Source organism: Lolium perenne, chromosome 2, assembly GCF_019359855.2.
Source record: "Lolium perenne isolate Kyuss_39 chromosome 2, Kyuss_2.0, whole genome shotgun sequence".
NCBI lineage: Eukaryota > Viridiplantae > Streptophyta > Magnoliopsida > Poales > Poaceae > Lolium > Lolium perenne.
The window spans coordinates 313,838,689-313,910,777 of NC_067245.2; the positions used below are offsets into that span (position 1 = coordinate 313,838,689).

At 47.3% G+C, this 72,089-nt stretch overlaps 4 protein-coding genes across 5 annotated transcripts; 1 reads left to right on the forward strand and 3 right to left on the reverse strand.

The window, feature by feature from the left end:
* Positions 1-4,365: 4,365 nt before the first annotated feature.
* LOC127336787 (auxin-induced protein 6B) lies at positions 4,366-5,269 on the forward strand. The gene has a single exon (XM_051363628.1). The coding sequence runs from the start codon at positions 4,457-4,459 to the stop codon at positions 4,889-4,891; it is 435 nt and encodes a 144-aa protein (XP_051219588.1). The 5' UTR covers positions 4,366-4,456; the 3' UTR covers positions 4,892-5,269.
* Positions 5,270-24,928: 19,659 nt separating this feature from the next.
* On the reverse strand, positions 24,929-25,808 carry LOC127330781 (auxin-induced protein 15A-like). Its single transcript, XM_051356875.2, has one exon. The coding sequence runs from the start codon at positions 25,733-25,735 to the stop codon at positions 25,346-25,348; it is 390 nt and encodes a 129-aa protein (XP_051212835.1). The 5' UTR covers positions 25,736-25,808; the 3' UTR covers positions 24,929-25,345.
* A 17,318-nt stretch (positions 25,809-43,126) lies between these two features.
* On the reverse strand, positions 43,127-44,318 carry LOC139835358 (uncharacterized). 2 transcript variants are annotated; one of them, XM_071825209.1, is made up of 3 exons: positions 43,801-44,318; positions 43,419-43,719; positions 43,127-43,307 (listed from the first exon to the last, which is right to left on the reverse strand). In XM_071825209.1, the coding sequence occupies exons 2-3, from the start codon at positions 43,711-43,713 to the stop codon at positions 43,264-43,266; spliced, it is 339 nt and encodes a 112-aa protein (XP_071681310.1). In that variant the 5' UTR covers positions 43,714-43,719; positions 43,801-44,318; the 3' UTR covers positions 43,127-43,263. The 2 variants fall into 2 exon arrangements, with proteins under 2 accessions (XP_071681310.1, XP_071681309.1); XM_071825208.1 differs by having other exon boundaries at positions 43,127-43,322.
* Positions 44,319-54,950: 10,632 nt separating this feature from the next.
* LOC127330777 (auxin-induced protein 10A5) lies at positions 54,951-56,146 on the reverse strand. The gene has a single exon (XM_051356874.2). The coding sequence runs from the start codon at positions 56,063-56,065 to the stop codon at positions 55,637-55,639; it is 429 nt and encodes a 142-aa protein (XP_051212834.1). The 5' UTR covers positions 56,066-56,146; the 3' UTR covers positions 54,951-55,636.
* Positions 56,147-72,089: the final 15,943 nt, after the last annotated feature.

The following is a 72,089-nucleotide window of genomic DNA, read 5'->3' on the forward strand; positions in this document are numbered from 1 at the left end:
CTCGGGGCACCGGACACCGTATCGGGTCATTACGGACAAAAAACGGCTTTGGGGAACGCGGCTGGGAATGTTTTTTTTAGACGCGCCCTAAATTCTTTTGGGGAACGATTTGGGTGACGCGACTGAAGATGCTCTAGGTAGACAATAAAATGCCTAATTTTATATCCTCACTCGATCCAAACGAGAAAAAAGAGACAAATTGTACGCCCTTCAGTTCTTCCTGCTTAGATGCCCTTATTCATCCAACTGCTCGCCTGTCGTTTCGTTTGTGCTCTTGGCGCAACAACCTCCAAGCTCCAATGGCGACGGCTTAACCACGCCCGCATCGTGCTCGATCGTCGATCCTCGGCGCGCGCGGCGGCACGTGCAAAAGCGGCGCCGCGGCCTGCCGGCCGGCCGGGAACCACTGAACTTGGGCGCGCGAGGTGCCGCATCGTACATATTCGTATCTCCAGTTTTGTACTATCTCCGGAATCGTGTAGTCCGCGGCTGGTCGGCGCGGCCGATTGTTTGACCGGCTACCGGGCTACGACGACGCCTGCACGTACATCTGGTCACTGACGGACGGATCCGTATATGACGGTGTTCCCTATTGATACTGTCTGTGATCATGTGTGTGCGCTACCTTGCTCGTGCTGGAGCGGCCACTTATTTAGCACTCGCCGCGGGCGTTTTGTATCGCTGCGTGATTTCAGCAGCGCGCGCGTGCATAGATCGACAGTCGGTTGCTGCGTATGTGTTCTTCTTCTCTTGGCGTCCCACCAACAGTTCGATGCACATGTGACTTGTCCATTGAAAACACAATGCCACTACTGTTATACTAGTAACTAGCTGCGTTTCGCAGAGGACAAGCAAGCTAGAGTCACAAGAATGAGGTGATGAAAGCCATAACATGCTGCACTTGCTTAGCCATGAAGCTTGTCTAGTTATCCGAGAGCAATTAACCGCCATCGTGGCTTGAATTGGGGGCCAGATTCTTCAGCCATGAATTCATCATCTCGACTGCCGTCAGACGCCTGCACCACCACGACCTGATAAGTCGTTACTAAACTTTTGAGGCCGGAAAGCGAACTATCGGAAGCTATCATGATTCATGCATGACATTGCAGCTATCGAGCGCGAGCTATCACAAGTTCATGGACGTCGACTACATGTAGATGGGAAATTGGGAACAACGGTGAAATGTGCTGTGAGGAGCTCGCCTTCCCGGTGCTCCTCGTTCCGCGGATCGGGTGAGTATCTCAATCCCTCTCCGGATCGTAGGTGGTGGTCGATCTGGATCGTGAAATCGAAGAAGTTGATGATGGCGAGCGGCGCGACGTCGTTGGTGAGGCGTGGAGTAGGTTCTTCGGTGCCGGTGAGTTCTGACTACCCCGCTGCTGAGGGGTTGCTTCGTATCCAAGGCGCGTGCGAAGCTATGGCAGCGGCCCGCCAGTCTCAGCTCTGGGTCGTCGCCGGCGAGGTCGGGGTCCTGTATGGGCTTTTCTGTAATTTCTGTTTCTTTCAGGACCTATCTGTAAGATCGCTGCTGTAATATCATCTCTTTTTCTCGCAAAAAAAAAGTGGCGTCTATGACGCAATAGCACAATTGGACGCAACTTGATGGTCGCATCTCGCATGCACGAATGTACAGGTAACAGGTGAGGCCGCGGCATGGCCTGAAATCCGCGAGGCGATCCTGTGATAGCTACGACTCCAGCAATGATATATTCGAAAATCCGACGAGTGACGGCATGATTCGTCTCAGACCAGGCCAAAAGATCGAGCCGGGTATGCACATGCTGCCCGGATTGACTGCCCGCCGGGCCGGGCTGCGGACAGCATCAGGTCACATGCACGAGCACTAGCGCCTCCGCCACCTGACCAAGCTAGCGCCGCAGCGATCCGCCGGATCGGTGTCGAGACGATTCCTTCTTCCACTATCCCAAACACGCCGATGTGATGTGACCATCCATGTGCGTGTATGCATGGCGTTTGCATCATGCCGCACACTGTGCGTGCATGAGATTTTCTATCCATATCATCCATCATTGGATCGTTCTGCGTGAAGCATTCCCGTATGCAGCGTCTGGCAACGCTGAGCTTGACATTGAAGTGTTCAGGCCATCACCGGACTGGCCCGGCAAGCGTTGGCCAAGTGCCGAAATGTGGTCGACAGCGCCGTGTCATCATCCCATCTACGTACCTGATCCACACTTCAGAGAGTTCGCAAGGACTCGAGCTGTGCTGCAAGGTGGCATTTGGGTGGCCTTGTCCAGCTGGGCCGGTGTTGATAGTCTGGCTCATGTTATCCACGCGGCAAATTAAGGAGTACGCAGGCATGGGCATGGCCGACGCAATCTTGTTGGCCAAACAATTTTCCTACGTTCCACGTGCTGTAGACAGTTAGACACTGTGCACACACCATTTTGCGGTGGCATTTACAACGTACATATAGCAATTTGGTTTATATATACTATTTGTGTGAACTGTGTGTGTGACAGCCTACAACTTGACAATATCCGCGAGAAACACAAAATCGTCACGTTATACTATATAAGATATGTGTTTTGGTGCTGGCGCCATTCTGAATATGGTGAATTTTAGAAAATGTGTGAATCCACGCTTCGCCGATTTTGCTATTCCTAAAAAGCTTTTCAAACCAATGGCATGCTAGTTTTTTCTTTAGGGATATTGCCATATCTTTTATGGCTTTTTATGAATATTTCTTACGATGAATTAATTTATGGTTAATCCTTACAGGAAATAAGTAAAATGTCTTGTCTGTAGTCATTGAGACATCGTCCATATCTAAACGGCTTGCTTTTTTCCATTCTTGAAACGCTAAATAAAACCTGTAATTGCAAAGAAAACTGCTTGGGAAAGATAAATTATATATTTCCACGAGTAAGGAAGCGATGCATGCATGCTTATAAAGAATCAAGAAAAAAAAAGATTTTTTTTGGATATATACCACGAGTAAGGAAGCAACGGCTTGCTTTTATTTCCTTTACATTCTTGAAACACTAAATAAAACATGTAATTGCAAGGAAAACTCCCTGAGAAAGATAAAATGCATATTAGGGAGCAACATTTAATATTGCTTTCAATCCCGTTCAGCTGAAGGGTTAAAAATATATACGTATTCCACTGATATATATTTTCCTCACCATTTACAAGCTAGATTTGGACCAAAATCAAATAAATTTTAATATTTTAATATAGTTTAAATTTAACCAAAATGAGAAAAATAAACGCCAAAATACTTTCTATTTTTTGAAACTATTGAAATTTAGGTGGGATATGATTTTTCATATCAAAATTTAAAACCTGATCAACAATGTATATAGCAAACACCTCAACTGAAAGATGTACACATTTTTCAACAAAAATGTTGGAATAATAAGGGGAAAATTTACAACACTTTACTTTATATAAAAATATAGCGCATTACTTTATATCTGTGTAATCTATGTGGCAAGCTACAAGTTCACAATAACCCGAGAAACATAAAGTGTCAGATAATATATGGTATGTGTTTTGCATAGTCTTCATTTCCAATTTTGGTGACATTTATAAAGTGTGAAGTCGCACTTTGCCGAATTGCAGGAACACCCTGAATATAGAGGTTCCTACAAAATCTATTTAAATTATCGATGCCATATTAATTGTGTATATAATGATTTGATGTCATTATAAATTAATATGCATTCTTTATGATGTATTAATGCATTGCCAATCCTCGAAGTAAAATGTCTCGTCAGGGTCATTGAGACATTGCTCATGTCTAAAATGGCATATCTCTACGCACAAGGATAAATACACACGGAAATATTTGTACCCTCATCAAAATTATTATCATGAAATAAGAAATAGTTTTCGATATATATCAGGATTTCTTAGCCACAACTTGCTTATTTTGCGTTCTTGGAACACTGAAGAAAACCTATAATTGTAGGTAGCACTGCCTGAGAAATAAATAATTTATTATGTGGACAAAGGCTGCAACATTTAATATTTTTTAATTTCAATACAACTGAATGTTCAAATTTTATTTTTCTAGAAATTTCCAGTATCGCCGTGACCATTTCTTTAAAAAATATTATGATAGTTTTATTTTGATCCAATTGAGCTGAAAAACTCAAAAGAAATTTCTTATACTTTTGAAACTATAAAAGGTAAGAAACAATAATGATTAGCAATCTAACCCTACTATAGTAAACACCTCAACTGAAAGAAGTACTAATTTTAGAAAGAATACATAAGAATGATTAGGAAAACAAATTTACATGGGAGAACCAAGTCACATCCCATTCGGACAGCACAGATTATTTATGTCAGCCCAACCGCAGAAACCCAAAGTCCCGTCCTATAAAACCTCACGCTACCCCTCTACACGAGAAGCCAGCTCCATTCCACCAACTTTCCATCCCCCACACCATTCAACAGCAGCAGCTTAGCTCAACTCTCAACTGCAATGGCGAAATGCAGCAAGATCCGCAACATCGTGTGGCTCCGGCAGACGCTGCGCCGGTGGCGGTCCCGCGCGGCGGCGCGGTCGTCGGCGGCGGTGGTGCCGGCTGGCCACGTGGCGGTGTGCGTGGGCGGCGCGTCCCGGCGATTCGTGGTGCGCGCGGCGCACCTGAACCACCCGGTGTTCCGGGAGCTGCTGCGGCAGGCGGAGGAGGAGTACGGGTTCCCGACCGGCGCGGCGGGGCCCATCGCGCTGCCCTGCTGCGACGAGGGCCTCTTCGAGCACGTCCTCCGCCACCTCTCCTCGTCCTCCCCGTCCGCGCGATTCGTGACGCTGGAGGAGCTCAAGAGCGGCGGCGGCGTCTCGTGCTGCTGCGCCGCCGCCGGCGACGCGCTCCCGCTGCTCCGCGGCATCTCCTCGGACAAGTTCGTGTGGTGACGACTGAAGCCGGGACTCCGAGCTAAGCTAGCCGGGCGCGCGCGCCACGCCATTGTGGTGACCGTCGTGTTTTTTCTCTTCTTTTTTTGTTTGTTGTTCCTCTCTCCATTGACGAGAGGAGCTGAGCGGCCGGCCGGAGGCGGTGAAGCGAGATGGCTGAGAGAGTCCTCGGGTCTTGAGACGCCCAGCAGGGCCTAGCTATCCATTCATTCCAAATCCTGGCAAGAAACTTATTTAGTGCCGAGGATTTATTCTTGCTTTCTTTTTGATTTTTTTGGTCACCTGCTGAATAATTCACCGTTGTAAATAGCCATCCTGTGCTACGGCGATTCGTCCAACATTGCATGTGAATTGAATTGAATGATTTCTGCTGCTCCAGGACGCGTGTCTCTTGGTCAGATATCAAACCTGAGAGTCTGGTTCAGATTTAAAAACGTCTTTCTGTTCGGACAACATTTCTGAACTGCATCCATGTGGTAGGGCTAGCTTCAAGAAACTTGAAGCTGCATGGTTCAACACGGAAAAATAATGGAGTTGGAGCTAGTTAGCACTACTCCAGTACAAGCGTTGCGGATATAAAATGTGTGTTCACGCTGTCGCTAGGCTGGTTGCAATGATCATGGTACCAGCTATAACAGCTATCAGTGGAATTATGGGCTGACAATTGATTCTCCAGCATATAACAAGTATTCCCAAATCGCAACCGCCCTGCCGGCGCACCAAATTTTCAGTATTCTTTTCGGGCCGAGATGACAAATCGATCAACGGTGGTCTTTTTGACAAGTCGAATTTCCCTTGTATTGTGACAGATAACGTCCATCTTTTTACAGAGCGCCGTCCAAAAAAGGAGCAACAGCTTTGCGGCACTGAAGGTGGTTAAAAAATGTTATCCTCTCACTTTTCTTCTCTGATCAGGTTAGCCTGGAAAGATCAGGCAATCATGGGCGGCCATTCCCTCCTTTACGATCGCATTGGCCCATCTTAATCCTACTATTATCCAGACGGATTAAAATTTCTCATCATAAAGCACTCAGCTAACCTGACTGCGTGTAAAGAGAGAGAGAGGAAGAGAGTGATGCAAAGTAACTGGTGACCCGTGAGGTCTGCTTTTAACTGTGGGCGTGGTGCGGCCCTGGGCCTACCATGGTCGCGGTCTGCCGGTGGTGAGGACAGGGACAGGCCCAGCGCATGTGGAGTGTGGGCCCGGCTGCATGTGTGTTGATTCCCCTGGGCCGGGCTGGGCCCGCGGTGAGTAGCCGGCCTCCGTCCCCGTCCGTAGTCCTTGTGTGCTTCTAGTAGCTTTCCCTTTCGTTCGTTCCTTCCCGACGGGGGCGTACGGAGTTTACGGACAGACCTGCGCGTGTCACGGGCCAGGTTAAGCTGATGGATGGTGACTATCTTCGACCAATTCAACCAAGAGGAAGCAATTTGGAGATTATGCGTCGATCCACATGATCCGCAACGAGTCGGCCATGTTGCGTCAGTTTGGGATCGTCATTGCCGGCTTTGATGCCTCCTGAGAAGATGATTTCATCTTTCTCGTCCGACAACAATATATGTGATGGTTGAAAGGAGCACATGCCATGTTAGACAAGCAAGATGTGAAATTGGGACTCGAGAAGGAAAAGTTTGAAGACGCCAAGATGGCAGCCCAAGCCGGCATAATGATGGTCATGAATGAATCATCGCACATTACATTGGCCAATATAACACAAAGAAGCAAAGATCTTGATAGCAGTCATGGATCCATTGGCAATGCGGTGTTGGCTGCCCAAACGTCAGCGGCATTGGCCCATGGTGCTGGCAACAACGTCGCGATGGAGGAGCACCGGTGATCGACCAGCCGAATGTGATGGGAGTTGCCTGCACAATGCACACCGTTCATTTGGGCATGAAGCCGAAGTTATTTTTTATTAGCCGGAGTATGATGGTGATTTAGTGGCCGGATTTATTAGCCGAACAAGACTTTGTATTGCTATTTGAAAAACTTGACTTGAATGTTTATCTATATGTTTGTGAGTTTTACTTTATTTTGGGCCAGAGTTTCTATCAGCGCTAACATATTGAGATCGTTGATGTAGAAAACACCTCCATGTATCAAGGAAGCAGCCATCCCAAAACAGCTTTGTCGACGTACCGCTGCAGATTTAGGACGCGCCAGTGGAGAATACTGACCTGCGAGTGGACGGGTGTCGGCCGGCAGCATCCTTGGTGTCTCACGGGCCAGGTTAAGCTGATATGGTATGACTGTTTTTCTACTGATGGTGCTAGTAACAGGTGCCCCAGTTGATTGCTCTTTGACGGTTGCGAATAGCCGCGGCTTGTACACTTGAGAAAGCAACATATGGATACCTGTGTGACTTGTGAGCTATGTGTATCAGGTGGACGAGAGCGGATCACGGGGAGCTGTCTACCCCGTTTTGGCACTTGGCAAACTTGTGCCGGGCCAGTCTGGTCATTGCCTCAGTATTTCGATGCCAAACTTACTGTTGCCGCTGCCAAAGTGCCATATTAGGAACAATCATGCATATGATGCAAAACCCATACCATGCATGCGCCCGTGTGCAGTTGGTACAGTTTACGACTCGCACGCACATGCACATGGACGGTCACGTTCACATCGGCGTTGTGTGTGTGTTTGGGAAAGTAGACCGACTGAGCAGAGTTGCCCCCATAAATTTAATAAAATGTTACACCCTCTCATAGAACATGTCAAAAGTTAATCCAAATTTTAATTTATATGTGCACTAAATAGTTTCTAGATCCGTCTGAATTTAGATAAACTTTCAACATGTTTTATTGGACGACGGGAGTACTATGTGCAGTATATGTTTTAACTGCCACCGCAAAATGGCCCGTGCACACCGTCTATAGCACGTGGTGGTTAGGTAAATTGTTTGGCCAACAAAATTTCCACATCCATGCTCCTTAATTTCCTGAACGTGGATAACATGAGCCTAACTATATATACATTTTTTTTATAATGCTTACCAAATGCCAACACGAGAGACAATGGAGCCACAAATGTACCACTCGATCGAGTCCGTTATTTGTGAACCCTCTGAAGTGTGGATCGGCTACCTGGACGCGGTGGTAGGTCGCAACACCTCACCAGGTTCTCGGGAGAAGATTTTGACCCGCTTATATATCTGGCCTACCTTCATGTTGTATCCATCATGGATCATAATTCATAAAGGATCTTCGGGCCAGATCTCGGAGGAAAGTTCGAATCGGCAGTTTTCGTGGATGCTACCTCCATCGGGGCCACTCCCCCATTTCGATTTGCGTTAGGAGTTTTTTTAGATCTGACCATAGTATGTCGGATTTGGGTTAGGATCATCTGATTTGTGTTTTGTTCATGTTGTCGATCAAGTTCGTGTGCCAATTCGTGTGCTAGTTCGTGTGTAAGTAGATATAGTGTCGTGCCATTGCAGGGTGGTGTTGTAGGCGGCACATCGTGGTGACTCTAGCCGGGTATAAAAGCCGAAATCAAAGACGAACCCGAAAAAACTGGGACGACCGAACCCGAAAAAACATAAAATTTGGTCTTCGGTCACCTGCTTGGTCTTGGATATCAGATGACCGAAATTTTATCGGGCTGTTCGGTCATCGCTAGCTGATAACCGATCTGACCAAAAGGACCGAGCTTCTTCCCCACGAGGCCAGGAAATCGATTTAGTCCGAGCTCAGCTGATTCCAAATGGGTTAGCACGAAGAAAGCTGCGCTCACGGAGCCCACGTTTCAGCCCGGGCTTCCAAAGACGCCCCTACACAGTCTATACGTACTAGAGAGCGGCCGGCCGCTGCCAATCAGCTTAATAGGGAATGCATCGGGGAAAACAATCCAATATGATACTACGATAAGGATAGAAAATCTCATGCATGCACAGTGCTGCATGATGCAAAAGGCATGCCTGCGGCCGGGTACAGTTACGGGCGTTGCATGCACATGGATGATCACATCACATCGGTGTATTTGGGAAAGTGGAAGAAGGAATCGTCTGGATCGATCGCTGCGGCGCTTGGTCAGGTGGCGGAGGCGCCAGTTCTCGTGCATGCGACCGGGCGCTGTCCGCAGCCTGGCCCGGCGGGCAGTCGATCCGGGCAGCATGTGTGTCCGGGTTTCGGCATCGTCTGACATGATTCGGTCGATCTGCTCGTTGGATTTTGCGTTCGTCATGTACTGTGTATGATTTTTATTTGCAAGACACAGTATAGCGGCAGATGATCATAAATACATATATACATCATTTCCTTGAATCTACACGTACACTATCAATATGAGCAACTCCGATAAATTAAGTTTAAGAAACTGATCTAGCGGATATTGAGATCGAATTCACTACAGACTTGTGAATTATTGCCTTACTAGCAATGTAAATTACGTTAGAGTCACTAATCGAACTAGCATTTACATGTAAACTTGTGAATTATTGGCATAACGACAATGTAATACATGTATATGCATTGTCAACATGTAGATGTAGATCAGAATATACACTGTCAACATGTAGATGTGGATCACGGTGCATGCGGTCGTCGTTAAGCCGTCGCCGCTCAAGTTTGTTGGTTGCGCGGAGAGAGCTAGCAGGAGGAATATGCCCGAGCGACACACGATGAGCATGCAGGAGATATGATGGGCGCCAGGGGCGGGCGGATGCTCCTACCCGTGGGCGGCGCGCGCGGAGGACATTCCCCCGTCACTTGGTCCGTTATGGTGGCCGGTACGGTGGTTGCCGGGGCTGCTAGTCTTACGTGCATTCCTGTGTGCTATGCATGGGCACCGGTCTCCTGGTCGGCCGGTCCAGCACCTACGCTCCCACTTGCCAGGACTGGACCGGCAACGTTCCGGTGCATGCATGTACCCCGGCGAGTTCTTGGCTTGGTGATGCCACCCTTCCTTCGTACTTATCAGTAAGCAGATAACATTCATTTGAGTCATTTTGGTTTTGGACACGAGTTTTGCCTTGGTTGGAAGGTCCACATCTCCCGCTGCTGCAAGCTGACAAGCTAGCCGGACACAGCTCAATCCCCAGTGGGATGCAGACGGGTGAACAACTGGTACGTACGTACTGTGTACGTACTTGGAAGGACATGCACTACGTACTTCCTTTTTGGCAGCACGATTAATTTTAATACAATGTTGTGTTTGGATGCATATAATTTGGTTGTGGAATTAAATTGAACTAAAATTCCAAATCTGAGATGGAAAGAAAATGGTCTCCATTTCAATTCTGTTGTTTGGGTGTAGATTGGTATTTGTTGTTAGAATCAAAAATTGGCACCCAATTCTAATTCATGTTTGGATACGCAAAGGTGGCATCGAAGTATATGTGAATGATGCTGCACCCGCGCGCCCAAGTTGAGTGGAACGCCCGGCTCGAACGTGCCGCTGCGCGGCGCCGGTGCTCGACGACACGGGCGTCGTGTTCAGCCGTCAGCATTTGGCCTTAGAAGCTGTTGGTTGCGCCGAGAGAGCGGGTGGAATATGCTTGCCTGCCTCGCTCCTAGCGGCGCATGATCGATGAGCAGGAGAGGAGATACGATGGAAGCCTATCGCCCCTCCGGCCACTTGGTCCGGTCGATCTGGTGGTTAACTTCGCCAGTATGCATGGTGGTTGCCGGTGCGCGCATCATGTGGGCTCGAGCGACGCAACGTACTAGCTAGAGTGGCAATGCATGTTCGCTGCTAGTACGTAGTACATGTGTGCTATGGGCACCGGTCTCCTGGTCGGCTTGTTTCGTGTGTAGACGGCCGGAAACCAGGTCCAGCACCTACGCTAGCTCCCAGTCTCCCACTTGCCAGGACTGGACCGGCAACGTTTCGGCCGTGGCACTTGGCAGTAGCCGCCGGCTGCCGGCCGGCGCATGCATGCATGTATCCGGCGACCCTGCCTTACACAGGGATGCATGCTAAAGCCGCCCTTCTTCCCTACCCATCTGTAAACAGATATAGAGTACCCCAGACAACATTCATTGGAGTCAATTTGGTTTTGGACATGAGTTTTGCCTTGGTTGCAAGGTTCACATCTCGCGGTGCTGCTGCAACCTGACGAGCCTACGGGCACAACTCAATCGCCAGTGGGAGGCAGACGGGTGAACCACTAGGACTTACCTACGTGCGTATGTACGTACTGTACTTGGAAGGACATGCACAACGTACTTCGCTTAGGCCTTGTTTACTTATAATGTGTACTGTATAATGTGGATATAGCGACAGAATAATTCCCAATTCCCGGAAATCTTCATTAGTCTGTTTACTTATCTAGGTTTGGATGGAAAAATTCTGAAATACTCTCAGAAAGATCTATATTAGTCCAGCTTTTCACTTTTCTCATCTAAAAAAAGTCTTCCTTTTCTCGCTGTTTTGCAGCTTCACCGAACCATGCTCGGCCGCTGCCCGGCCGGCCAGGCGGTTGTTCCCAGCCCGAATAATGAACGATGGAGCCTCACTTTCGTGTCTTGCATCCTAACCAACTTTCTAGCACTCTGAACTCCACTTAGTTGTTGACATATTTGTGTTAATAAGTAGTGTTGTCAACCGAGTGATGATGCCGAAAGCTGCTGACAGCTCTGAAAATCAGAATTAATGCGCCATCTTTGTCTTGGTTTTCACATGCGAACAATTTGCTCCTTATATCCAATATTTTTTTGGATAAATTACAATATCAAGATGATACACAGATGAATTCTGGAATCAAGCACAAATTTTCAAAACTGACTTCTTGTGCCACCTAGCAGACAATACCTGAATAAGCATCGGTATGCATATATACTTGTCTCTAGAGTTTCTTGTCTACAGTTTGCAGGATCTTTTGTTCTCTTGATTTTGTTCTCTCTCTCACATGGTACATTTTGTCCTTTTGATCATGCTAGCGAGAGATTCAGCTTAAGCGTGCCTCTGCAGTATCTTACATGCACCAAATGCAAAAACTAGTATAAATTTGTCTGGTTTACATGTTCGTCACTTGAGTTTCGATGTCTGCAGCTGCAGGATCTTTTGTTCTCTCGACAAATGGTACATTTTGTTCTCATGATCATGCTACCGAGAGAATCAGCTTAGGATTGCCTCTGCAGGAGCTCAGATCAAACAAAATAAAATATATTTGGCTGGCAACAAATCCAAAAACTAGTATAAATTTGCCTGGTTTACAAGATCGGTTCACATGTTTCCAACCTTTAGTTTATGCCAACATTATCCAAGGACTTGACATAAAAAGCCAGGAGTACGTGCAACAAAAAGTGGACGAAAGGCCTTTGCATCTTTTGGCCAGCGAAGCCGGGGGGAAAGGAACATGACAGAAGCAAATTTGTTAATGGTACTGTCAAGTTCAGCGCACCGTCAGTTGTGGTTGAGTACTCTAGTGTGTACCCATGAATTAGAAACTAGTTTTCTTGCTTTAGGACAGAGTGTCACTTGTCCTGTTGATGCATTTCAAGCTGTAAAGCATATCAAGCTTAGCCTCCAATAATATAAATACCCAAACGATTGGCTGGACACGTAATTGTTAGGGCAATATGCTTGTTCTATTACCGGGGGCTAAAGGCCACAGGACATGTACAGGTGCAAATATGCAGGAAGCCCCCTAACATATGGGGAAACTACAATATACAGATATATACATCTAACACCCCCCTCAAACTCATGGTGGATCCACAACACTGAGTTTGGAGAGCAAAAAGTCATGCTGCGCTTGAGTCTGTGCCTTTGTAAAGAAATCCGCCAACTGCAAATCTGAAGGCACATAATGAACCGCAACAACCTCATCCTGCACCTGAGCACGTGTATAAAAAGCATCAACACCAATATACTTGGTCAGCTCATGCTTGATCGGATCACGTGCAATACTGATAGCACCTGTACTATCAGACAAAAGTGGAGTGGGTGTCGTAACAGAGACGCCAAAATCTGCAAGCAACCACCGTAACCAGGTCACCTCAGCAATCAACAAAGCCATAACCCGCAACTCAGCCTCAACACTCGAACGGGAAACCGCTACCTGTTTCTTCGTCTTCCAAGCAACAAGCGAACCACCAAGAAACACACAGTAAGCAGAAACTGAACGATGATCCGTAGGATCACTCGTCCACATAGCATCCGAGTAGCACTGGAGCTGGAGAGAGCTGGAACAAGGAAAGAAAAGGCGACGAGTGATCGTGTCACGAAGATAACGAAGAACACGGAGGAGATGACTACAGTGAATAGTGGTAGGAGCTGAGACAAACTGATTCAGAATATGAACAGGATAAGAAATATCAGGATGAGTGATAGCAAGATAAACAAGACTCCCAACAAGATGGCGATAACAGGTGGGATCAGGAAGAGGATCACCATCAGTAGGACGAAGCTTAACATTAAGCTCCATAGGAGTATCAACCGTGCGCTCATCTCCAAGCGCAGCACGAGCAAGAAGATCCTGAATGTACTTCTCCTGAGATATAGAAAAGCCATCAGAAGTGGAAGAAACCTCAATGCCAAGAAAATAGCGAAGAGGGCAAAGATCAGTCATAAGAAACTGATCTCGAAGACGAGCCTTGACAAAGGCAATATACTCAGGATCATCACCAGTGATGATCATATCATCAACATAGAGAAGATGAAGAGTGCGTCCACGAGGAGAAGTGTGAACGAGAAGTGTTGGATCATGAAAACTAGGAGAGAAACTAGAAGCAGTCACCACAGAGGTGAAGCGCTCAAACCAGGCACGAGGGGCCTGTTTCAGACCATAGAGAGAACGTCGAAGACGACAAACCATCCCATCGGGAACAGAATACCCAGGAGGAGGCTGCATGTAAACCTCCTCACTCAACTCGCCATTAAGAAAAGTGTTCTGAACATCAAGCTGGGACATAGACCAGCGCCGAACAGAAGCAACAACAAGGAGAGTACGCACAGTAGTCATATGAGCCACAGGGGCAAAAGTCTCGTCATAGTCACGGCCGTGCTCCTGCTAAAAGCCACGAGCCACAAGACGCACTTTATAGCGCTCAAGAGATCCATCAGAGCGGGTCTTAATTTTATAGACCCACTTACACGTGATAGGACGAACACCAGAAGGGGAGAAACAAGATCCAAGTGCCAGTGCGCTCAAGCGCAGCGATCTCCTCAGCCATGGCAAGCTGCCATTCAGGATGACGCTCGGCATCCCGATAAGAAGTTGACTCGGAAACGACAGAGAGACCATACTGACTAGGAGAGTAACGGGCTGGAGCACGACGCTGACGAATAGGCCGTGAAGGAGGGAGATCATCGGCAGAAGACAATTCATCATAAGAAGAGGAAGAAGGGACAGCATCGGAAGGATCCGAAGCCGGAGAACGGAGAGTACTAGGGGAACTAGACGGAGGAGAGGATGGCACCGAAGGGGGCGCATCAGAACTAGGAGGAGGAGGAGAAGGGACAGCAGGGGGTGCATCCTGAAAAAGAAGAAAAGAGATATCATCCACCGGGTAAGTACCCGAGGTGGGGCGAGGATAGACGGGACGCGTCTCATCAAACGTGACGTCGCGAGAGATGCGCATCCGACAACCAACAGGGTCCCAACAGCGATAGCCCTTATGCTCATCACTGTATCCGAGAAAAACACACTCAACAGACTAAGCGGTCAGCTTGGTGTGTTCGCGAGGAGGGAGAAGGACATAGAAAACGCAACCAAATAAACAAAGAATCGAGTAATCGGGAGAGCGACCAGAAAGACGCTCGAGAGGAATGCCACCTTGAAGGGCAGCAGAAGGCTGAATGTTAATGAGGTAAGTCGACGTAGCGACAGCCTCCGCCCAGAAATGCGGCGGAAGAGAGGAAGCAATCATCATAGCACGGGTAGTCTCAAGAAAATGACGATGCTTACGCTCGGCGACACCATTTTGAGCATGGGCGCCGGGACACGAGAACTGAGCAAGGGTGCCCTGCTCAGCAAGAACACCACGCAGGTGCTGGGAGATATACTCTCCTGCAGAATCAACACGAAACACACGAATAAGCGTGGAATACTGAGTACGAACCATGGCTGCAAAGCGCTGATAAATAGAGAGCACCTCACTGCGAGAGTGCATAAGAAACAACCAGGTGTACCGCAAAAAATCACCAATAAACAAAATATAGTATCGATGACCCCCTTTCGAAGGAAAGGGAGCCGGACCCCAAACAACTAAATGAACTAAATCAAAAGGTCGTTGAGATACATACACACTAGTAGGATAGTGAAGTTGAATCTGTTTGCCTAACCTACAACCCTGACACGAATGCAAAGACACGTCTCGTGAGACAGACCCCAGAAGACCACTACGAACTAATGACGATAAGCGGGAGCCACATAGGTGGCCCAGCCGATGATGCCACTGCTGAAAAGATCCAGTGACAGAAGCAGCAACCGCAGGAGAACTGGCAGATGAAGTGTCAGCAGGAGGAACGCGAAGCCAGTCTAACTCCCAGAGCCCCGGGGACTCAAGGCTTCGAGGGCCAGCTCCAACCAGGGCATGTGTACGGTGGTCCTGAACAGCACAAAATCAGCGTCAAGAATGACGCGGCAACCAGAATAAGTAAGCTGACTAGCAGAAAACAGATTCATCTTAACACTAGGAACATGAGAAACATCAGGAACAGAGAAAGAGGAAGTAGAAAGGGTGCCTCGACTGGAAACAGGAAGAGAGGTACCTTCAGCCGTGATAACACGGATAGGAGAAACAAGAGAGCAAAGAACAGAGAGAATAGAAGACGCAGAAGTCATATGAAAGGAAGCTCCAGAATCCAGATACCACGGGGATGACGTACCTGACTGTGTAGAAGGTGGTGGTCGCGCAGTGCCAGAAGAGCCAGGCACAGAACCAGCAGTACCCATCGAGGAAGAGCCTATAGCAGCGAGCAGACCACGAAGACCACAGATAATGTCCTGATCAGATAGCGCAACAGCAGAAGATCCTGAAGAACCAGCCTGCGGATGAGTATAGTACCGCGGACGTAAGCTGGGATCCCTCTGCCAGCAGCTAGAGACAGTGTAGCCAGACCTGCCACAGTAGGTGCAGGGAGGTGATGTCATACCGCGAGGCTGTTGAGGCTGACTCTGGCCCTGGACTGGAGGAGTAGAGAGTATCGACGGTGCTGGAGTCCGCAACGAAGCCGGTGACGTAGGAGTTCCACGAGCAGACGGCACAGGAGGGCCACGAGTAGCAAGGACAGAGGGAACCTCAAAAAGACTAGCACCACGAAGACGAGTCTCCTCAGCACGAAGCTCAACCAGTACCTCAGAGAGCGGAACACGACCACGGGCAAGCAGCTGTGCACGGCGCGGCTCAAACTCCTTACGGAGTCGCGACAAGAACTCAAAAACGCGCTGAAACTCCAGATCCGCGCGCACAGTCAGACAGCAGGAACAGGTGACACACACAGCTGTACGAAGAGAATCGAGCTGACGCCAAATAGCAGCACTCTGAGTGTAGAACTCATCAATAATAGAATCCCCCTGCTGAAGGGCATGCTCCTGGCGGACCACAGACAGGTAAAGAGCATCCCAGACGGCTGATAGCGCTGACGAAGAAAAGCCCACTGAGCAGCAGCAGTGGGAAGACCCATGAACTCAGCAGCATACTGAGGCAGAACACTGGAGGTGAGAACAGCAGCAACACGAGCATCCCCATCTATCCAGTGAGTGTAGTCAGTCAGATCTAGCCGGTAAGTCGCAACGGCAGTAGAGTTGTCCTGGACCTTCCAGTCATAATCAGCTAGAGCAGTATCATCAGCACTCTTGGCTGCATCCTTATCCGCCTAAGTGGCATAAGGGGCAAGGGCAACGGGCGGCGGTGCAACAGGCACCGTAGGAGCAACGGGGCGCGTCGGACAGGAGACCTCGCCAGAAAGCACACCCCAAAAACGAAGACCGCACATGTGGACGCGCATGAAGGCAGCGAAATCAGGATAATTCGCGCCATCAAAAATCACCGGGCAGCGAGGAATCGCAACATAGCCCGAAGAGGAAGACATTTTTTTTCCTTTTTTTTCGAGAATCAGAAACGGATCGGGATCGGCCTACTCCCGATCGAAAAGAAGAACGAGGCAGCGGCGACCCGAGTGCCTGGGAGCGGCCGGGAGGTTGGAGGGCTGGACGGGGCCAGGGCGGGACGGGCGCGCGGCCGGCGGAGGACGGGTGGCGGCGGTCGGCCGTGGGCGGCGTGCAGCGGTCGGCGGCGGACAACAGGCGGCAGCCGGGCTACTGGCGGTGGCGCAGAACGGCGCGACGAGCGGCCGGGTACGGGCGGGGAGACGGCCGGTGGAGGAGGAGGACCGGAGGAGAAGGGCCGGCGGCAGCCGGGGAGCGGCCGACGACGGACGACGGCTGGAGATGCGGCGGCCGGAGGAGAGACGGCCGGAACAAGCGGATGACGGCCGTATAGACTAGAGGATCAATTTTTGCTCTGATACCATGTTAGGGCAATATACTTGTTGTATTACCAGGGGCCAAATGCCACAATAATACATGTACATGTACAAATATGCAGAAAGCCCCAAACATATGAGGAAACTACAATATACAGATATATACATCTAACAGTAATCACCTTGTAAGAACTAAAAGCAATCGTGTATGTTTTATGTGCTGATTGGTGAATATGTTCCGTTCCGACTGTGATCAACTATTTATAGGATGGCAAGCATTTAGTCTGTAGCATATCTTGGACTCAAGAGTTATACGGTTGAAAAGGACCTTTATACACATAATGTACAACTCATCTTGATGACATACATGGAGGTCAAACTAATTACAGTCCGTTACTGCAGTGATACAAATGCCACAAATACCACCACATATCCAGAATAGTTTTGCTTCTCGGATACTTTTCCCCGAGAGGACATTGAGATAATTACAAGAAACTGTCATAACTAGGGCCAGGGTTTCAAAAAGTCTTGGAAATACAAATTTCTAACAAGCATCATCACTCGAGGGCAACACTGTGAAAGAAAACACTAGCCCATCGTCATGACTGAATTAACCGTGATTATGACTTGTGTGGCTCTCTCTCTCTCTCTCCTGCCATCGATTCACCATCACTGTCGCCGCGCTGCCACTGTCGTTGCAACCTCTTGGAATGATGGAGAGACTAGAGAACTGGAAGCCCATTGTCGGATTTTGAGTATGCGTCAGATTTGAGTCCCATTTCGCGGGTAGTTGTAGTGCTAGGGTTAGGGCTTCACTCATATTTGGGGATTTTTTTCTATTGAAGCTTCGTCTCGCCGATTTAACTCAAGTTTGTTGGTTGTGGTGCTCTTGTTTAGGTCCCCTAAAGTATCTTTGACATGTATTTCAGTGGAATTAATGCTAAACCAAAGGGCCCCCACCATGACTTGGAGCTTCACAAGTATGTTTCTTTTCCGGGTGCATAAACCGACATGGGATTTTTTTGGATGTTGGTGTCTTGTAGTTTTTCTTGATTAGTTAATTTACGAATACATATGTTTATAAATTAGCTAAATTTGTTAATTGAATTTAGTTAAAGTTACGCGAATTTATGGTTGATTGTTTACTCAATTAACAACATTATTTATTATATTACTTACTCAATTTAGGAAAGGATATTTGTATTAATTTAGCTTCACAATTTAGTTTCATTTCTATCAAATTAATATCATAATTAAATTAGCTACATTATCTATGAACATAGTCCTCTAAATTATTGTGAAGATAGAGCAAATTAAAAGAATTATCTGTGAACATAACCCACTAAATTGTTCTGAATTTAATTTAGTCATTAACTAATATGAATAGTTTCCTTAAATTTTTGAAATGTAACTACATTTGGTTAAGTATTCTCCAAACATTTAATTTGTTTACTTGTATTTCTAGCAATGTATAAGACAACGGTACTTGCGAGATAGTGTACTGTGTTGATTGGGAGTTGGAGCAACACTGAAGTATGCCTTGGTGAAGGTGTGACAGATATATGAGGAGGGGTATGACACAAGAATCTTTGGGAATGTTGGATATGCAACTTCAAATTATCAACTTGTGCACGAGAAGATGGAGCTAGAAACAATCAACACCAGACCATGTAAACAATTGGGTAAACTGGAGTTTCTAAGGAAGAAGGCCAAGAAACAGATTTTTAGTCTAAATAATAAGACGAAGAAATTGGTATTTTAAATTTTAGATCTCCTCATAGTTGGAAAAGTTAAGAAGAACAAGTTGAAGAAGCTATCTGAGATATGTGAGTGTGAAGAATGAGTTGTTGTATTTTAATTCTAGTAAAATTGTGTGTTGAACTAAAGTGGCAGTACATTGATCACTCAGATTAGTTGATGTTGTTAATATATGTTGTTAAATTTGCTATAGCATTGTTATTTTACCAAGTATTGTTAAATTTGTAGCACATATGTTGAAATAAGTGTTGTCTAGTGTATGTCTGTTGTTGCGCGCACTGCTATGATTTAAATGCCAGTTATAATTTTGTGAATGGAAATTGAATGGGAACCACCACATGCACCGCTCTCGCATCCATCACTGTCGAAGGTAAAATCACCGACGTCGTCTCCATCTACAGGGGGTTCTACCGCCGCCTTGGAATCACGGGAGACAAAACAGCGTGGGAGGGAGTAAGAGAGTCGCCACCCACACCTAGTTGCTCTGTTAGGTTGTCTGGTCGAAAACTTCTCCTCATTGCCACGCTAGCCTAACAGGGGCCCCACCTATCATTTTCACGGTTAACTCACTTAAGACGAACGTTACTACAAACTATGGTTGTTGTCACAGTGGTGATTTTTTGGCGCAAATTCGTATTTGTATGGTTTTTTAAACCTAACCCCAATCATGGTGGTTTTATAATTAAATTAAAGACATTGGATGTGTAAGGAACATTGAAAATATAGTGGGCATACATCATTGCGGAAACTTAATTTCATTATTGTTGTTTTGTCGTACAATTAAGTCAATGTTTGACATACCTGGTGCAAATTTCCATTGTTCTCATGTTGTTAATTAACTACCTCATTGTGGTAGAACAAAATGCATGATTAGCTAGCTAGACACACAATTTGAAATGGTGTACGTCTTTAACTACCGCCTTGTTTGACGAGAAATGATTAGCTCCCAAAATAATTAAGTCTGGAAAAAATGAACATCTCCTTTCACGGATCAGTGAATCTCTCTGTATTAGAAAAGTATGGGAATGGAACAATATTCCAAGAAGATCTTATAAGGTTGGTGCCAACGCGGGCGCTAGGAGGGGCGCTACCGCCCGCGACGGGGCGAGAGGGAGGCGAGAGCGGGGAGAGACGGTAGCGTCGGGCGGTGGCGCGGGCGCCCGGCGTTAGGGCGCGGTACCGCCCGCCTATAGCCCGCGTTGGAGGCGAGAGCGGGGCGAGAGGGAGGCGATAGCGGTGCTAGTGGGGGCAGTAGGGAGGCGGTAGGGAGGAGAGAGAAGTGAGAGCTGGCACTATAGCCCGTGCACTGGCACCGTGGGGTGAGAGTGAGGTGAGAGTGGGGTGAGAGTGAGGGAAAAGCTGACGTGGCGAGGCTATAGTGGGGTGATGCATTGGCACCAGCCTAAGGAGCTTATAAGCCAACACATTCTTCATCTAATTTTGCCAATCATGTGGAATATAAATGCACCAAATTAATCGAGCTTTGTCACATGCTCTCCTAGATGATGCTCTACGTGTCAAGTACCAATGCTAATTAAGCACTTGAGGTCGCCGCCACGATTTATAATTTAGCTCTCGTAGGTGCCTTTTAATTGGAAATTTGAACTCCATCGTGGCAACACATGTCGTGGTGTGGCATATGGGAGTATATGTGGTTGATTCAGCAGCGTTAGCATGAGACTATTTAGCAAAAAAAAAAAAAACTACAGTAGGATAATCACAAAACAATGAAGTGGTGGAACATGACGTGAAGAGCTGATTGGTCGCGAGGGAAGTACATGAGAGTGAAAATTTACTGGTTCATAAGCTATAGAAATTTAAAATTATTTTAATAAATTCTACAGATTTATGAATACCAAATTATCTAGTCTTACAACAACTCCTTAAGTTATAGCGTCAACACCTTTTTTTATGGAGATGTCCGACACCTCCATGGGAAAACACTGTCTACGACATTGTTCGTAACGTGATTTATACTAATCCATCTAAAAAAAAAAAAAGTTGATGTGGCTTCTACGAGTTATGAACGTTCTCTATTCAATCCAAGTATTCAGTTTTTATTTTGGGTTTTCGTCGATGCTAGGCCTAAATTAATGTGGAAGCATATGCTTCCGGTAAAAGTCAAGATTTTCCCCTGGTATGAAGGTATCTTTCTCAAAAGATAAGATGTCAAATAGAAAATGGAATGGTGACATAATTAATTTTTTTAGCATGATACTATTTATCAAAAACAAATCTACAATATGATATTCACAAAACAATGAAGTGATGGAACACGACGTGAAGAGCCAATTGTCCGCGGGGGAGTTTATGTCCGGTTAAATCATGTAGTAGCTAGGCTGTTTAGTTTGAGCTCGTGCTCGGCCTGGCTGTTTCTGGTTTGAGCGCTCATACTCGGTGTGGCATATCACACTTCACTTTGATAGGCTTTGTTTCACTGTACTAGTAAACTGTGATTCTATGCATCTATGACGAGGAGACCTAGAGTAATGCAATCCTCAAATTGTTTTAAAAAAGAATAACAACCCTTTGAAACTCTTAGGAAGTACATAAGAGTGGAAATTTGCTGGTTCATAAGTTGCTATGCCAGCTTCACAACAAATGCAAGAAACATCTAGAGCAAAGTATTTGTATGGAAAATTCTAGAGTTAACATATTTTGGAATGTGGAGATGGCACACCTTACATGTGTAAATAATCTAATGGAGTTCTTCAAGTTCTTCGGGTGCCTCTGCCTAGCATGTACTAAATAATCAAACAGTTCTACAAAAGAATGAAGGGTTCAAAAGATGGACGCTATTGCAATAGTCTAGAGGTAGGTATCCAATAAGAGTTGTATGTGTCTACTCATGCCATGGGGCATGGGTATAGTGTTGAGTATTAGAGTCGATTATTGATCGTTGTAAGTATACATGTTCTTGCTGGTAAGGCGGTAATACATGTTTTGTTTCTAACACTTAGTAGTAGTATCTCAGTTATGCTTTAGAGTAAGCATGGTTTAGCCGTTTGGAATAGAGCACTGGTATGAAAAAAAGGCATGTGAAAAAAGAATGGTGTAGTTGAGTGTGTAGGTTTTTGTATATAGGGCAAGTGTTTAGTGTATATATATTATCATAAAATATTTTTTAGGAACATTGAAAAAAACATCCTTATGAAGTAAATTAAGTGACTACATAAATAAGTAGCCATCTATCTTAATAAGGTCAAGTGCAAATATGGTAATGATGGGAGCGGCGATTTGGCTCCCGGGAGCATATGCTCCCGGTTTTTTCGAAAAATCAGAATAAATCGAAAACTTATCAAAAAAATTCGAAAAAAAATCATGTACGTACCTGATCATGGCACGCACCACCGTGTAAAATGTCGTTGCAAAATGTCATCGTATGCGCCCTGAACAAAAATGACAAATTTCTGACATGAAATGAGATCCAAAAATTTGAATCTCAGATCTGGAAATTTGTCATTTTTGCCCAGGACGCATACGATGACATTTCGGAGCGACATTTCACAAGGTGGTGTGTGCTATGGTCAGGTACGTGCATGATTTTTTTTCGGAATTTTTTGAAAAGTTTTGAAAAACAAAATTTGCTCCCAAAAAATCCGGAAGCAAATGCTCCCGGGAGCCAAGAGGAATTTCCGAGACATCAATAAGTAAATAAAGTGACAATAAGTGTCATAGTTTATTTTTGTAAAATTTACCAAATCAAAGTTTGAATATCATTAAATAGGAGATGAATACAAACTACAAATGATAGTTATAGCATCTAAAATAAAGTATGTATTCATCAGAATAGAAATATTTTTCTTCACTATCACTTTTATTAGTATCTAGCTCAAATCACATTGGAGAAACTACTAATAATATAAAATTCTAAAAACTAAAATAAGAGAGAACCCCAGCTTGATAGCGGTGCTGGATTTGGTCGGTGGTTCATCACACACTTAAGCATCGACGTGCGCCGTCTATTAGACATACCAAAGTCTACAATATCTTCCAGGAAGGGTCACAATCTACAAAAATAAATCAAAAACTCAAATAGATAAATTGGACTAGTAAAACGAGAACATCACAAATTGAAGATCCAATGTCATCTGCTTCTGTCCCTTACTTTTTATGTCTGTTTTATGAGGCTGAGCAGAGCAGAAAAGAAATTATGCAATGTCGTGAAGGAAAAAGTTATATGTGTTTTTTGTTTTCTAAGTGCTAGATTGGTGTGTAGAGGTAAGTAAATAAGAAACATAGAAACTCCAACCAAGGGGAGATAAAAAAAATTTACATATACTAGCACTAATCAACAAGGTAACCAACTAATAATACTATATTCTATGCCGTCTCAACTGTACACATGCTCTAAGTAAAAAAAACAAACTTTAACCTTTTAAATCTAAAACCCTAGCTCGACTCATCACAACATGTCCACTAATAATGTGAAGAGCAAAACCCAAATGGTTTATATAATGCCGAAAACTATACGATTAATGCCACTTAACACATTTCCCATTTCACGTGCATAATTTTCATTTACAAGATTTAACAATCTAAAACATTTCTATCGTGCATTTGTTAAATCGCAGTAAAATGTACTACAAATTTACCAATATGTGCAATCTGTAGTCCGGAAAATTCTTACAAACCATTGTTTTGGCAATCTCGATGATTTGCAGCCCTCATTTGTAGCAATTCTATCCGTGCTGCACAAGGCATTTGCTCCAATACAGCCCCATCCCCAAACTCAGTTTGGGTTCAAACACAAAGACGGCTCAGATCGCTCGATACCCCTTCATAATTAGGATCACGATAGTCTTTTAGAAAACTAAATGAGTATACGTAGCCCTGTACAAAACCCGTATGACCCAGTTTATTAGTACAAATATGTAGCATACATGTAGGTACGGTTGGGTGTACGTGCGCCGTTGAACTCATCGGCGAAGACTTTGTCGGGCGGCGGCGGTCGAGGCCGGCAGGCCGGAGGCACGGCAAGGCAGTGGCATGCCATCCACGGGGCACTGCGAGCGGCGCTGGCCAGCATGAGCCTCGACAGGGATTCTCTGGTAGCAGCGTTCGGACGGACAGTCCGGCCACGTTCTAGCCGGCCAGTCCGATGCGTTAAAGAAGAAGGAGCGCAGTGTCGGACATGTCTGGCGGCTTGTCCGGCGGTGGTGGTCGTGATCGCTAGCGGCACCGTCGGACCTGATCGGCAACAAGAGCTCAGCTAGTTGAGGACGTTCATATCATGGACTCGTGGACCTTTTGATGGAGATCGTGTATGATAGCGTGGCAAATCCGTGATTCTTCCCTAGCTAGCTTATCACCTCCCTGGCCCCTTTTCTCTGTTTCTCTAGACATTTAATCAAGCGGAATCAGGTTCCGTGATTACTTTGGCGTTTTTGGTAGCACCTCATCTCACTTTGTTTAGAGATCAGAGATCATTGCTTTGTACGCTCGAGCGACGGACAGCCCGGGTACGTTCTAGCCCGCCAGTCTGACGCGTCGAAGAAGAAGGAGCACAGTGTCGTACATGTCCGGCGGCTTGTCCGGCGGCGGCGGTCGTGATCTCTAGCGGCGGTGGATATGATCGCTAGCGGTGCCGTCGGACGTGATCGGCAACGAGAGCTCAGCTAGTTGAGAACGTTCATATCGTGGTCTCGTGGAGATTTTGATGGAGATCGTGTATGCTCCATCTATACGGTATATCCACATATGAGTATACCGGCTTTGGATTTGGGCTTTGGAGGGCTGACGGTTAATTAATTAATTAATTTCACTAATTATCCAAAAGCCTAAACTGAGTTTGGGGGAGGGGGTTGTACTGGAGCAAGCCTCGCTGCACAAAAGGCTAATGACAATCTTAATCAAGTGCAAAGACAATTTAGTTGGGATCAAAAGCAACATCATCAACACATGACTAACGAGGAACAAGTGAATCTATAACGCGGTTTAACAATTCTTTGTCCCAGGCGAGTTGTTCTGCCAATATCCCAATACTGATTCAATAATCATAATTTACTTCAATCAATTGCCACAATCTTCTATTCTTCTATCTGCGCACTCAAACACTACAGCCGACTTGCCTTTAGTTGCGCTCGAGCGCCGATTCACAGTTGTGGGCGCCGCCATTAACCAGCTTGGTAGTCGAGGCTGGACCGCTGGAGCCCGCCTTTCACTTCGATGTTTCGTGCTGCTTGCTGTGCACGCCGGTCTGCGTCGGGCGCGGCCAGATGATTACGCCTTTGCCCGCGTCCGGAAGAACAGCCGCTGCCGCTGCCGGAATCAAACCACCACGGGCGGCTAACGGCTTGCGTGCATGGGATCGATAGATCGGTCCGTCACCATACGAGTTTCCCCTGGAGCAACGGCCGCGCGGCGGCGTCGCGGGGCACGCGGCAGCCGAACGAACGGCGGATGAAGCGTTCGTCGTCGGAGGAGACGCGTCGGAGGACGTCCAGGAAGCGGTCCTCGTCGCAGCATGGAAGCGCGACGGGACCTGGTGACGACGGGAAGCCAAACTCCTCCTCCGCCTGCCTCAGCAGCTCCCGGAACACGGGGTGGTTCAGGTCCGTCGCCCGCACCACGAACCGCCGCGACGCGCCGCCCACGCACACGGCCACGTGGCCCGCCGGCACCACCGCCGCCGCTCGGGCCGCGGCGCGTGACCGCCACTGCCGCAGCGTCTGCCTGAGCCAGACGATGTCGCGGATCCTGTTGCATTTGGCCATCTGCACTTGACAGATGAGCTGAGCTGAGCTGCTGTTGCTGCTTTGATGTTCAATGGCGTGGGCGAGCAAGAGTTGGTGGAGTGGAGCTGGCTTCTCGTGGAGGGGAGGGGTGTGCGGTTTTATAGGACGGGACTTTATTTTCCAGTTTTTCTTTTCTTTCGGTTCTAAAATACGTATTTTTTCGAAAATGGGCACTTTATTACTTTAAGTAATAGATCCGGTCTCTGCATAGCTACGATGCACGCAGCCGTACAATAATTTGTTACAAACACCAATAAATCCCACTACAAGAGTTCAAATATCATAAAAAGCAAAAACTAGGTAGGTGGATCCAGCGAAGATCACACTGCCACCCATGTTGGGAAAAAATATCCCTCGCCGTATCCTCCAACCGTGAAGACACCTCCGTAATGAGGTCTCGATGCTCCAACCGCTGAAGTGGTATCCATGAGCGAAGCGTAGCCGTGCGCCGGTATATGACCTGCATAAAAGAGGAAGAAATATTATTGAAAATCTTGTCATTTCTAGATAGCCAAAGCGACCAAATAATGGCAATCGTTTCCATCATAATAAGTTTCCATCATAATAAGACGCTTAAACCTAACCTCCACACCATTGAGCCAATTAACAAATATATTGGCAACACTACACGGTGGGTATAAGGTAGATCCTATTTGGACAGCTGGCCATATAGACCTAGCAAACTTACACTGAAAGAACAAGTGTTTAATAGTCTCGTCTTGGTGATAGAAGACACACTTCTTACTTCCATTCCAGTTGCGTTTGGCAGTATTATCTTTTGTGAGTATAACCCCACGACGAAGATACCATGCAAAAACTTTCATTTTGAGTGGTATCTTCATCTTCCAAATTTTTGAATCATTATCGACTAGAATATCGGGCTTAATCAAAGCATTGTACATGGAAGCCACCGAGAATGCACCATTTTCGGTAAGGTTCCAACGAAACTCATCTGACCCCTGCGTCAATTGAACTATCTCAAGACGTTGTAGAAATTCATGACAGGAGATTTGTCTAGGACCGATGAGACTTCTTCCGAAAGTCACGCTCGGTGGGAAAGTTCGGTGGGAAAGTTTCCAACACCTTAGTGATAGTATCACTTTTGTATCGCACAATATTGTACAATGCCGAGTATTGTTCTCGGAGCGTGGCATTACCAAGCCACTTATCCTCCCAGAAACGAATCTCCGACCCATCCTTAATAGAGAAAGATCCATATGGAAAGAAAAACTTCTTTGTATCCATAAGACCTGCCCAAAAGTGAGTATCTCCTGGTTTCCAAAGAACCTGAGATAATGCCTTTGAGCTAATATACTTTCTCTTGAGTAGTGTTTCCCAAACTCCCTCCTTGATTAGTAGCTTAGAGATCCACTTACCAAGTAAGGCCCTGTTCTTTACCTGGAGATCTTGGATGCCAAGTCCTCCATGGTCTTTGGGGCAGCAAAGCATACTCCACTTAGCCAATCGATATTTACGCTTCTCACTATCCCCTTGCCAAAAGTATCTAGATCGGAAATAATCCAATCTTTTTAAGACTCCTTTAGAAAGTTGGAAGAAAGATATCATATATAGTACCATATTACTTAGTACCACGTTTATGAGAACTAATCTTCCACCCAAGGATAGTAATTTGCCTTTCCAACTGCTTAATCTAATTTGTAGTCTTTACTCGACCATTTTCCATTCGGCATTGGTTAATCTCCGATAATGAATCGGAATAACCAAATATCTAATCGGAAATTGGCCTTCCCCACAGCCGAACAACTCAACATATTCTGCAACATTATCTTGGGCCTCACCGAAACAAAACAACTCGCTTTTATGGAAATTGATTTTTAGACCCGAAAGTTGCTCAAATACTAACAAAATTAACTTAAGATTTCGAGCCTTTTCGATGTCATGTTCCATAAAAAGTATTGTATCGTCGGCATATTGAAGAATAGACAATCCTACATCAACAAGATGAGGAATGACCCCTTCAATTTGGCCCTCTGATTTTGCACGTTCGATCATAACAGCGATCGGTGGCGCGTTCATCGGCGGCGCGTTCGGCCTTCTCGCCGCTGCCTTCTCCGCCGCCTCCATGCGTGCCGCCGTGGTGTCCCCTTGCACAAACACAACTTGATAATAATGCATTCTTTCTTCCGTGCTGTTCCACAGACAGTTAGCAAACAGTATGGAGTCAATTTGGTCTTCAGCATGCATGGTCACACAGAGTTTCTCCTCTCTGTCCACAACTCAGCAATACCACCAGACCATGTTTTGGCTGTTGGGTGCTTGCACCGAAGCCTACGGATAGAACAAGTCTCGTTCCACTTTCAGTACAAGAGGGAAGCTAGCACAGTGCATTCATCTTACACTTAACAGTTATGGCCTTAATTATATCGACAGTATTTGGCGGGAAATTGTACGTAGCGAGTGTTGGCCGGAAATTGCACGCTGCATTGCACCATCGTGGCTCCGCCATCACAAACAATGAAACAAGGTCCGTGGCACATATCTAACAACAGGAAAGTGGAGTGAGATTTAATAATTCTCAGGCGCCCTGATTTCTAGCAATCCACATTATAAAACCTAACTTGGGGGTTAGCTGGTAATCTGATGTTTTTTTGCGAAATACTAGTAACCTGATGTTGAAGGGGAACCCACAGAACAAAATACTAGTCGACCATTACCTTTTCCCTTTTCAGGCTGGCAGCCTAGTTTCTTATATTCAGGTTCTAGGAACATAATTACGTCGGACAGCAGGTTCTAGGAACCCCGGCGGCAGGTTCTGGGCGCTCGGGGACCCGTCGAACGACGATGAGGTGCGGGGGAGGAGGAGTTGGTGTCGTCGGACGTGGAGGAGGAGGGGAAGGGGCTCTCCTCCCCTCGGTGGCGTCCGTCACCGGCGGCCACCCTGGAAGACTTCATCCAACGGGCAGAGGAGCTAGGGGGCTCGCTCCGTCACCGGCGCCGGCGGGGCGCTTTCGCACCGGGAGGCAGAGGCTCCCGTTTTTCGGCGGCGGCGGCGCGTTTCTGGCGGCTGGGGGATGTGCGCGGGGCAGCGGCTCCCAGAAACGGCGGCGCGGTGTCGCCAGGGTCTACCGGGGATGGACCTGCGTTCTCCGGCGGGGCGGCGGCCAGGTCGGCGCGGCCGCTGTCGAGGGCGAGCCACGAGGCTAGGGTTACCGAGGAGGCACTCCCGGTGGTTCGATCGAGCGGCCGAGAGCTGGATGGGCCGGATCTGGCCCAGAGGCCCGCTATGGAGGCCTTGGTGACTTGCCCTACGGGATATGAAGGTGGCCTGCTGGGGCCTGTGACGCCTGCCTCCAACTGGGCTGTTGGGATGGTTGAGCCACAGGATGGACGCTGGCCCAGTGTCACTGGCCCAGCTGTGAGGAGGAGGTTTATATGGCTCTGGATGCCGGCCGGTTGCCCCATTCCAGAGCTAGGGTTCCCTGCAAGAGCGAGTGAGGTGCGGCGACGGCTGCAAGATCCAACCGCACCGCCGCATCGTCTCCTCCGTCGAATCCCACCTCCCACCCCACTTTCTCGTTCCTTCGCGGCGGTTCTGATGGAGCGTGGCGAGGAAGGCCGCAAGAGGCACCTCGACGAGCCCGGACGGCGCGCGGTGGGCGAAGGGTATGGAAGGCGGGACAGGGGTGGCAGAGCTGGTGCGGGAGGAGGCAGACAGGATGGGGGTAGCAGGGGAGATGGCGGCTGGCAAGAGAGGGAGGCAAGTTGGAGACAAGACTATGGAAGATCTGAGGGTGGCTATCAATATCAAGATGGCGACCAGGCGTACAGATACCAAGAGCGCGGCAGGGAGAGCTGGGAGGCTCCGCTGCAGAGATGGAGGGAGCAACCTCGCAGGGATGAGGCGCTGGACCCGCGGCAAGGCGACCGGGAGGGCTATGCAGGTCAAGGGGACCGAGGGCCTCGGTCGCAGGCCAAGGCGAAAGGAAAGAAGAACTCCGGCAATGTCGCGGGGGCGGCGCTGCAGAAAGGCAAGAACAAGGTGGGGCAAACCAAGGCTGGCGCGCCGGTGGCTGGAGAGTGCTTCAAGTGTGGACGGGAGGAGCATTATCAATCTGAATGCCAATTTGAGCCCCTCTGTGTCATCTGCAGCGGCGAAGGACACTCCTCGGCGAGCTGCCCGAGCCGTGGGAAGTCGCTGCGACTGCAATCGATGGGACATGCCATCACAGGGGGCGGGTTCTATAACATTGACGTTGAGCCTTTGAAGGCGGGCCAGGTCTCCGGGGAGACTTTCACGGCAGTCATCAAGTTCAACGATGAGCCCCTTTCTGAGGACAAGCTCTCGGAGGAGCTGAAGCTACTGGTGGACGACCTTTGGGATTGGCAAGTGACCAAGCAGTCAGTTTCGGAGTTCACTGTGGTGTTCCCCTCACGAGCCACGCTCCGCCTGGCCACTGCAAGTGGAAAGCTGTTCTTGCCAATCAGTGAGAAGGAGACGGCGATCCGGGAGGCGTTCCTCGCACCTAAGCCGAGCCTAGTGCTGCCGTCCACCTGGGTGCGTCTCACTGGGGTGCCGGAAGACCTGATGACCAGGGAGCGTCTCATGGCGGCATTCGTCATGGTGGGTAGGCCGATCGATGTGGATGACTTGTCGATCATGAAGCATGACAGGGAGCCCATTCGCATCCGGTTCCAAGGGAGGTACCCGGAGCGCATGAAGGGTTCGGTGCAGGTGTTTGTGAATGGCGAGGGGTACACGGTCACGCTGCAGGTGGAGGAAGGGCCACGCGGGGGAGCCGGTGGCAGTTCTGGCGGGCCTCCGCCACCACCACGACTGGACCAGGACGACGCTGGCTCTGAGGAGATGTCCTCTGATGACGAATGGAACAAGCACAGGAAGAAGAAATCATCTGAGCAGAACAAGGAGAAGGGCAAGGGGCGGACTCGGGAGCTGGGAAGAGCTCGGGCCAGTCTGGGGCCAGGAAGTTGACCTCACAGAGCGCGCCCCCCGCGTCCAGGATCCAGGGAGGACCTGTGGGCGGGCTGGTGCAGCCCTTTGACCAATACGGAACCAACTTGGGGCTCGAGTTGGGGAGGTCCTCGGACAAGGAGGCGGGGCTGGATGGGGGCGCAGTGTTGCCTGCTGTTGACGCTCTGCAGGTTCCGGGGAGTGGGGTGCTGGTGGCCACTGAGGGCTCGCTCGTGTCCACGGAGACGGACTCGCAGGTCACGGACCCGATCTCCTCCTGGGTGGCTGAGAGCCCTTCTATGGGTGGCCCACCTACCAAGATCACAAGGTTGGGCTCGCCAGGGAGGGAGCCGGAGGCGGATAAAGATGGCTGGGTGGTGTCTGACTCGGAGGAGGAGGGCGACGATGAGAGGGAGGATGCCGTGGCACCTGCCATGCACAAGAACTTGCTGAAGGAGGCCATGGTCGACGTGCCGCTGGTGCAGGGGAGGAGGTCCAAGGCGATCCCATACGCGCGCAAGAACAAGGAGGTGGTGGCGGCGGTGCGCAAGAGCGACAGGAACGGCGGCGCTGATGCTGGGACCCCGGCACTTGAGAAGGCGCAGCGCCTCGCCGCGGAGAAGAACCTGGAGATCGTCAAGGGCAAGAACAAGGCGAAAGGTACGGATTTTTCGGTTCTTGATGTTCTTCCTGATGCGCATCTTTCCTCGGTGGTTAGGGACAGTTGTTTGATCTTCCACCCGAAGGTGGGGGCGCCTAGGGAGGCACTGTCGCTGGTGAGAGCGAAGGAAGCTGTGCAAGCGGCTATGGCGGAAACCCGACACCGTCTGGAGGCAGAGGAGTTGGCCAGGCGGGAGGAGTCGGATGCGGTGGCGGCAGGGGCTACCACCAACGGGGATGCTGGGACATCCGCCTCGAACCTCTCTCCGTCTGAGGCACCAGGGGTGGCGTCTGGCGCGGAGGCGCGGGGTGGGCCGGGGGAGGCCGCGGCTTGGCCTGTTCTGATCGGGCTTAAAGGAAGACCTAGGCGCAGCTATGTTAAGCCTGTCAGGCCTACGCTAACGGTAAGGAAGGGGCTGACCAAGAGGAAGGGTCCCAAATGAGGGCGCTCATCTATAATCTTCGGGGTTTTGGGCGGCTAGGGCGCCGATCCCAACTCAGATCCTATATGAGACAAGAGAGGGTAGATATCCTAGGCCTCCAAGAGACTATTAAACCGGATTTCACCTCCGGGGAGCTTCGTAGCCTCGAGTGTGGTGGAAAGTTCGCTTGGAACTGGGTTCCAGCCGAGGGGCATTCAGGGGGAATGTTGTTGGGTTTCAGGGACGAGTGCTTTGAGGTAGGCATATGGAGAAAAGGGAAATTCTTCATCAGTGCAGACATCTACCAGCGCAATAACAAAGTTAAGTGGTGTTTCGTCCTTGTTTACGGCCAGCTGATCACTCTAGGACAAGGGAGTTCCTAGAAGAGCTTGAGGCGGAGGTTGCTAATTGCAGCTTACCTCTGGTGGTCGGGGGCGACTTCAACCTCATTAGGAGGAGTCAAGACAAGAGTAATGAGGTAGTCTGCTGGTCGAGGATCAGACGCTTCAACGATGCCATCGCCGCGATGGCCTTGAGGGAGCTGAATCGGGCAGGGGCCCGCTTTACCTGGACTAACAATCAGCTTGACCCCATTCGTTCGGTGTTGGACAGGGTGTTCGTCACCCCCTCGTGGGAGACTATCTTTCCCCTGTGTTCTCTCTTGGGTGTCACAAGGATTGGGTCTGACCATAACCCACTTTTGCTGGACAGCGGAGAGAATGGTTTTAAACGGCCACCAAGATTCTTTTTTCAGACATGTGGTTTAGTGTGGCCGGTTTCGACGATCTTGTAAGGGGCAAGATCGAACTCTGCATACATGAGAAGGGTCCTCATCGCTGCAGCATTGATCTTTGGCAATGCATCTCCAGGTGCCTGCGCCAGTTCCTCAAGGGATGGGGTGCGAATCTTGGGAAGGAGAAGAGGGATTTTCGGGCGGGTCTGCTTCGGAGGGTGGCCGAGCTTGATGCGATTGCGGACTCTTCCGGGCTTGATGAGGTGGGATGGGCCCTCCGGTATCATCTAGAGGACCAGCTTGTCCATCTCGACGAGGTGGAGGAGGAATATTGGAGGCAACGTAGCCGCCTTCAATGGACCCTCCAAGGGGATGCTTGCACGGCCTACTTCCATGCCATTGCTAATGGGAGAAGGAGGAAGTGCATGATCCCGCGTCTTAGGGTAGATGACCGCGAGATTGATGACCAGAAAGGCATGACCGAGCATATCTATGAGTTCTACTCTGGTCTCATGGGGGCGGAGGGTGAGCAGCAGGCTTTCTCCCTTGCTCCTGGCCTTTGGGATGAGGCGGCGAGGATCTCACAGGAGGAGAACCTAGCCATGGAGATCACCTTCACACCGGAGGAATTAGATGGAGTCCTCGACTCCATGAAGCATGACTCGGCTCCGGGACCGGATGGGCTTCCGGTGTTGTTCTTTAAGAAATACTGGGGTATTCTTAGGACACCTATTCTTCAGATCCTTAACGATTTCGCCCTAGGGAGGGTGGACATCGCTAGGCTCAACTTCGGCGTTATCTCGCTTATCCCGAAAGTGAAAGGGGCTGATGATATTAGACAGTTTAGGCCCATAGCGCTTATTAATGTTATCTTCAAGTCCATAGCCAAAGCGTACGCGATTAGGCTCAGACCCCTTGCTAACAGGACGATTGATAGGAACCAGACTGCTTTCATCAAAGGCAGGAGCCTGCACGAGGGTGTGTTGGCGCTGCACGAGATCACACATGAGTTACGTGTTAAGAAACTGAAGGCTCTGCTACTTAAGCTGGACTTCGAAAAAGCTTACGACAGGGTCAATTGGGACTTTTTGAGGGAAGTCTTGCTGAGAAAGGGCTTCTCAGCAATGGTGGTGCACCGTCTGATGCAATTGGTCACTGGGGGACAGACGGCGGTGAATGTCAACGGGGAGATTGGTCCTTACTTTCGGAACGCGAGAGGTGTGAGACAGGGGGATCCGCTCTCGCCCATTCTCTTTGACTTCATGGCAGACTCGTTGGCAGCCATCCTCTCGAGGGCCAATGAGGCGGGGCACATCAAGGGTGTTGTGTTGCACCTCATTCCGGGAGGAGTAACCCACCTCCAGTACGCGGATGACACTATGGTCATGATCGAACCTTCACGATTAGGAATTGCTAACTTGAAGTTCATTCTGCTATGCTTCGAGAACATGTCGGGGCTCAAGATTAACTTCGACAAGAGTGAAGCCATTGTGACAGGGGTCGCAATGGAAGAACAGAAGAGGGTGGCATGCGCACTCAATTGCAAGCTAGGGAGCTTTCCTCTTCGTTACCTCGGCCTACCGATAAGCGACAAAAGGCTGACGGTAGCGGATTGGTCCTTTCTGACGGAGAAGGTCGGGCATAGGGTTGATCCCTGGCAGGGTCTCTTTCTCGCATCGGCGGGTAGACTAGAGCTGACAAACTCGTGTCTCTCGAGTCTTCCGATGTTCGCTATGGGTCTTTACCTCCTCTATGACTCTACGCATGGGGCGATGAACTCCTCGAGGAGCCGTTTTTTCTAGGAAGGGGTGGGGAACAAACGCAAATACCATATGGTGGACTGGGCCACGGTGTGCAGACCTAAGGAGTATGGAGGGCTGGGAATTCTCCATACGAAAAACATGAATATTGCTCTTATGGTAGGTTGGATTTGGAAGCTCTACCAGAATGCGGAAGGTCTATGGGCGGACCTTCTAAGGGCCAAGTACTTGGGCAATAATGACTTGTTCTCCCCGTTGGTACCGACTAAAGGGTCCCAATTCTGGAAGACAATACAGAAGCTCAAATTGTACTTCAGGCTGGGGGCCAAACACCACGTCCGTGATGGGAGACAGACGTATTTCTGGCTTGACTGGTGGACGGGGAGGGCCCCTTTGTATCTGATGTTCCCGTGCCTCTTTGCCTGCTGTGACAACCATTTCGCTACGGTGGCAGGGGTTAGGACAAAGGTGGGGTGGCACATCAGGTTCCGCCGGACCTTTGGCACTGCTGAGGTGGTAGAATGGGAAAACCTCTGCAGGATTTTTGATCTACACCCACACTCCATGGGGGAGGACCAAGTGTCTTGGGGCTTGGAGCCATCCGGGACTTTCTCTACACACTCCTTATACCTTCGCCTGTCGCAAGGGGCGACGGTCACATTCTTCAAGGAGGTGTGGGCTACTAGAGTTCCCCCAAAGATAAGGGTCTTTCTTTGGCAACTCATTAGGGGGCGGCTTCCGTCGGCAGAGCAGGTGGCCAAGAGGCATGGACCATCCGACGGGCGCTGCGCGATGTGTGGTATGTTGGAGGACTGCGACCACATTTTCTTCAGCTGCCACCTCGCGAGATTTTTGTGGGCTGGAGTTAGGGAGCTCCTCTCATGCACCTGGGATCCGACAGGGGTCGGGGACTTCATCTCCTTAGTACAAGGCCTGTCTGGGCCCCTGCGTAGACTTGCTTGGTATGCCTTTGCGGCGTTAGCGTGGACGCTTTGAAATATACGCAACAAGCTAGCTCTAGAGGGGAAAATGATCGCACATCCGGCTGACGCTATGTTCACGATGTCTATATACATGCAGAGCTAGAGGGTACTGGTCAGACAGCGGGACAGGGTGCTTCTGGACGAGGCGCTGGGAGAGCTTAGGCGGCTTCAGGCGAGGACAAGGACCGGAGCTCCATGACAGGCGGCGTCCTAGTGTAGTATCTACCTTTTCTTTGTCCTTTCTTGGGTAGCCTGAGTGGCACTTGTATGGATTTATGGTACGTGTGTGTGTGTGTGCTTGGTCTCAGACGATATTTGTATGTGGTGGATTGCTTCGTTTGCCATGTGGGCTTTATATATAAAGCTGGGCCGAGGGCCTTATGTTTAAAAAAGGAACATAATTACGTCGAGTAAAAAAAACTAATCAAGCATTACTGATGACGATGATGCTTCACTTCCCTGTATTCTCTTTTGCATCCTAATTCGTAACCAACTGTCTGGCACCCTAAATCCCTTTTCATCATTAGCATATTTGTTTTAAGTAGCGGCGTCAACCGACCGACCGATGATGCTGGCAGGTTCTCCAAAATTCAGAAATGCAGCCTTTGTTTTGGTTTCACCTGAAAACCACATTTCTGCGCGTTTTACATTGCGGCAGGAAGCAAAACTGATGCTTAAACATAGTGTGCAGTTTGGCTAAGCAACATTAGCATCGCGTAACCTTTCACTACCTGGTAATCAGGCTGAAAATAATTTTCAAAATCGGTAGTTTTTTGCCACCTAGCAGAAGCATCGGGATGCAGATATAATTGTGGCTTTAGTTCTCCTGCATCTTGTCCGCATGATCTTTTGTTCTCCCGATTTTGTTCGCTCGTCACATGGTACATTATGTTCTCTCGATCATGCTACAGAGAGATTCAGCATAAGATTGACACTTGCAGAAGTTCAGACAAACAGCATGCATGGAATATATTCTGCACACATAAAATCTGTAAAACAGTATATAAATATGTCTGGTTTACTGCAGTGGTAGTTAGCACATGATTCCAACCTTTACGGTCTGTTAAAATTATCCAAGGACTTCCCATAAAGATCCAGGGAGTGAGTGCAACAAAATGTGGAGGAAAAAGGCCTTTGAATCTTCTGTGCCAGCGAAGCCGGGGATAAAAATAAACGGACAGGCAGACCGAAGCCAATATGTTAATCTTATACTTGTCTACTTCAGTGGACCGTAAGTTGTGGTGTAGTTGTACTATAGTAAGCACTTGTGAATTAGAAAGAATTCTTCCTGCTTTACGACAGAGTGTCATATGTCTTCATGCGTTTCAAGCTGTTTAGCATATCAAGCTTAGACTCCATTAATATTAGTCCCAGTCGATTGATTTGACACATACTCACCTTGTAAGAACTAAGAACAATAATGCATGCTTTCTGTGCTGATTGATGAATTTGTTCTGTTCTCACAATGACCGTATAGTTATAACTAAATTAACTAGTTATTATTGAGAGAATTCAATGTAAAATTCATATCTTGCAGTCAAGAGTTATTCGATGGGGAAAAACACAAGCTTTATATACCAAAGGAAACTTTTATCTTGATGAGATGTATAGGTCGTCAAACTTACGGTATGTTCCATGCTGGCTTGTTGGAAAAAGGATATATAGAACCATCTCTGAGAGCTGCTTGCGCTTATGTACAAGATATTTTCTTTGACAACAGACATGGAAGAAGATGGAAAATATAGGGAACACGTATAGTTGAGGAATTACTTTACTTATTGTTGATTTACTGAGTAGCTAAATGAGCGATTTACATGCATATCACAAAGTCCAAAGTTCTTTTCCTGTAAACTACCATGTCACGAACCCATTCCTCACTGAAGCTGTTCGAGTCAAGTGTCGACGGGAGGAACGTCAACGTATCAGAGAAGCCCACCTCGCCAAGAAGGACCAAGTCCAGTAGCGGCCCAGGTCGGTGCGTAACTATCCTGTTAAGTCTCGACCAGAGACTGGGGGAAAGGCATTCATTCAGAGACAAGTGTAATTGACTTCAGTTCTGTCTAGAGCTTCTCTTCCTCCTCCTCCCGATTCGTCGGTGGTTCTACCAAATTCCAGCGTGACGCTGAGTCAATTACAATTGTCTCTGAATGAATGCCTTTCCCCCAATCTCTGGTCGAGACTTAACAGGATAGTTACGCACCGACCTGGGCCGCTACTGGACTTGGTCCTTCTTGGCGAGGTGGGCTTCTCTGATACGTTGACGTTCCTCCCATCGACACTTGACTCGAACAGCTTCAGTGAGGAATGGGTTCGTGACATACCAAGACTGAATCTTATTCTGGTTGATCGAGAGACGCACAATTTGTAATGGCGTACGTCTTTAATTAGCACCTTGTTTTACGAGAAATGATTAGCCCCCAAATGATTAATCCTACCTAATACAAAGGTTTATTTATCCTTTCGCGCCGATCAGAGATTCCATCTGCATTAGAGCAGTATGTATTATTCCAATGGAACAATATTGCAAGATCTATATTATGTAGGCGTATAGGACAATTCTTTCATCGCCTAAGTTGTGCTGATCGTATGGAGTGCATGCACCGAATCGAACATTGTCATGTTCCCTCGTACTTAGATGTACGTGTCAAGTACCCACGATAAGTACACACATTTCCCTCGCCGGCATAATTTGTTTACTTGGCATACGTAGTGGGTGCCTTGCAACTGGAAATGATGGCTGTGGATCGTGGTGTCGCATATGGGAGCATGTGGCTGACGCCGCAGCATGGCCGTATTATACGATAGATTCGTATGGCTTGTAGCTAATTCTATAGTTGTACATGGACCGTATTAGGCAAGGTGATCCCCTGGCGTCTTTGCTTTTTAATACTGCAGTTTATGTGTTTTCTAGAATGCTCTTTAAGGGCTGCAGTGAGACAGGTTTAATCAGAGGCTTATGCTCGGATTTTATTCCAAGGAATAGTTAGTGTGTGCAATATGTGGATGATACCCTCTTGTTCAAGAAAATAATGATAGGGTAGCTATTAATTTTAAATGAAACCTTAATTGATTTGAGAAACTATCTGTGATGTGTATTAGTTATCACAAAAGTAGGTTGATTGGCATAAACATGGAACATGTATACATACTCCATTTTTTTTTGTCATTTTTCAATGGGTGAAGGGAAATTCCCGGTTAAATATTTAGGGCTCCCTTTGCATTTTGAGAAATTAAAGATCAAGACTGGATTCTTGTCGATCAGTTCATGACACTGCTGAGCTCAAGTCGCCACTGGAACTGAAGCCGGACTAATCTCTCAACCTTTCAGTTGGATTGTACTACGTATCTCTTTTGCTTTGTGTTGCCGTGTTGCTGAAAACTCTTCTAGCTTAGTAGCAGTTGGGCGGTTTTGAGTGGTCTCGCTACGGCGCACCCTTTCCCCCGGCAAAATAAAAACTTGCAGAACTGAAGTTTATCTTCCTTCTGTTTTAGTTCCCGTTAAGGATTTCTATAAAATACTATGGTTTCGTTTTTCAATGGAAAAGAAAGGCAGAAGCGGTCTCTATATTAGTCTAAGAAAAAGAACGGTTCGTTTTCAGATTAGCTGTGCATCACAATGAGTATGCCGAAACTTAGGGTCCTCTCAAATTTAATCTAGCCTAATTAATCCAAGAACATGTATCAAAAGCAGTACTGGTTGGAAGTACTTGATAGTCCACGGTTAGTACAACTAAGCACAAGAAAGGACGATCGATGCGTGCATCTGCCCCACCCATGTATACATCATTGAAGTAGTATATGTATTTTAGACTTATGTATTTAGCGGCATAAGAATAAGACCTGGTCTCTACATGTAATGATGTAATCGTGTTGATGATGTGATCTCGAACCTGAAATTAGGACGCACAAATTTCGGTTGAAACAGCCGCTCCAGTCCACTGCCATCGTATATGATTGCTCCCGTCGCCGGAGATTCTGGGGGCCGGCCGGGCCTCCGCATATGCATGTGCGACGGCCCGAAGCAGTGACACGTACATACATCGGTCGAGGTCATGGCGCTCCCGTAGCTCAGACGTCGTTGCACGAGCGGATGCTGGATCGTCGCGGCAAATTTTCAATCAGGGCGTCGACCCTGATGCCTTGTGGACATATACGATGCAGACGACTCGCCAAACCGTGCACTACTAAGAGCATCTTCAGTCGCGTCTCCAAAGCGTCTCCCAAAGCAATTTGGGGTGCGTCGGATCAAAAAATGGTTCCAGGGTGTCCTCTAAATCCGAATCTTGTCCGTCGCGGCTCGATACGGTGTTCGGCGCCCCGACGCTCCGGGCACGTCGGACACAACGAAAAGCGAGGCGAACCGACGTGGGACCGACGCGTCAGCGGCTCGTAAGGCTAAAACCCCGTCGCCTACCTTTGGTCAAGCGACGTTAATGGCGTCCCTGTTTTTGCCAGGCGACGCAGGGACGCGTCTCATCGTGAATGGCCGCGTGGCCGTCCGCGCCGGCGTTATTGCGTGCAACCACCCGCTGCCGCCGTTGTACATTAAGACGCCCTGCGGTTCGTCTCTCACCGCTCCCAAACCTTCTCTTCGCCGCCGCCCCTCCCAGATCTTCTCCTCGCCGCTCCAAACAATGTCGACCTCGTCCTCCCGCAAGATCGCCGCGGCGAACGGATTCGGCTGTGGCAGCCTAACCGTGCCAGAGGCGTGGGCGCTGTACCGCGCGGGATATCCTATCCCGCCGGACATGCGCCTGCCAAGCAGCGGCGCCTAGAGGATGGCCGCGAACGGCATTGGCGTCCCGCCGCCGCCGAAGCCGGGCACGGAGCAATGGAGGGACGACATCAAGGCCCGGCGGGCTCAACTCACCGCCCAGGAACGGGTGGATCCGACATGGGCGGCCAAGGACAACGACGAGTGGTGGGCCACGTACTTCAAGACCAAGTACGACATCGAGATGAGCAGCACCATCGGCCTCATCGGCGGGCCGAACAGCTGGAACAAGGACGGCCGCGCCCTGTTCTGGGGCGTTCCGGGGCGCACCCTCGACAACGTCATCCGTGGCATCCGCAACGGCGCGCCAAAGTTGGAGACGCCTCCCTCACCGCCAGCGTCTCCTCGAGGAGGACCACCGCAATAGCAGCCGAGGAGGATGACGTACTCGTCCTCCTCGAATTCTTCTTCCTCAGGACCGGCCCGGTCGACGCCGTCCTCGTCGTACCGCTCGGCGCCCTACACCGTCCCCAAACGGGAGGTGAAGGAGGAGCCGGCGACGCCCGTCAACACGAGGTGTGGCGGCAGCGGCAGCCGGCGGCAGCAAGAGAGGCGTGGCGGTGCCCTCCTCATCCCGAAGCCGGAGGTGAATGAGGACCGGAGGAAGCGTTGCAGGCGGCGCTGCTAGCGGAGTACGAGCGGCAGCAGCGGCTCATCGCTAGCAGCGACGACCCCGAGGACTGCCTAGGATTACAGGTGGGGTGCTTGGCGTCGATGAACGACAAGGACGCCTGGAGGGGCGACATCGACAGGGCGATCGCCATGTCCATCCGCGACTCCGGCAAGCCGCTCGTGGACCTCACCGACGACGGCGCAGAACCAAGCGGCTTGGTGAAGGACAAGCCCGTCGACGAGCCCGACGAGCGCGTCAAGCAGGAGGTTGTCACCGACGACATGTACAGCTTCCGTCAATACTAGGACGTCTCCGGCCGCCGCAAGTAATTCTATATTAGGTTTAGTTTAAATTTAGTCAAATTTCGTTCGAATCTATGTAAATATATGCCAAGTTTGGATGAATCTATCGAATCTCGCTTAAGTTTAAAATTTTCAAAATTTTGTTTGGGGAACGCGACTAGGGAGCGACGTCCCCAAACGCGGCACGAACGAAACGCGTCCCCCACACGCTCAATCTGGCGCGATTTGGGGGACGCGACAGGAGATGCTCTAAATTACCGCAGAGATCAAAACTAATGCAATGCTCAATTTTGAAGGAAGAAAGGTAAATACACTCCAGAAGTACTGGGAAATTTGATGATCTTTAATTTGGGGATTATATAAAATTAATATGGGTGTGTCTATGTCTCAGTTGACTGAGATTTTCTTAAGTCTCAGTCAACTCAGAAAAGTGCAACTGCAGTTCAAAGAAAAGTGCAACTCAGTCCAGTTGCACATTTCTGGCAGAAAAGTGCAATTGCACTTTTTAACAGAAAAGTGCAACTCAAGTAGACTTAGACTTAAGAAAATCTCAGTTGACTGAGACATAGCAAAACCGAATTAATATACCTAGTTCACAAAAAACGTAAGAAATATATAGAGCAAAGTATTTGGGGGAGAATTCTAGTGTTAACATATCTTGCAATGTGGAGATATGGTCCTACGTACATGTGTGAAGAATCTAATGGCATTATTCTACACGTTCCATAGGTGCATTTACCTGCCATGTAAATAGCTAAATAGTGCTACCAAGCTCGAACAGTTTTCAAGATGGGCACTAGATTTGGAATAGCCTAGAGGTAGGTACCAAATAAGAGTCGTAGTTTCCACCCCATGTAATTATTTGCTTGATTATTGCTCTAGGTAGTATATACATGATTTTTTCCTGTAATCCATGTTTTTCTAACATTTATTTCTTCACTTCTGTTTCAATATAAGAACATTATAGTCGCTTTGGGAGAAGCGCCTAGTGTTAAATAAGATAGCATTAGATAAAAAGGAGTGATGGAGTAGATTAAGTAGAGTGTGCTGGTAGTTGTGTAACCATGTATATTATGGTGGCTCACTTAGTGTGTATTCTCCAAAAATAGTTTCCCACAACTTAGAGAACACATCCTTATGAAGAAAGTTTAATGACTATCGAAATAACTAGTCGTTGTGTCTCAATATGTTTTTCTAATTTACCAAATTATAGTTTGAATATATTTAAATAAGGCATGGATACTAATTGTGAATAAAAGAATATGTTTATAAAATAAAGTGTGTATTAATTAAAATGCCGATACAATTCTTGGTTATTTCTTTTTATGCCCGCGACTCAGAACTGCTGGATAAGCTCGTAAATTGGACACACACTCGAGTATGAAAGGGCAACGTCCAGCCACCACAACATTTGACATAAACCTGGAACAACGAAAGAAAAACCCTAACATAGGCGATCTAAAAGTGAAGGAAATAGGTTAGATAATTTGTATGAATAAATTACAATGAAGTTAATTTTGAGAAATAATAACATCCACTACGGGAAAGCCAGGCATTGCCGTGCGGCACTTTGCACGGCAAAGGAGCCTAAATGCACGGCAAAGCCTTTGCCGTGCGTGCACGCACGGCAAAGAGTGGACGGCAACGAACCCGACGGCAACGACGCCTTTGCCGTGCGCGTCGACATTTTGCACGGCAATGGCCTTTGCCGTGCGCGCCCTGGGCTGCCGTGCGGCAGGCGCTTTGCCGTGCGCATCGCCTTTGCCGTGCGTGCACGCCTTTGCCGTGCGAGCCGACGTTGCCGTGCGGCCACCTCGTTGCCGTGCGGCACAACGTTGCCGTGCGGTGGGCTTTGCCGTGCGGTGGGCTTTGCCGTGCGATGGGCTTTGCCGTGCGCCAGCACACCAGCACGCACGGCAAAGGCCCCTCCAGGCACGCCCAGCAGCTTCCCAGGACTACAGGCTGCGGCCACGTGGCTCCTTTGCCGTGCGGGTGCACACGGCAAAGTGACCAAAAGTCCTTTGCCGTGTGCACACGCACGGCAAAGGGCCCTGTTTTTTTCATTTTTTTGCTGTTTTTTGCGTATTCCCTGCATTTTAAATATAGCAATTGATAATATAGCATATACAACATATAATCTTCAACATAACATCACCAGACACTACGGGAACACACAAATACATCAACCGCACATATTCATGCATACAATGCATTACATAGAGTCCATAGTCCATCCACACAAGTTACATAGAGTCCATATATAGTGCAATGTCCATTATTACAATCCATTACAAGCATACAATCCGACAAAGTGCACAAAGACCATGCCATCAACCTTGTCCTCCTCCGCTTCCGCCGGCCTCATTGTCATTGCCTTGTGACATAAAATCTATAAGCAGGTTGATGGAATGAACATTTGCATTTGCATATTGAACACTTGAACAAGCACAAGTAGCGGGTTGGGCACAAGCGTAGGAGGACTCACCGAGGTTCATGCTCCGGATGATGTTCATGTTGTTGACGGTGATAAGTGTCCCCGGGGTATGAGTGGGCGGTGGCGGCATCCACGGCAAAGAGTAAGGTGGAGGAGGAAGACTCCCCGGTGGAGAAGACAGAGCCGTCTGGCTCATCAGCCAGCTCATCTGTGCCTGCTGCTGCTGCATCATCTGCTGCTGCTGTTGCATCTGCTGCATCATCTGTGTCTGCTGCTGCTGGTACTGCAGAATCTGCTGCTCCATCTGCGCCCTTTGCTCCTGGGCCGCCTGCTCCTTTGCTGCCATCTCCTCCTACGTTGTGTTGCCGCGATGTCATTAACATTTCAATGGAAAGCATGTAAAGGAAATGTAGAGGCCCAAGGAAGAACATACCCGTAACCGCTCGACAGCTAGATCCGAAGCCCGTGGCCGGGGCTCTACCTCAGGCTGGCCGCTCTTACGACCACGACGGATCTGGCGGAGAGAGGGAACCCTCGCTGGGTCGACGCACCCGTCACCAAACCATAGGCGGCCATGCTTCAAGCCTTCTCCCGCAAGCACCGCGACCTCAGGGTCAAAGTCCTCGGCCTCTGGGTTGGCATCCTCGCCGTACTTCTGCTTGAACTTGGAGACATACGACGTGCACTGGGTCTCGGATTGCGGGTTAACCCACACGGACCCCGTCTCAGGATCAGGCGTCTTCCTTTGCTTCACCTTCTTTAGCACGGCAAAGACGTTAGGCTTCGCTCCTGTCCTGACTTCCTGCAAAAGAGAACATGTAATAAAGTGAAGTGGCACACCCTTGCAGAGTTAGCAAATATATAACATGAATTCAAAGAATGAAGGAACCATTAATTTGCTCACCTCCTTCTGCAGGTGAAGAGAGATGGGGATGCTGCCTTGGATATGCGATCCACCTCGCATCTCTGCCCGCTTCTTCTTGCCCTCCTCGTGCTTCTTGAGGTCGGGGGCATGTCCACCACATGACCATCGCACGAAAGCACCTATCGTCGTTGCCGACGTACTGAGGAGGGTTCTACATGCACAAGATAAACCCATTATGGTAAAATAAACTACATGGCGATAAAGAAATCAATAACACATAAATGCAAATACCTGCAAGTACTGCCACGGCTGCATGAGCGTGTCGCGAGCGTCCTCCTTAGACATGTGGACGAAGCGGTCGGCGTGCCAGTCGCGGACGCATTGAACACGTGCCTCGTAGTGCATGCCAGTCACCCTCTTCCTTGCAAGCTGGTGTAGGACATCATCGCACACATTCTCCTTGCCCTCGGCCCTCTTGAAGTATTTCTGCAACCATGCACATAGGTGAAACAAGGGGCATTAGTGCAATTATTGTGAACCAAGGAGAGTGTATGAATGGTAAGAAGTCAAAAGTCACGTACCCAGAATTTGGCAACAACCATATCCGCCGCGGTGCCGCGGCCAAGAGGATCTTCCGCGAGGCTGTAGTGCGCCCACCTCCAAGCTACGTCGCAGCCACCAGTAGGGAAATTGACTATCCCAGGGAAATACCATCTAAGTAGGCCCCAAAGGATGTTCGAGTACCCACGTGGCGGTCTCTGCGTCGGGTCTTCAAACTGGAACGAGCTGCACCATGAAACGACAACATCAATATGTATGTGATAATAATTTTGATAATGACAAAATTGCGATAACGAAATGCCAAAAATTAACATGTACCTCCTTCCATAGGGCTGTAGAACAACGTGCCTGTAGCGCCAGCTCTTCAGCGAGGGGAGCTGTGTTATCCCACGCCGATATGGCTTCCTATCACGTGGTCTCAGCCTCTCCACAGCTGGAACGTACTGGTAATCCTCCGGCTCACACCACTCTAGGCTTGGATCAGGATCGAACACTAAGTTCCCCAACCCCTCATCCTCCGAGAGGTCCTCCTCGTCCCCCTCCTCCTCCTGGTCCTCCCCACCCCCCTCCTCCTCCCGGTCCTCCCCACCCACCTCCTCCTCCCGGTCCTCCCCACCCCCGTGGTGCTCCCGGTCCTCCTCCTCGTCATCATCATCGGCTGCGGGAGGGGGCTAGGACTAGGAGTGAGTACCCGCGTCGCATTCTTCCTACGCGGCCGCCCCCGTGGGAGCGACAGAGGGGGCTAGGAGGGGGGGTACTAGCTCGGCCCCGCCTCGAAGTCCCTACACCTACCAAGTCCTTGAGCTTCTTTTTAAGACCGCCACCCCTTTTTTTTGGCGGCATGCTTCAATCACCTGCAAACACAAATGAAGAGAGTGATTTATTAGTACGCAATATTGTAAAGAGATAAATATTAGTGAAAGCAACAGAAATATAAGTAGATGAACATTAATGAAAGCAACAAAAAATGCAAAAGGATGAACATTAATTAATTAGTGGAAGCAACAAATAGCTACCATAGAGTTCTCTCAAACATAGCACGGAGTTCTTACAAATAACCTAGCTAGACAATCTCTATTACACGGAGTTATTACAAATAGGCTAGCCTCACAATTACTACTACATAGATCGAGCTCGTGTCGCCATCCGTGATTGGACCGCGTGTCTCCTCATCGTCATCAGGCTCGGCGAACCAATAATCATCAATGAAACCTGGAGGTGGTCCATCCGCATCGAGGTCAATCCCCGCTTTGAACGCCTCGAGCAAACTCAGGTCTTCCGGGCACAGACATCCTCAGCTTCATCTTCTGCATTGTCTCCATCCATGCCCGCGTCTTCTTGTTCATCGTCTACGACCATGTCATCGATAGTCGGCAAGCCGATTGTGAAATGGCCGGGGAGCCCTTCTTCCTGATAAAACTCGACACTCCTTGCTGAGGGGTCTACGCGGCGGTAATCGTCCTTGTTTGGCGGGGGCGGCCTATTGCGTGAAGGCACCGTCATCACAACATCCCATCCATGTAGACGTTTTGTTGGGTTTCTGCACGCGTACGGGAGATAGAATACTTGAAAGGCCTGGGTTGCCAAGATGTACACATCCTCTCCCTTATAAACGGAGTTCCTTTCAACTTCGACCAACCCAATTTCAGGATCCCGTCTCACCCGACGTGGGTCAAACCAATGGCATTTGAAGACGACGGGATTTAGCCCTTTGTGAAACCCGTAATTCAGCTCGTATATACCCTCGACTCTTCCATAGTAATGGAGCCCATCATCACCTTGACATACCACCCCACTATTTATTGTCTTCGCGTTGGGCCGGCTTGTTGTGTATTGATGGAGTGCAGCGATACCCGTTCACGTCATAGGAGTTGAACGCTTCTACGGAATGGTCAAAGCCCCTAGCAATTTTTCTTAGCTCTGACTTCATCTCTTTGTCAGTTCTTGCCTACAAGTTTAGCACAAGAAGTTTAGAACGAGAAATGACCGATAAATGTCGGAAGTGCTAGCTAATTTGGATAGAATAGTACCAAATTACAAAACCAGCTACTGAAACCGAAACCGCCTCCCTTATCAAAAATTTGCTTGGATTCTTCCGGGGTAGGCTCCCTGTGGGTATTCTTCCAATGTATAGCCTTGAATTTCCTATACCGATGAAAAGAGGAAGAGTTAGCCACGAACATACGAGTGAATGTTTGCGAATAATTAAATGGTTCGCACTTACTCGATGTACGGCTTCACTTCGACCATGGTGTTTAAGACATACGAGTGGATCAAGGTCCGCTCATGTAGGTCCGTTCTGTACGGCTTCGAGCCACTTGACTTGCCACCAAGCCCCACGAAGATGCTAAGCTTGGGTACTTCTTCATTGTTGGCGGCATTGTAACGGAGGACCGGGTTGTGCTTTGTGGGAATGTTGGGATCATAGTGCTTAGTGGTGAAGTTTGCCACCTCCACGTTCAGGACTGCCTCGGCTATGGATGCTTCGATCTTGCATTTATTGCCAGTCATTTGACGAAGCTTTTGTGTTTCTTTAACGGGACCAAACTGCCAACGGCCCCAATTCGGGCCCCCCTTTAAGCACTCCTCCGCGAGGTGCAGGATCATGTGTTGCATCGGATTAAAAAACCCTGGAGGAAAGATCTTCTCTAGATCGCAAAGCAACACGGGTGCCTCTTCATCCAGCTTCTCAATCACTTTAGTGTCTAACTCCCTAGCACAAATTTGGCGGAAGAAAAAACTCAACCTCGCTAGCACTCGCCAAGTTTTCTCAGGGACATAGCCTCGAATCATCACCGGCATTATCCGCTCAAGCCATATGTGGTAGTCATGACTCTTCAGTCCTTGTACTCGCAGCGTTTCAATGTTCAGGCCCCTCATCCAGTTGGCTGCGAACCTATCGGGGAAAAACAAGGAGTCCTTCATCCATTGGAAGACCTCCCTTTTTTGGGCCTTTGTGAGGCAGAACGGAGCGTGTGGCTTAGTCCAAGTTTTTTTGGCACCATTAGGTGGCTGCATGTTCAACTCTGGCCTATCACACCACATTTATTGATCAATTCGAGCCTTTATGTTATCCTTCGTCTTCTCAGTGTCCACAATCGTGCTCCAAATGGCTTCACTGATATTCTTCTCGGTGTGCATTACATCAATGTTATGCGGGAGCTCGAGAAACTCAAAGTAAGGGAGCTTCCATAAGCACGGCTTGTGAGTCCATTGGTGTGTCTCCCCATATCCTAAGAAACCATTCCCATCAGGGCTAGGCTGAAGAGCATCTAACTCGGCCTTGATTTCCGTTCCGGTCTTCGGAATTGGCTTCGGGCCACGGACAACACGGCCTTTCTTGAAACTCTTTACATCACTCCTGTATGCATGCCTCCGCTCAAGGAACTGTCGAGCTTCATCAAAGCATGAATACTTGCCTCCCTTGTTTAGCTAGAAGAAAGTCACGGCCTGTCTGCACTGTGGGCAATGCCACTTCCCATGTGTACACCACCCGCAGAACAAAGCACGTGCTGGCAGGTCATGCAGGGACGTGTGGTACCACACATACATATCGAAGTACTCCTTCTTTGATGCGTCATATGTTCGGATCCCGCGACCTTCCCAGCCACGAACCAAGTCATCCACCAGCGGTTCCAGGTACACATTCATGTTCTTGCCCGGGTATTTGGGCCTTGGGATTATCATCGACACAAACATGTTCTCCGATCTCATGCGTACGCCAGGGGGAGGTTCATGGGAATAACAAACACTGGCCAACAACTGTATACTGCAGCCGACATACCATATGGATTGAACCCATCGGTTGATATCGCAACTGCTACGCTCCTCGGGTCACCTGCTTTCAGTGGAAATTTCTTCACAAAGTTCTTCCATGCAGTACCATCCGACGGATGTATCATCTTGTCGGTGTATCTGTTTCCTTCCACGGCCCACCTCATCTGCTGGGCAGTATCCTCGGTCATGAAGAGCCGCTGGATCCTCGGTAGAACTGGAAGATAGCGGAGGATATTCTTGGCAACCGTGGTCTGCCTCTTCTGACCATCACCATTGCGGTCTACCTCAAAGTACCTAGAGGAATTGCATTTGATGCAATAATTTGTGTCAGCGTGCTCCTCTCTGAATAGCATGCATCCCTTTGGACAAGCGTGTATCTGCTGAGATGACATCTTAAGGTCACTGAGCAATTTGGTCGAATAGTAGAAGTTTTGCGGCAAGAGGTGCCCTTTCGGCAGAAGGCTGCCTACGATGACCAGAAGTTCATCGAACCCATCTCTGCACAAGTTCCTATGGCACTTCAAGGCCATAAGGCGAGCGATGGCATCTAGTTGGGTAACCTATGTATTTTCATGTAGGGGTTTCTGCGAAGCAAACAGAGCCTCATAATACTCCTTTGTGTTTTCCTCCGGGTCCTCACTTGTCTCCGCATCCTGAGGTGTCTCCACCTCTACATGAGAGCTTTCAGGCACATTACCATTAGCCAAGTTTTCTAAGCACCTATCAAAACCAGTGTCATATTCCCCCCTAGGTTGAATCTGCCGCACCTCCTTCCTAGCACGTTTCTTTGCCTTTTCTCCATGGTAAGTCCAAATCCTGTAGGACGGTGTGAACCCAAACTTGATCAGGTGCATACTCATAGTTTCCTTGTCCTGTGCCTTTCGGTTAGCGCACTTACTACAAGGGCACCAAACACTTATAGGTCTGCTAGGGATGGCAAACGCCCTATCCACAAACTGCTCGGTCTTTTCTCCCCATTCATCAGTATAGTCCGATTGACTGATTCTGCCATCGTACATCCAGCCACGATTATCCATCCTCTAATCAGCAACAAAACAGACAAACATAGCATTTATATATCAAATACGAAATAAATGCATCATATATTTATTTATTTTACGCGTGCATCAACCTGAAACTCTACTAGGTGGGCTCCTAGCAGCCGCCGGATCCGTAGATTGAGTACGTTCTCCCAGCTCTACCCCGATCCGAGACAGAATTTCGGCAGCACCTCCCCGCTGCTCTCCCGATACACGTCTCGGCAAAAAGCCGAGAGGGGTGTGCATCCGGAGAACAACGGGGAGGCGCTACCGAAATCCTGTCTCGGATCGGGGTAGAGCACGGAGAACGTACCCAACTACGCATCCGCCTGCTGTCCCGATAAATGCCGTAAGAGTTACGGTTCATAATATGCGAGACCACTAATGCATATTTATCCGCGTAACCCTTACGGTCGGGAAGAGACGCCTAGGTATCGCGACACACTTGGTGATCTAGACACAAAAAAAAACCTAGGTACAAAAGAGGCGAACGGATTCTCACCCTCGAAGCGTGATCGACTGCCGGAGAAGAAGACCAACGACCCTCCGGCAAAATCCCCTCCGGTAAAATGGTCCCCTTGAGCAACGCTCCTCAAGCACCCCGACAACGCCGGCCCCTGTGTCCACCTCAAAACATCGTCTGCAAATGCGGAAAAATGAATATTTCTTTTACCATGCATATTTATTTTAACTACCTTAAATACTACAACAATTAGCATGCATATTTATTTGAACATTCAAGATAAAAGAAACAATAACGTTGCAACTAATTCAGCAGAGTGAAGTCCCAAAGTGACTCACGCTTCAAAATGATCCAGAGCTACAACAATTAGTAAGTGCCAAGCTATTGTTCACCACATTCTTACACAGAGATTGAAGAATTCTGTTTCAATCACTCCATCAAGAGAAGCCTGATCTCGCTGCTCCTCATCCATCTCTTAGGGCTATTCGCACGCTAACCTAATTAATGTAGGATGATGTTCTAGAAACCCACCATCGATCTCTCCCTGCCTCGCATGCATCAAGCATCATAGTATCAAACATGCATCTCAGGGCGTACAGCGTAGTACATTGATAGGCGGCACGGCACACGTACCGTGTGGAGGTGCTTGACGAGGGAACCCGACAAGAGGAGGCGCGCGAGGCGGGCGATGAGCTCGGAGGCGGCAGGGGCGCCGACGGCGGATGCGAGGTCGGCGGCGAGGTCGGACGCCTGCGTGGCGAGCGCGTCGTCTCGAGTGGCCGCGACGGCAGCGAGGGCGTCGACTAGAGGCGCCGCAACGAGGCGCGGGTGGGCGGCGCGGAGCGGGGCGAGGAAGGCCGGGTCGGCGAGGGCGAGGGAGAGGGTGGCGGAGGCGGACGAGAGGAGGCGCGGAGGCGGACGAGAGGAGGGCGGCGGCGCAGAGACGCACACGCTGCCGCCCGCGGAGGTCGGGAGAGAGTCCGACACGCGGTGGCCCGCGGCGGCGTGGGCCGGCGTGGGTGCTGGCGGCCGGCGTGGCTGATGGCGGGAGGCGGCGGCGCAGGGCGAGGCGGACGCGTGTGGCGGCGGGCGAGGCGGCGGGCGGGCTAGGTGGCGGCGGGCGAGGCGGCGGCGCGGTGGACGCAGAGAAGGGCGAGGCGCGGGTCGGTGGATAGGGCGTTTGTGGCTCACATGCCTCCCGACAAAGTGCTTATCTACGCGCCTTTGCCGTGCGGGCCGCCTTTGCCGTGCGCAGGGCGCCCTTTGCCGTGCGGCGGGTCCTTTGCCGTGCGCAAAGGGGCCTTTGCCGTGCGGCAGGTTTCTTTGCCGTGCGCCTGCGCACGGCAAAGATGTTTTTTTATATTTTTTTCATTTTAATTGTCAACAACATTCATTTCTATTTCTACATTATATTAAACCTGTTTTTTCAACATGTGTATTATTTAATAATGTATGTATCATTCTTTCAATTTCAAAATTTTTTAGCATTTCAAATATTTGAGTTGATTTAGTGTGCATTTGTCAATACAGCTTTGGGGGGTAGACCCGCCGAGGCACACATACCGCCTGCGCACGGCAACAAAACCTGCATGGTCCCAATCTTTGGTTCTCCATGTGTATATGTACTAAACAAACCTAAAAGAATGAAAAGTTACATTGGTGTACCCTCGCGCGGAGAAATCTAGGGGGGTAGACCCGCGGGGAACACGCGTTTTTGTTTTGGGGGAGGAGGGGGAGAACGACCGCCGGAGCACCGTAACCCCACCAAACCTTGCATGTGGACCTATGATATGTGTCAAAGTGTGATGCAAGGTCTAATGGTGCAAAAGTAGCTCCCCTAAACCCTAAACCCTAAACTGGGGAGGCTTCGAGCCCTAAACCCCTCTAAATCCCTAAACCACGGCCAGAGGAGGCTGAGAACCATGCATCATAAACCCTAACCCTAACCCTAAACCCTAAATCTATACCTAACCATAAATATTTACCCTTTAACCTAAACCCTAGCCCTAGCCCCTAAACCCTAGCCCTAACCCTACACCTAACCCTAACCAGTAGATCAGGCACACCGTCGATCGTGTGATAATGGCTCTAGCTGCGGGTATATGTGCCAAAGGGTCCCAATCTTTGGTTCTCCATGTGTATATGTACTAAACAAACCTAAAAGAATGAAAAGTTACATTGGTGCACCCTCGCGCGGAGAAATCTAGGGGGGTAGACCCGCCGGGCACGCGTTCCATTGTTTTGGGGGAGGAGGGGGAGAACGACCGCCGAGCACCGGAACCCCACCAAACCTTGCATGTGGACCTATGATATGTGTCAAAGTGTGATGCAAGGTCTAATGGTGCAAAAGTAGCTCCCCTAAACCCTAAACCCTAAAGCGGGAGGCTTCGAGCCCTAAACCCCTCTAAATCCCTAAACCACGACGCGGAGCTGAGAACCATGCATCATAAACCCTAACCCTAACCCTAAACCCTAAACCTATACCTAACCATAAATACTTACCCTTTAACCTAAACCCTAGCCCTAGCCCCTAAACCCTAGCCCTAACCCTACACCTAACCCTAACCAGTAGATCAGGCACACCGTCGTTCGTGTGATAATGGCTCTAGCTGCGGGTATATGTGCCAAAGGGTCCCAATCTTTGGTTCTCCATGTGTATATGTACTAAACAAACCTAAAAGAATGAAAAGTTACATTGGTGCACCCTCGCGCGGAGAAATCTACGGGGGTAGACCCATGGAGCACGCGTTCCGCTGTTTTGGGGGGAGGAGGGGGAGAACGACCGCCGGAGCACCGGAACCCCACCAAACCCTGCATGTGTACCTATGATATGTGTCAAAGTGTGATGCAAGGTCTAATGGTGCAAAAGTAGCTCCCCTAAACCCTAAACCCTAAACTGGGGAGGCTTCGAGCCCTAAACCCCTCTAAATCCCTAAACCACGACGCCGGAGCTGCAGAACCATGCATCATAAACCCTAACCCTAACCCTAAACCCTAAACCTATACCTAACCATAAATACTTACCCTTTAACCTAAACCCTAGCCCTAGCCCCTAAACCCTAGCCCTAACCCTACACCTAACCCTAACCAGTAGATCAGGCACACCGTCGATCGTGTGATAATGGCTCTAGCTGCGGGTATATGTGCCAAAGGGTCCCAATCTTTGGTTCTCCATGTGTATATGTACTAAACAAACCTAAAAGAATGAAAAGTTACATTGGTGCACCCTCGCGCGGAGAAATCTAGGGGGGTAGACCCGCCGGGGCACGCGTTCCGCTGTTTTGGGGGGAGGAGGGGGAGAACGACCGCCGGAGCACCGGAACCCCACCAAACCTTGCATGTGGTCCTATGATATGTGTCAAAGTGTGATGCAAGGTGTGATTCACCAAATGGTGCATGGCATGGATCCCCGGTCTGACATTCCTCACCTTCGGGCGATAACACTTAACAGATTCCTGGACGTGTACGCTGAAGTGTCCCGCCGCGGGTATATCGGGGGCTAGACTGTGCCAAAGGGTGCCACACATGGTTTTCCATATGTCCATGGACTAAACAAACCTAAACCTATGAAAAGGTATATTGGTGGAACCTCGCGCGGAGAAATCTAGGGGGTAGACCATCCGGGGCCCACAGACAGCCGTTTTTAGGGGGGAATGACCCCCGGAGCACCGAAATGCCACCAAAACTTGCAACTGGACCTAAAACCTAACCCTAACAAACCTAAAAGAATGAAAAAGTACATTGTGCACCCTCGCGCGGAGAAATCTACGGGGGTAGACCCGTCGTCCCGCTGTTTTGGGGGGAAGGAGGGGGACGGCCGCCGGAGCACCGGAACCATGTGGGGGATGAGCATGGAGACTAATTTTGTATTGCACATTGTCTTAAGTAACACTAATAAATAGTCATCAAAAATTAAAACTAATAAAAAAAAATATAAGTATTAGATGAAATAAAATAGAAAGAAAAACAAATAAAATGAATGATGGCGCACGGCAAAGAAGTAATCGCACGGCAAAGGCGGCTTTGCCGTGCACTTTGCCTGGCCTCACGGCAAAGGCGGCTTTGCCGTGCACTTTGCCTGACCTCACGGCAAAGGGAGGCCCACGGCAACGTCCCAGTCCCTTTGCCGAGCATGTTTTCTTTGCCGTGAGGCTCTTATGCTCTTTCCGTGCTTGTTTCTTTGCCGTGGGCTTTCGAGGGACTTTGCCGTGCGATGATACTTTGCCGTGCGGCGCTGCTGACTTTGCCGTGCACCGAATCTTTGCCGTGCGCCGCTCTTAGGCTTTTCCGTGCTTTTCTTCTTTGTCGTGCGTACAACTCGCGGCGCACGGCAAAGATTTCTTTGCCGTGCAGCACCTCACGGCAATGATGTGCTGCACGGCAACGCCTGTTTTTCCCGTAGTGATCTACCTAATGTTGAGCTCGAAAATAAAGTTTTTTTAATTTTTTAAGAAGAAGATGTGCTTTTTTTTTACCTAGCTGGGTGTGTACATGCCCATAACAAATAAAACAGATACTTAAGCCAACGGAAGAGGATACATATATATGTTTACTTCCATTAATCATGTAGGAGTACTCTAAATAGACTCAATTAAACATATTCTTGATACAAAAGGATTTTTTTAGATATTCTCGATACAAAAGTTAGAATATTTTACTACATTGAAAATTGTAAATATAGCTCAACTAATGTCTACATGTACACTAATAATATGAAGACCAATATCCAAATGCTTCATATTAATGGGTGAAACCATACGACAAATGCCATTTAGCACACTTTCACCCGCATTACCTAACATATAACAAGCTAACACATTTCATTCAGAATCGAATGAGTGGCAAAAGCCACTACATTGAAATAAATGTAATCTGTACCAATTCCCCGATACATAGAAAATTCTAATGTACTAACATGGTTTTGACAAATCTTAATGAGAATCATTTACACCCTTGTAAAAACAAAAATCCTCAAGAAAGGCATGCCATGCGCAATATAGAAGTGCAAAGGCTAATGACAATCATCAAGAACAATACAATTAAGTTGGCCATATCAACATGATGACCACTGTTTCGCAAAAAAAAAAAAAAAATCAACATCATGACCACATGACAAATGACGGCCAAGTGAATGTACAACAGGGAAGAATCCTTCATCCCCGGCTTGGACTGCTACCAATAACGATTCAAGAATCAACATCTACTTGAATCAATTGCTACACTCTTCTACCCGCAATCAAGCAGTACAAAGCTAAAGCTAGACTGCTAGAGCTAGCCGCGCGCCCGCGCCCGCCTGTGTGCATCAGTTGCGCTTCGCGCGGATTCATGGTTGGGGGCGTCGCCATATATTGCGCCGGACACTCCAGCACGCCGATGACTTCGATGTTTCGGCGCTGCTTGCTCTTCTCGCGGTCTGGCACGGCAGGTCTGCTCGGCCGCAGTGGGAGCGGCTAGATGCTTCCACATTTTCCGCGCCAGGGAGAACCGCGCGCGGCCGGCGGCACCGGAATCAAACCTCCACGGCTACCTTGCACGCAGCTTTGGTGTTCGGTCGATCACCACTTCACCATACAAGCTTCTCCACGGCCATCCCCTGCAGCAGCGGCCGGGCGGCGACGTCGCGGGTGGTGGCCACGGGCGGCACGCGGCAGCAGAGCGAGCGTCCGGCGCGGACCAGGAGGCGCTCCTCGTCGGAGGCGACGCGGCGGAGGACGTCGAGGAAGCGGTCCTCGTCGCAGCAGGGGAGCGCGACAGGTCCTGGCGATGACGGGAAGCCGTACTCCTCCGCCGCCTGCCTCAGCAGCTCCCGGAAGACCGGGTGGTTCAGGTGCGCCGCGCGCACCACGAACCGCCGCGACGCGTCGCCCACGCACACCGCCACGTGCCCCGGCGGAACCGGAACGGAGACGGCGCGCGCCGTGGCGCGGGTCCGCCACCGCCGCAGCGTCTGCTGGAGGCGCACGATGCTCTGGATCTTGCCGCATTTGGCCATTGACGCCCGGCGCCGGCTGGATCGAGGTTGCTCTGCTATTCCTAGGCGAATGGCGCGAAGGAGAGGAGGCGGAGTTGGTGAAGGAATAGAGCTTGCTTTCCAGGGGAGAGCAAAGGAGTGGTTTTATAGGAGGCGTTGAGACCCTGGGTTGGTCTCGACGTGACATTATTGTTATTTCTCTTTTTTCTTCTTCCTATATTTGGTTTATGCCATGTGCAGAAATTGGCATCTAAATCAAGATCATGTGCTAAGAAATGATGCATTTCCGCCTCATGGATAGCATTTTTCTTGTCCTCTCAGTTGTCCGGTGTATTTTATTTCCAGCATCCAACACGAGGCAATTAACATATGTTGATCTCATTATTTGAACATTAGCAAAATTTACATTTTTAAAGCTTTGAAGAGCAGAAGAACATATGTGTATGTGTATCAATTGTAGCCTAAGTCCAAAAAAGCACCCAAATTTAACACCTGCAATATGACTTATTAATATGTTTCTAAAGCTGAGTTGTTTGATTCTTATCAGGGCAAGCATTATGATATCACTTATGTAGCTCCCATCTGTGAAAACACTTTCAAAAATATAAAAGAAATGAGAATGTATAAACAATCAGATGAATGAATAAATAAATTCAGTGAGACACCATGACAATATAATTTACAAAGGCATCAGTTTTAATTTTAAGAAGTTTTGAGGTTTTAGGAACATTCCCGAAAATATGAAATTTTGGATTTCTGTTCTCGAATGTCCCGATTATTCCTAATACTTATTATTTGTTTGCCTCCTAAGTTTCACAAATTTTTATTTTGTACCATTCACATGTTTTTATGGAATATTTTTTAGCTAGTGATTTTATCTAACTATTCATTTCATAAATTTCTACTTGCGGTTGTTGATTTGCCACCACATAAGCGAAACCACTCTCACACCCTCCATAAAATAAATTAGTGTACTATGCGTGGTATTCAAATTAAGGGACCAATCCAGTTTAAACAGTTGGTGTCATATTGTGTGGTCGTGAAATTGATGAATGATCTACCTCTGCCACTGCCCCACAACCCTGGACTGTGAACTTTTTTAACTAGCACGGGAAATCTATACTTCTTATAAAACAAAATTCCACTAAGTGCAATTAATATTTGTCTATCTCAACATGCAAGCTATCCACATCACCTACTTTCTTACTCAATCATTTATCCACCTCATCCCACTAATAGTAGTCCTTATTTATTATCTATATCTACATGCAATATATTTAGATTATCTATTTTTAACCATTAAACTAGCAATATCATTCTTTTTTATTTGCCGCTCGCTTGATAATATCGCACCCTCGTGCTATATCATTACATAGTTAAGTCATGTGCAACTTGAACATCAAATAGTTTTGGCAACCAAATAAACTCTTTGCGAATTAAACTCAGTGTTAATTATGAGCTCTTATATACATAACCATACATGATATTTTTGAAAACGTAATGCCGCAATATGCATGCATTTTTCATGCAAGACACTCATATCATTTGGTTCTACAGTCGGTTGATTTCACCTTATATAAATCAATCACGTACACTTCAGAAATATAACAATCTTGAAATTTTCAAATACGTATCCATTTCATGGCTATTAAATTTAGTGTATTAGCTACTATGGCCAACTAAATATTATATATTTTATAAACCAATTTTTATATGTTTTATTAGATTTCTTAAAGAGATATCCGCTGCAACGCGCAGGGTATCGTTCTAGTTTAGAAAATCAAACATAATAAACTGGACCTCGGCCCATGTTTAAAAGTCGCTTAATGTCTCGAAGACACCTCGGCCCAGCTTAAGTTGTGTAACGTGTCTCGACACGCACCTCAGCCCAGTTTAGGTCGGGTCACTGCCAGGTTCAGACATTTCGAAGTCAAGCTTACTGTCGCTAATCGAGGAAGCAAAGAGAACACTACAAAACGGCAGCATCACGCATTCAACGTCAAAGTACATTAACGGGAGCTAAAAGCTAGCCCAGGACACAGGGCCCAGAAATGGACGGTGGAATGGAACTTCTCAATCAGGTGACGAGGCGCTCTGTGCTAGATAGCTGCTGCATGTGACCGGCTACTGTCTACAGAAACTGGGCGGGTCGATCATCCGGCCCGTATACACAGGGCTGTTCATTTCAAATATAAAATGTATCTTTTGTTATGTTTAGATCGGTCGAATTCACCATAGTGCGCCAATGTCAACTGGTTTTATTTGCTTGATGCTGTGCACGGTGAAGAAGGGACTCCTGTTTTTCGGGTTGATCCGTCTGTGGTGGACGACAACACTTCCATTATGATTCCTCAGATTCAACAGCAGGGACACCCGAGTTTGAGCTCGGTGAGGGATCTTCAGTAACTACAGCTCAACACTCCCCTACCTTAGGTGCATATGTCAGATAGATCGCCGGGAGAGCCACCTGTTAGACATCAACTGGTATGGAGCGCAAAGGCCCTTGGAGACCGGCAGCACTTTCGGATCCGAGTTGTCGACGGATGGTCGATCACCATTTGGCTCTTCTTGTAGTCTTCAGCATCTTCACTACTGTTATTCTTAATTTGTATTTGGGTTGTGCAGCCTAGCTTACCTGTATCTTGCTCTGCTAGGCAGAGCCACCATGTACTGTGATCTTTTTAATCGTTTTGTTAATATATCTTCATGTTCAAAAAAAAGATCGGTCGAAAAGGTTATGTTCTTCCTTCTTTCCGTTTGGGTTTAGGCAAACCAAACGGCTAGATGTATCTTTTATTAATATTTTATCATAAGAACTTAATTTACAAAAGGAAAATAAAATAATGACAATATAAAAAAATGAACTCCGGTGGAGTCCACAGATATGGCTAGGGCACTAGTGGCGCCAAAGATGCAACCCATAAAGCTGGAGGCATTGGCACAGCTGGAACAATCAGTGCATGTGTGGCACCACGGTCCATGCTGACGTCGATTTGTGCAGGCTAGCGCCGCGGAGTCGCCAGCGCTGTGGCAGGTCCTCCCACTACAAATGCAGACTCCTCAAGCTGGACGACCATGCCGGGCAAGGCCTCCAGCTTTGACGCAGCGATGTCAGGGCTTCGTTGTCGTCTAGCTCGTCTAACTAGTAGGGGAGCTCCGCCTCGTTCCTCGCGGTGGCCAGCTGATCACGCTCCCACGCAAGGAGGCCTAGGTAGTCAAGGGTCTTATCCCGCAGTCCTTCTCTCGGGATGACGTGGCCGCCCACCAGCGGCTCCTCATCTCGTGCCTCCTCCTTGACCATGTGCCTCGACGTGGTACCACTCATTGTCGCCCAGGAAGACACGGCACGACGTCATGGATCCCATTCCAACGAGGGGAACATGTCCCACGCCGACGAGTTAACGGACGTAGGTGGGGTCTTCAAGCAGACCAGGAGGCCGTTGGCATCAACGTTGTCGAATCTCCTCGCGCCGCTCATGCCCTTTCCATGGCACTGGCGATACCGGTACACTCTAGCCATCTATTTTCCCATCCAAGGGAGGTGGACCTCGTTCCAACCTATCGGCTTCGTATCGAATAGAAACCACACCACGTTCACGAGGACGTACTGGGACTTGCGGGGATGTGGACAACGGCCACTGGAGTGCGAGGACCCAACATGGTGGTTATGCTTGGTCTTTTTACATGACCAGGACTTTCCCATGATGGTGAAATCGTTGTGGCTCTCAGTGGTTTACATGCAAGACTGGACGGAAGTAGCAACGGTGTTGTGGAGTCATGATAGGCGCGGCCTCGTGCCATAAAAAGGATGGGCACGTGACCTCCATCTGAAGGAGATATGCCCTAGAGGCAATAATAAAATGGTTATTATTTATATCTTTATGTTTATGATAAATATTTATATATCATGCTATAATTGTATTAACCGAAACATTAGTACATGTGTGATATGTAGACAAACAAAGAGTCCCTAGTATGCCTCTTAAACTAGCTTGTTGATTAATGGATGATTAGTTTCATAATCATGAACATTGGATGTTATTAATAACAAGGTTATATCATTGTATGAATGATGTAATGGACACACCCATTTAAGCGTAGCATAAGATCTCGTCATTAAGTTATTTGCTATAAGCTTTCGATACATAGTTACCTAGTCCTTATGACCATGAGATCATGTAAATCACTTATACCGGAAAGGTACTTTGATTACACCAAACGCCACTGCGTAAATGGGTGGTTATAAAGGTGGGATTAAGTATCCGAAAAGTATGAGTTGAGGCATATGGATCAACAGTGGGATTTGTCCATCCCGATGACGGATAGATATACTCTGGGCCCTCTCGGTGGAATGTCGTCTAATGTCTTGCAAGCATATGAATAAGTTCATAAGAGACCACATACCACGGTACGAGTAAAGAGTACTTGTCAGGAGACGAGGTTGAACAAGGTATAGAGTGATACCGAAGATCAAACCTTGGACAAGTAAAATATCGCGTGACAAAGGGAATTGGTATCGTATGTGAATGGTTCATTCGATCACTGAAGTCATCGTTGAATGTGTGGGAGCCATTATGGATCTCTAGATCCCGCTATTGGTTATTGGTCGGAGTGAGTACCCAACCATGTCCGCATAGTTCGCGAACCGTAGGGTGACACACTTAAGGTTTGATGTTGAAATGGTAGAACTTGAATATGGAATGGAGTTCGAATATTTGTTCGGAGTCCCGGATGAGATCCCGGACATCACGAGGAGTTCCGGAATGGTCTGGAGAATAAGATTCATATATAGGAAGTCATATTCCAAGTTTGGAAATGATCCGGTGCATTTATGGCAGGTTCTAGAAGGTTCTAGAAAAGTCCGGAAGAAATCACCATGGAAAGTAGAGTCTCGGAGGGACTCCACCTTGCATGGCCAGCCAACCCTAAAGGGGAGGAGTCCAAGGTGGACTCCCCAAGGGTGGCCGGCCAACCCCCCTCATGGAAGGGGGGAATCCCACCCCAAGTGGGATTCCCACCTTGGGTAGGTTTTTGGTTCGGGTCTTATTCGAAGACTTGTAGTCCAACACTTGGGGCTTCCACCTATATAATGAGGGGCATAGGAGAGGGGGCTGACCACTACAAGCCCATAGCTTGGCCGCACCCCTAGGTGGCCGGCCACCCCCTCTCCCAAACCCTAGCCGCCCCCTCTCTCCTCCTCTTCTCCCGCACGCTTAGCGAAGCTCCGCCGGAGATCTCCACCGCCACCGCCACCACGCCGTCGTGCTGCCGAATTCAAGGAGGAGCTACTACTTCCGCTGCCCGCTGGAACAGGGAGAAGGACGTCATCTTCATCCACACCGAACGTGTGACCGAGTACGGAGGTGCTGCCCGATCGTGGCACCGTGATCAAGATCTTCTACGCGCTTTTGCAAGCGGCAAGTGATCGTCTACCGCAGCAATAAGAGCCTACTCTTATAGGCTTTGGAAATCTTCAAGGGTTAGTCTTGATCATCTCCTCGTTGCTCCCATCTTCTAGATTGCATCTTGGCTTGGATTGCGTTCTCGCGGTAGGAAATTTTTTGTTTTCTATGCAACGTATCCCTACAGTGGTATCAGAGCCGTGTCTATGCATAGATGGTTGCACGAGTAGAACACAATGGTTTTGTGGGCGTTGATGCTCTTGTTGTCTTTAGTTTGAGTACTTTGCATCTTTGTGGCATAGTGGGGATGAAGCGCCCGGACTAACTTTACATGACCGCGTTCATGAGACTTGTTCCTCGTTCGACATGCAACTTGTATTGCATAAGAGGCTTTGCGGGTGTCTGTCTCTCCTACTATAGTGAAGATTCAATTTACTCTTCTATTGACATCATTAGTATCACCGTTGTGGTTCATGTTCGTAGGTAGATTAGATCTCTCTCGAAAACCCTAAACCACGTAAAATATGCAAACCAAATTAGAGACGTCTAACTTGTTTTTGCAAGGTTTGGTGATGTGATATGGCCATAATGTGATGATAAATATGTATGAGATGATCATTATTGTATTGTGGCAACCGGCAGGAGCCTTATGGTTGTCTTTAAATTTCATATTGAGTAGTATTTCAAAGTAGTTGTAATAGTTGCTACATGAGGTGAACAACCATGAAGACGGCGCCATGAACCTTGACGCTACGCCGACGATGATGGAGATCATGCCCGTTGATGATGGAGATCATGTCCGTGCTTTGGAGATGAAGATCAAAGGCGCAAAGACAAAAGGGCCATATCATATCACATATGAACTGCAGGTGATGTTAATCCTTTATGCATCTTATTTTTCTTAGAACGCGACGGTAGCATTATAAGATGATCCCTCACTTTAATATCAAGATAATAAAGTGTTCTCCCCTCGTATGCACCGTTGATATAGTTTGACGTTTTGAAGCATCTCGTGATGATCGGATGTGATAAACTCAACATACAACGGGTGTAAGCCATGTTGCATACGCGGAATACTTGGGTTTGCTTGACGAGCCTAGCATGTACAGACATGGCCTCGGGACAACGGAAACCGAAAGGTTGAACACGAGTCATATGGATGATATGATCAACATGTTGATGTTCACCATTGAAGCTACATCATCTCACGTGATGATCGGTTTTGGTGTAGTGGATTTGGATCGTGTACCACTTAACAACTATGAGGGATGTTGTATTAAGTGGGAGTTCATTAGTAATTAGATTAAAACATGAACTAATTATCATAAACATAGTCTGAGTAGTATTTTGAATTAATTTGTAGAATTGGCATCCGTTTACTACTATGCGTTAGTCTTGTAATTGAGATAGAAATACTGTTAAATCTGACAAATAACTTTACGTACTGGTGCCGTATTGTTAAAGAATCAAGAATTGATTAAGTCCTATTGCAAACTTTTAGTAAACCTCACATTGTTGATTCAAAGAGCTATGGTTTCAATTAGTACCTAAAGTTATCTTGTCTCCGTGAAACTTGAAGTTCAAATCTGTTTGAAAAGTAAGGAGCTGAAAATTTAGTTTTCAGAAATAATCAAGGTATGAGATATATGTGATATCTAAGACCTTATTGCAACATGATAGAATATAATTTGGTGAGACTACATAAACTCATAAGATTTATGGGAATGTACGAAGGTTGAAGACGCAAGGCGTCTCAATTCTCCAACTATTGGGGCACTAACGATATTCGCATATCCATGAAGTGATCGTCCTTAGTATGCACCGTTGCTATGACTCGTCGTTTCGAAGCATCACATGATGATCGGATGTTATAGATTCTACGTGTGCATACAACGGGTGCAAGCCAGATTTGCACATGCGAATACCAAGGTTTAAACTTTATGAGCCTAGCATGTACAGACATGGTCTCAGAAAGTCATCATGATACAATGGATAAAATTATGAGTGAAATTGTTCATCATATTACAAGGTTACTGACAGTGAAATCCGGAACATTTGTCATATGATGATCAACTTCAAAGTAAGAACCTCAAGGTTATTGGTATTTGACCAACAAACCTAGAAGTTATTGATGTTGAATTGTTTTTCTGAATAATGAGGAAAGCTAAAAGAGAAACTGCAAAAGATATTTTGGCAAAAAGAAAAGAAAAGACTAGAAAGTCTAACTCAGGTGTATATAAATGATATACATGTTATGGTTGTATTCCTAGTTAAGTCACACTATGAAATTCTTGGGTATTAGTACTATATTGGTTGGTATGAAGTGTCATACAAAACAACGCAATACAAGAATACAATGGCCTAAGTGACTGACAAGGAATATGATAAGGATGCACGTCTGGAACAAAATAAAATGTTATTATGTTCGTCGTTAGCATTTTATCTAGCCCTTAAAATTTATAATAAAGAACTTAATAATTGTTATTTTGCTCTGGTCAAATGAAAACAATGAGTTGTTCAAATTATGACATTACTCCATGTACGATGGATGAGTTATTATAAATCTTAATGGTGAAACACACATACATAACACTGACGCTAAAATGCCATAAGGCAAATGATTTGAATTCCACTTATTTGTGGAACCGCCATTTAGGTCATGTTAGAAAGGAACGCATGAAGGAACTCCATGCAAATGGATTTTTGGAGTCATTTGATTTATGAATCATTTGGCGCTTGCAAATTTCTTCTAAAAGGAATGACTGAAATACCGTTCATAGGGCAAGATTTGAACGGGCAACTAACTTAGTGGAAAACATACATGATGATGTATATGGTTCACTGGGCATAGTTGTGTGCGGGAGATTCTTCTACTTCATGAAAACTTCAAACAATGAATTGAATATATATATGTGGATATATTCGATAAGGAAGAAGTTTGAAACATTTGAATAGATTCAAATAAATTCAGCATGAAGTGGAAATCATCGTAATAGAAAAGTCAAATATCTATGATTGGATCATGGTGGAAATATTTGAATTACGAGTTTTAGCGAACATCTAAAGAGAGTTATGAAGTTGTTCTACAACTCACGTTTCTTGGAGTATCATAGTGATGATGAAGTATCCAAAAGACGTATCCAAACCTTGTTGGATTAATGATGAGATAAAATGTTGATGCCATTATATTTTTATGGATTATGTTTTAGAGACTACCGCTTTTACACTAAATAAGAGCATCATCATGATTCGTAGAAATGACACCATACGAGTTATGGCATGGGTATAAACCCTAATAGTCCTTTCTTTAAATTTTGGTTTAAAAAGTTTACAACCGAAATCGGATAAATGTCTTTGTTGGATATCCCAAAGAATTGATTGGGAATTCTTTCCACTATGAAGTAAAAGACAAAAGTGTTTGTTAATGTTACTTGCTTATTTCCAAGAAATTGTTTTCTAGCAAAGTATTTGAGTGGGAGGACAATAGAACTTGATAAGGTTTATGAACCTGAGCATAATGATCAGAGTAGCGCAGCATCGGAAGTTGGTTCCGGATGCGGCCATAACGATCATGGCTCCCATGACTACAAAGTGTTTTAGCCATGAAGATCGAAGTACATATTGAACCTTGTAGGTATGGTTTACTTTGTGATCAAATAAATGATTTGTGGACAAAGGATTGATTTTGAACAATGATAAACCAACTACAAACAAAGAAGTTATGATGGGCCCTGACTCCGTTAAAATGGCTATACGCCATAAAATGCAAAATAGATGAATACTTTTTTAAAGTAAATGGATCTATAAAAATTGATGAAAGCTTGACTTGTTGAAAAGTTGTTTACGACAAAGTTCAAAGAGTTGACTACGATAAGATTAGATCTTCCGTAGCAATGCTTATAGTCTATGTGGATTATTCTAGTAATCACTACATATTTCTTTTATGATATATGCTAGTAGGATGGCAAAATACATTGCTTATAAGAAGTGTGTATTAAAGGTGTATACAAGATACAACCAAAAGTTTTGCTAGTCCGTAGAATACTAGATAGGTATACAAACTTCAATCGGATGAAGTAAGTATCATGGAGTTGGAATCTTCACCAGATGAAATAGTCAAAGAGTTTTTTGATTTCATCAGAGACGATGAAGAGACTTGCATTTGCAAGAAATTAAGTGGGAGCGCTGAGACATATTTATAATACTTTATGTAGATGACATATAGTTGGTTATAAATGATGTAATTATATACTTGATTAAAAAGGTTTCATTGAGAAATTAACTTCAATGAAAGGATATGGACTGAAACATATCTAGTGTCAAAATCTATGAAGATAGATTGAAACACAAAATAAGTTTAAGTCAAAGTACATAGAATGGATATTGAAATAGTTCAATATAGAAATATTAAGAAAATGTTCTTGTCATGTGAAGTTTTAACAAGACTTGAGTGTATCTGACACTCAATGAGTAAAAACACATGAGTGATTATAGATCACGGATAATATGTACACAATCAGATGTCCTATGCTCTTAAAAGTGTTATGAGCATGTACCAAAATGATTCATGTGATGATCATTGAAAAACAGTAAGAATATTCTTGAGTACTTAAGAAGAACCAAGGATATATATATAGTTTTGTATGGAGAAATGACAAAAAAATTGATGTAAGGTGTTGCACCGATATTTGTTTTGTCACATATGAAAATAAAATTTCAATCTCAAATTAGACTAAGTGTTGTTTGAAAGGTAGCACAATGAGCTAGAAGTTGTCTATGCTAGATTTAGAAGAGTTCTAAAATATTGTGACGGATTCTACAAAAGAAGGCAGAGTATGTCATTGTTTTGACAATGGCAAAGGATGTTAAGTCAAGAGGTTCTTTGAGATCTTGGTGTAGTTCCGACAGAGTCAGAACTTTGAAGCTATATTGTGTGTGACAATATTAGTGACATATTTCAGACCGCGGAATTAAGGTTCCACCAGAAGACCAAACATATTTAATGCCGACTCATTTGGAAATGAGTGATGCATTGAGACGCAAATGAATTACAAAATACATACGGTTCTGAGCATGTCAGATCCGTTGACTAAAACCTCTCCCGTGAGCAAAACATGATAAAGCACCGGAAGGCCAAGGTGTTATATCTTTACAAATGTAAACTAGATTATTGACTCTAGTGCAAGTGGGAGACTGAAGGAGATATGCCCTAGAGGCAATAATAAAATGGTTATTATTTATATATTTATGTTTATGATAAATGTTTATATATCATGCTATAATTGTATTAACCGAAACATTAGTACATGTGTGATATGTAGACAAACAAAGAGTCCCTAGTATGCCTCTTAAACTAGCTTGTTGATTAATGGATGATTAGTTTCATAATCATGAACATTGGATGTTATTAATAACAAGGTTATATCATTGTATGAATGATGTAATGGACACACCCATTTAAGCGTAGCATAAGATCTCGTCATTAAGTTATTTGCTATAAGCTTTCGATACATAGTTACCTAGTCCTTATGACAATGAGATCATGTAAATCACTTATACCGGAAAGGTACTTTGATTACACCAAACGCCACTGCGTAAATGGGTGGTTATAAAGGTGGGATTAAGTATCCGGAAAGTATGAGTTGAGGCATATGGATCAACAGTGGGATTTGTCCATCCCGATGACTGATAGATATACTCTGGGCCCTCTCGGTGGAATGTCGTCTAATGTCTTGCAAGCATATGAATAAGTTCATAAGAGACCACATACCACGGTACGAGTAAAGAGTACTTGTCAGGAGACGAGGTTGAACAAGGTATAGAGTGATACCGAAGATCAAACCTCGGACAAGTAAAATATCGCGTGACAAAGGGAATTGGTATCGTATGTGAATGGTTCATTCGATCAATGAAGTCATCGTTGAATGTGTGGGAGCCATTATGGATCTCCAGATCCCGCTATTGGTTATTGGTCGGAGTGAGTACTCAACCATGTCCGCATAGTTCGCGAACCGTAGGGTGACACACTTAAGGTTTGATGTTGAAATGGTAGAACTTGAATATGGAATGGAGTTCGAATATTTGTTCGGAGTCCCGTATGAGATCCCGGACATCACGAGGAGTTTCGGAATGGTCCGGAGAATAAGATTCATATATAGGAAATCATATTCCATGTTTGGAAATGATCCGGTGCATTTATGGCAGGTTCTAGAAGGTTCTAGAAAAGTCCGGAAGAAATCACCATGGAAAGTAGAGTCCCGGAGGGACTCCACCTTGCATGGCCAGCCAACCCTAAAGGGGAGGAGTCCAAGGTGGACTCCCCAAGGGTGGCCGGCCAACCCCCCTCATGGAAGGGGGGAATCCCACCCCAAGTGGGATTCCCACCTTGGGTAGGTTTCCCTACACATGGAAGGTTTTTGGTTCGGGTCTTATCCGAAAACTTGTAGTCCAACACTTGGGGCTTCCACCTATATAATGAGGGGCATAGGAGAGGGGGCTGACCACTACAAGCCCATAGCTTGGCCGCACCCCTAGGTGGCCGGCCACCCCCTCTCCCAAACCCTAGCCCCCCCTCTCTCCTCCTATTCTCCCGCACGCTTAGCGAAGCTCCGCCGGAGATCTCCACCGCCACCGCCACCACGCCGTCGTGCTGCCGAATTCAAGGAGGAGCTACTACTTCCGCTGCCCGCTGGAACGGGGAGAAGGACGTCGTCTTCATCAACACCGAACGTGTGACCGAGTACGGAGGTGCTGCCCGATCGTGGCACCGGGATCAAGATCTTCTACGCGCTTTTGCAAGCGGCAAGTGATCGTCTACCGCAGCAATAAGAGCCTACTCTTATAGGCTTTGGAAATCTTCAAGGGTTAGTCTTGATCATCTCCTCGTTGCTCCCATCTTCTAGATTGCATCTTGGCTTGGATTGCGTTCTCGCGGTAGGAAATTTTTTGTTTTCTATGCAACATATCCCTACACCATCAATGCTGGCGCTCGAGTACATGCAAGCATGAGCAGAATGCGAAGTGGTTAGCATTGAAGGTGAGCATAGAAGGCCAATCGGACGACGTTGGTGGTGTCGTAGAATGTCACAGCTCCGCCCCCAAATCAGGCGCGCGAAAGGCTAAGCGGACGTTCGGACGCTACCAGGTGGGCCCGAGGCAGGCGCGCAAGAAGTCTGCGAAGTGTCCGTTTCGACGTATTCCCAACCCAAATTTGGGTCTGGAATGGGTCGGTCCCCATGACTCCGTTAGTTTGAGTTTGTTTGAGTTAGGCCGCTAAGTTGGGTGTCCTCATGTCTATGTGAACCAAAACAGAATACCTAGATTTTTTTGGATCACGCGAGTAATCTAAAAAATAGAGTATTTCAGGCCACTAATCTAGCAATCCTTGTACTATTTGGATCTCCTAGAGTTCACTGAGTAACCACCACACACCATGGCATATCTTAAGAGAATATCTAGCCGATCCCTTAAAAACGTAAGAGGAGTCCTCACCCTCGCAACTGTGGTGACCCTCGCAACTGTGGTGACCCTCTCTGTCGCTGGAATCTCGCCGACGGCGAGGAGCATCATCAAAATTTGTCTCCCGCTGATCCCGATGCAGGGCTGCCAGTATGTACGTGTAGACGCCGTGGAGGTCATGCTCGCCATGCATAGTGAGGATGGCAAGGAAGAAAACGGCGAGCACGCCACGGATACTGTGGGCCATGACAATGAACTTGGCGAGCGGTTTTGCCGCGACGAACTTCTTGGGGGAGTCACGAAATGCGAGCATTGCAATCTGCGGGCTGGGCCGGAAATCACGCAACGGCCGGGCTCTCCCCATCACCCAGAACCAACCTATTTCGTAGTCAATCTCTGTCTTCAACCATGACACTGAGCTTTATTTCTGGTTGTCAAGTCCACGTCTTGCATATATTGCCAAAGGCCACTCGCTCGTCAGGGGCCTAGGAAGAGAAGCGTGCATGTGCACACGTTTCCGTCAACACATGATTAGCCAACTAGCACTATTCTCAATTAATGATTAGCAATTAGATCAAATTGTGAAATCAACATGGGACGCACATAGATTGTTGATGTTGCCATGAAACAATCGGACACAAAACGTCAACGCAGCGGTTGCTTTTGCGTCCTACAGACCTCTATCCCCTCACGGCCCCAGTACACGGCACTACGATAGCCTAGGCAGGAAAAGTAACGCCAAATACATAATAGCGACAACAAATCATTGGTTCCTCTGCTCATGGTTCGATACAATTACAAATCAGACCCATATCACTTGTACGTGTCATGCAGCTGATGTTTGTTGTGCTTTAGCTTACGGCTATGTAATACCAGGATATGTGCTGCGTACCACCTTTTTTCCTTTTTTCTTTTTGAGGGGTCGTAGCACAGAGAGGTGATACTTAGGCCGAGCTACACGTAGGCTGTTATTTGAATTTATGAATTTTCCATTTTATATAAGTCAAAAAATTCAAAATAATGCCATTGAAGGATCCAACATCTGATATGGCTATCACTGCACGAAATTAGGGGATTTTAGTTCAGGAAATTCCTGAAAAGCTGAGCCAACGTTTCTGGGAGGTTTCTGGATTTAATCGGGCTGTGCTAGAAGCAAGGTTTTTTTTTCTCGATTAACATTTTTTACCGGAGGGGACCGGAATTAACGGTTACCGCGAATTCTCGGAAATCTCGGAAATTTACCGAACGAATTAATTCAAACAAATTTTGAATTCAAAAAAATTCAACAATAAAACAAACAAATTAACTTCCGAATTTAAACTGTATTGGTGCCTAGGTCGAGCGGTAAGGTTTTCTTCTTTAATCTGCCTTGACGTGGGTTCGAATACCGTATTAGGCAACTACGTTTTTTGAATTTTATCCTACAGCGGATCGACTAAATCACGTAAAAAATAAAATGTAATTGTGGTGAACTCGAACCCATGACCTCAAAGCACCACCAAGAGGAACTTACCACCACAGTAGACAAATCTATCTGTTACAAAGTACGTTCGTACGCTACTTTACCTGGATTTTCTGAAGTACAAATTCAAACGTCACCGAATTTTTTTGTCTGGTAGCACTGTTTCTCGGAGGGTACCGAGATTTACGGTTTTCGGCGAGATTTCCGAAATCTCGGCCGAGAAAAAAATCCCTGGCTGGAAGTAGGATTAAACCACTTAGGAAAAATTATGTATGCATGACCCATCTAGGTGTATCGTCATATGCAGTACACAACTATTTGTAGAGCATAATTTGTCTTTCTATTATCATTATTCTGGTTCTATTTTGATCAATACCTCTGTTTCTACTTTTTTAGTCTTCATTCTGCACTTAGAACCAGAAGTAGCTCTATTGGAATGAATGAGATAATGCATTTTTTTGTTGAAGCAAAGTATTAAGCTCTTGGAAAATTTGCAAGGTATGACTATCACAAATATTGTTTATGTTCCTTAATTTACATTATTTAGCATCTCGAGGCTGACGTTTAATGCCATTGATACGTAGGCCGAGCTACACGTAGGTTGTTATTTTAATTTATGAATTTTCCTTTTTAGACATGTAAAAATATCATGGTATAGACAATATTGTAATCTACAAATGTGCAAAATTTCAGAGTAGAATATGTTATATTTTGGACTCAGCAAAATAACAAATATTAATTTCATCATTAGTAATGAACAATACACCATAATCTAGATTTTGTCATTTTGTGAGATTTTTTATTTTTGCTGATGGCAAAATATAATGTATTTCAATCTAAAAATTTACACATTGATAGATTCCAACATTCTTTATATCTATGCATTTTTTTCAATTTTTTCTAAAATTATTTTCGTTGCCTACTCGACGGTACCTCGGAGGAGGGATCCTCACGAGGGGGAAAAGAAGTAGGGGCCATAGGGCGGAGAGCACTCGGGACGGTGGTACACGATTTACCCAGCTTCGGAACACCTGCTCGAAGACAGGACCTACTGCTGCTTGTCTGAAATTATCTGGGCGCTTTCGCGTTGTAACAATGTGCTGTAGTTGTTTCGTCTCTAGCTCGAGATCTGCCCTAAGGGCTCCCAGGATCCGGTTTATATAGGCGTCCGGATCTAGGGTTTCTATAAAGAGTCCTACCCGGAATACAAGTTGCCTAACTACGGAATTTTACATTGCCGTGTACATGAAGGATCCAACTATGCCTAACTTGTCGTCATGGATCCGGCTTCCTTCATGGCCCTTCATGGATCTGACTCCTGGCATAGACCTCTTCGGATCCGGGTACCTCCATGGGCCTTCATGGATCCGGCTAGCTACCTCAGTAGGTCGGTTCGGATCCAGGTACCTCTGTAGGTCGGTTCGGATCCGGCTACCTTCGTAGGGTGGTTCAGATCCGGTTACCTTCGTAGGGCGGTTCGGATACTATGCCTAACTTGTCATCATGGATCCGACTTCCTTCATGGGCCTTGATGTCTACGGGAGCTTCTATTCTCGTAGGGCGGTTGGGATCCGGTTCCTTGTTCCTGGGTTGGACATCTTCCATCTTGATCAACAAAAACTGGGCCGCCCGGTGGGCCATATGCTATCACCACCATCTGTGGGCCACCGGGCTTGCCGAAATCAGACCATATCGATGGTATACTTATGAAGTATATCCACAA

What these genes read in the sequence shown, in the direction of transcription:
- LOC139835358 (XM_071825208.1), bottom strand. Translation starts at nt 43,713, where the DNA reads ATGGCAGCAAAGGAGCAGGCGGCCCAGGAGCAAAGGGCGCAGATGGAG. An exon ending in CATCCGGAGCATGAACCTCG is followed by an intron (nt 43,323 to 43,418) that starts GTGAGTCCTCCT and finishes ACCTGCTTATAG; the next exon opens with ATTTTATGTCACAAGGCAAT.
- LOC127330777 (XM_051356874.2), bottom strand. Translation starts at nt 56,065, where the DNA reads ATGGCCAAATGCGGCAAGATCCAGAGCATCGTGCGCCTCCAGCAGACG.
- LOC127336787 (XM_051363628.1), top strand. Translation starts at nt 4,457, where the DNA reads ATGGCGAAATGCAGCAAGATCCGCAACATCGTGTGGCTCCGGCAGACG.
- LOC127330781 (XM_051356875.2), bottom strand. Translation starts at nt 25,735, where the DNA reads ATGGCCAAATGCAACAGGATCCGCGACATCGTCTGGCTCAGGCAGACG.